The sequence below is a fragment of the Sciurus carolinensis genome, chromosome 3, assembly GCF_902686445.1.
Source record: "Sciurus carolinensis chromosome 3, mSciCar1.2, whole genome shotgun sequence".
NCBI classification, from domain to species: Eukaryota; Metazoa; Chordata; class Mammalia; order Rodentia; family Sciuridae; genus Sciurus; species Sciurus carolinensis.
In genome coordinates, this window is record NC_062215.1 from 59,298,394 (window position 1) to 59,370,482 (window position 72,089).

The 72,089-nt window shown below is 38.6% G+C and overlaps 1 protein-coding gene and 3 pseudogenes across 1 annotated transcript; 2 read left to right on the plus strand and 2 right to left on the minus strand.

Moving 5' to 3' along the window:
- Positions 1 to 686, plus strand: part of LOC124979818 (olfactory receptor 1A1-like) — a 927-nt pseudogene extending 241 nt beyond the window's left edge.
- A 6,615-nt stretch (positions 687 to 7,301) lies between these two features.
- Positions 7,302 to 8,139, minus strand: LOC124979823 (CCR4-NOT transcription complex subunit 7-like; annotated as a pseudogene).
- Positions 8,140 to 28,654: 20,515 nt separating this feature from the next.
- LOC124981195 (olfactory receptor 1468-like) lies at positions 28,655 to 47,729 on the minus strand. Its single transcript, XM_047547400.1, has 2 exons — positions 47,608 to 47,729; positions 28,655 to 29,606 (listed from the first exon to the last, which is right to left on the minus strand). Exons 1-2 carry the CDS (start codon positions 47,727 to 47,729, stop codon positions 28,655 to 28,657), a joined length of 1,074 nt encoding a protein of 357 aa, XP_047403356.1.
- Positions 47,730 to 48,041: 312 nt separating this feature from the next.
- LOC124981196 (olfactory receptor 1E5-like) lies at positions 48,042 to 54,282 on the plus strand (annotated as a pseudogene).
- Positions 54,283 to 72,089: the final 17,807 nt, after the last annotated feature.

Sequence of the window (72,089 nt, forward strand, 5' to 3'; positions counted from 1 at the left end):
TGGCCAACCATCTCCTGGGCAGCAAAACCATCTCCTTTTGTGGGATGCCTGACACAGATGTATATTATGATAGCCTTGGCCAACACAGACAGCTACATGCTGGCAGCAATGGCATATGATCGAGCAGTAGCCATCAGCTGCCCTCTTCAATATACAACCATCATAAGCCTGCGGTCTTGCATCCTGCTGGTGGTTGCATGGTGGGTTATTGGAAATGCCAATGCCCTTCCTCACACTCTGCTCACAGCTAGTCTGTCCTTCTGTGGCAACAAGGAGGTGGCCAACTTCTACTGTGACATTTCCCCCTTGCTCAAGCTGTCCTGTTCTGACACACACTTGAACGTGAAGATGATGTACCCAGGGGTTGGTGTTTTCTCGGTGCCATTACTAGGCATCATTGTCTCCTATGCTGGTGTCTTTTCCACAGTCCTCCACATTCCATCCACTAAGGGTGTACACAAACCTTCTCCACCTGTGGCTCTTGCCTCACAGTTGTTTCTCTGTACTATGGGACAGTCATGGGCATGTATTTCCAACCTCTGGCCAGTTACATCCTAAAGGATGCTGTGATTGCTGTGATGTACATGACCGTGACCCCAATGTTAAATCCCTTCATCTACAGTCTGGGAAACCGAGACATGAAGGCTGCTCTCAAGAAACTCTTCCACAGTAGAAGCTCTTCATAAGCAATGTGAGGTCATACACTGGATACCGTGCTCACCACTGGGAGGAACTTGGAATTCCAGCTCCATTGTCCTACCCTACAAGAAGCTGCCTCTGAGCTTTACAGCCCCAAATTCCTAGTCTCCAAAATCTTATAACCATTTAGTGAAAAAGTTTATGGAAATTATCACTTGACCACATTTCTGTTCCTGTTGGCAAATCAGTAAGACAAGGTATAGGGTTCACGTACCCCTATGCAACTCACTGGCAGAGTAAAGTTGGGAAAATATTTGAACCTTGGCTTCTACATCTACATTTTGAAACAATAATATCTGCCTTGAAGGCATCACAGTGTGGTCACAATAGCTCATACTTTGAAGACTAAAAGTCAGCATTTTTATTTGACAGTTATGCTTCATCCTGCCTACTAGGCTTTCTAACCTCTGAGGGCAGGAGCTGTGTTCACACATGACTATCCTCACAGTCTTGGTCATATAAAGTACATCCAGTAAACCCTGGCAGAGGTGGAATGGGTGAATGACAATAATGTCTCCAATATGCAATCTGATAATGATTAGAGATAACCAGAGTGGACATGATTTATCCATCCTTAAAATATTTAAGAAATCTAGAAATATATTTTTTGCTTCCTTCATATTTATTAAAATAGACTGTCTTTAAGATCATTGGACTCCCTAAAATTTTACTAAAATGACAGTAATGTAGGTTTTTCATTGTTTAAAGTAATAATGATTCTGACTTAATAAATAAAATCAAACACTAATATAATTTATTCTGACGTGAAGTAAAGTTATAATGATCAATATCTTAGGTGCTATATAATAAATGAAGGAAAAGAGCACTGACGATAATGATGTGACTGGTTTTCTCCTGAGTGGCCCAGGGAAGGTGAGGCATGATTCTGGCCACTGAGTCTGATTATATTTATAGCTCCAAAACAGAGATAACCCAGCTCATCACTAAGTACCCACTAAGGAACCCCACAGTATATGACTTATTTTACTTATGAGAAAATCATAAAACTTTCTCAAATCATTAATGACTTATAAATGATTCTTTATCAATCTCATATTTCCAAACAAAATACTGTTCTTAAAAGATGGAGTGAGTATATCTTAGAATAGTACACAGGTTGTTTTATTATTCACTCATTTTAACTGCCAGGTAAAACATAAAATTATTATCTTCTATAGATTATTCATATTGCCAAGAATTTGTCCATAAATGTTCAAAGATGATGGTATTCACATTTTAGTGTCTCCAGTGACCCTAAAACACCAAGATGGGAACTATCACAATTATCTCCTTTGAAACCAAAAAGGATTTGATTATGACTTAATATAAAGTTGTGTGAATGAATGATCACAGGATGCAGTAAATAAAGGTATTTTATTTAGGGTATTTTCAAGGTGAAGGAATAAATACGTCACATAAACATATTGTCTATCTCTCCCTGCCTAAATGTGGAGGTTTGGGGTCTGTCTTGTTCCCTGCTCTACTTTACCACTTAGAACAGTGTGACACATGGTAACTGCTTAATAAAATTGTGTTAAATGAATAAGTGAATCATTCACTGTTATGTTTAAATAATGAACATAAGGTTAATTTTTCTGCCATGGGTATAACTCATTAAGGTCAAATGGAATATCTCAAATATTTAACATAGAGAAATACTAAGTTTCCAAAGAACACTACAAAAGAAAAGATGACAAAATGTATATTCTTAGAAGTCCAAACATCTAACTGCTGAAATCAAATTCACATTATTCCTCTGTATTAAGTTAGATGAGGGAACTGACCTTCCCTACTTTATTTCCTACAATAATCCTAAGAATTTATGTGTATATTTATAACTTTCATTGCAAATAAAAACTATTGCCCCACTCTGTCAAGTTATCATCCTAGCCATCTCCCTTCAATTCTGTCAAGAATGCTGTCCTGAAGTAATATTGACACAGTAATTTAAATTACTTCATGTAAACCCAAGGATTGACTAAGTTTGGAAAAGACTCTATAGCTGATATGTCAATGAAGTTTACTTAGGATGGTTCAGGAAATAGAAATCACACCTGGTGTATTTAAACCAAGAACACTGAATACAAAGATCCAACACAAAGGTGTATTCTGAAAGAGAATAACAGAAGGGAAAAGAATGCTGAGCTCACCCAGCAATTATTGAGTGTGGACAAATTTGCTTCCTCTAGGACCAGGGGAATAAAAGGGGAAAGATGGTGGTGGTCATCAGAACACAGGGACATGGAGGAGGGATGACCACATATCTGACACTCTAATCTCTGAGAGCTACTCAGCTGCCCCACAGTCTTCACTTGGACAGGTGATTTAGAGTTTTCAGGGTTCTAAATCCTCAACAGCACTTTTTCAGGGCAAGAGGAGCTGATAGAGTTGCTACTAATTTCATCTGTTGGGCATGGAAATACTAAGAGGCATCCCACACATAGTTCCAGGCAGTCCTCGTTGCACTCCATCATATGACAGCCATGTGATGTCCTTGGTCATTGGGGTCAATCACCCTCACCAACAGATAAATCTCTTTTTTTTTCTGAGTGGTCAACAGAGACATAATACAATTTGGTTGAATCTTGGCAATAAAATATTAAATTTTAAAACTGCAAATTCTGAAGGATTATTATTGATACCCTTTTATAAGGCTGTAAGCAATGAAAACAACCAAAAATGCATTCTTTTCAAGAGTATACATATATGACATAAAAGTGCATTATAAACAAATGACCACAGGGCACAGATGAGAGGAAGTTCGAGAGGAGAAAGTCAGGTGAGTGAAACTTTGGGTACCATAGGTTTAGATGAAGACTATGACCCCAGTCCTAATTTTCAGGTTTGGTGGTGAGTTCTAGAGTGTTTATCCAATTATGATAGATAGAAAGATGACAGAGAGATAAAAGCTCTGCATGAAACAATGATACTCGTCTTATATCAAGGATTGGGTGAGACAGAAAAGTAAGGGAAGATGGAGAAGTGATGAGACAGGAGTTTAATTAGACATCTCTAAAAGCATTCTGCAGGATTTCAAAGTACTTCTGTGGCATAAATGAAATAACTCTCCTTTACAGAGAAGAGTCATATCTTTGAAATATGAAATTAATTAGTCCATGTCTTTCAATAAAAAAGATGTAGGATGTAGAATTGACCATGCCATTTGGTCATACAGAGAATGACATCTTGTCATTTTCAAGAGCATGGATGGGCCTAAAGAACATTTTGGGAAGTGACAAAACACCACATGATCTCACACATATATGGAAGGAAGATATAAACCAATGATCTAGATGCAGAGATAATGCGGAAATGGAAACAATTGAATGTAGTCATTTTTGTGATAGCAGCAAGTACACAGATGTTCAGGGTTTTGAGGTTGAGCCACTGACAGGAAATGGATGTCTTTAATGACAATAGTAAACAAGACAGGAATTTAGGACATATTTGTTCCATCTGGGGTGTGTTTTAAGGATTCCTGTGACTCTTGTGGAGATGTTGCATTAAATAGTAGAAAGAACAGTTGAAGATTTGGAGAAAAAAATTTAAAAAGCATGAATCATAGTGGAGTTGATAAATTATGGATATATATGTGGGATGGAGAGAGGCTGGTTAATGGGGACTAAGCTGCAGTTACATGGAGCAAGAACTTTGGGTGAGCTATTGCACATGAGAGTGATATAGATCACAATTATTACTGTACATTTCAAAAAGCTAGTAGAGATGATTTCGAACTTTTATGATAAAGAAATGATAAACATCTACAACTTTACTAAATGTATTTGTTGGTTCCAAGAGTTTTTTGGTGGAATCTTCAGATTAAGTCATCTGCAAACAGGGACAATTTAAATTCTTTTCCTGTTTGGATGGTCTTAACTCCTTTCTCTTGCCTAACTCTGGCCAAGGATTTCAGTTACTATGTTCAATGAGAGTAGTGAAAGAAGACCTCTTGTCTCTACTTCAGACTTAGAAGATACTCTTTCAGCATCTCCACATTAAGCACAATGTTCTACAAACCTTTATTGTGATAAGGCATGTCCCTTCTACACCTAATTTGTTGAGAGTTTAAATCCTGACAGGATGTTGAATTTTATCAAATTTATCAATCTATTGGAGTGTAGTTTTATTTCTATTACTATAATCATTAGCACATTTAATTGTTCAAGATAATGGGTTTCATGGTGTTTTCATACATATATATAACATGCTTGTAATATCCTCTGATCATATCCAGTCTCCCTTCTACTTTTTTTTTCAATTTTTTTATTTGTTCTTTTTACATGTACATGACAGTAGAGTATACTTTGACATATTATACATACATGGATTATAACTTATTCTAATTAGGATCCCATTCTTGTGCTGGTTATACATGATGTGGAGTTACACTGGTCATGTATTCATGTATGAACATAGGAAGGTTTTGTTCTGTTCATTCTACTGTCTTTCCTATTCCCATCCATCCTCCCTTCTCTTCATTCCCCTTTGTCTAATCCAATGAACTTCTATTCACCCTCCACACACACCTTATTGTGTGTCAGGATCCACATATCAGAGAGAACATCCAGCCTTTGATTTGGGGGATTGACTTATTTCACTAAGCATGATAGTCTCCAGTTACATCCATTTACTGGCAAATGCGATAATTTTATTCTTCTTTATGGCTAATTTCCATTGTGTATATACACCAAATTTCCTTATCCATTCATCTGTTGTAACCCCTTCTACTTTCTCATGGCCTTTTTCTCCTCTAGATTCCACATATGTCCAAAAATATGCAATATTTATCTTAGTTTATTTAACATGATGATCTCCAGTTCCAATTGTTTTCCTGCAAATGACATGATTTAGTTTTTCTTTATGACTGAATAATTGTCTGTTGTGTATATAGGCCATATTGCCTTTATTCAGTCATCCACTGAGGGACACCTGGGCAGATACCATGGCTTGGTTTGCGTGTGTAGTGCCATGATAAACATGGGTATGCAGGGATCCTACTGGATGCTGATTGACTCCTTTTTTCTTTTAACATTTCTGAAGCCTTTATTTACAAAAGTTTTTTTTTTTTTAAATACCCTCTGTTTTGCAAATAATGTTTCATTTGAAAAGGACTGCCCAGTTATAGCAGTGTAATATCATGAATAAAGAATGTACAAGGGAAATGAATTAATGTTTCTAACATTGGGAAATTTGCTAATATTACTGATCGAAGTGTAGATAACACAGTATAACTTTAGGGTAGAGTTAATGATTACCAAAAGATTTTCCTAGCATGCTTTGGTCTGGTCACATATTCTGCATGGCTAAATATTTCACAGTCTCTCTTTTTTTTTTTTTTTGGTGCTGGGGATACAAACCCAGGGCCTTGTGCTTGCAAGGCAAGCACTCTACCGACTGAGCTATCTCCCCAGCCCCCCTCACAGTCTCTTTTGTCATTATATTAAAATAGACTGCAAAGATATACACAAAAACTAAGAATTATACTCCTCATGTAATTTTATTAGCAATATATATGTTTGTGGGTATGTGTGTGTGTATATATATATATATATATATATATATATATATTGTATTTTGATGCTTTGCACCAAATCTCTCCAGTATTTCTTTGAAGCAACTATGAAAACACAATTTTTGTCTTTCAATTTGATACAAAATATACCTAAAGACTTGTTATCTTTGAATTTTAATGAAATTGATTTGTATAATCAACAAATCAAGAGCATCATGAAGTATGACTATAAAATAAAAAGGGTTAACAGTAATGGAATAAAAAGCAGATCAAAGGAAGTGTGCTACAATAAAACAAGTATAGTCTCAATCTCTTGAATGCCAATTTTCTGGCAGATACTAAATATCCAATCATAAGGGGTTCCCCCCCCAGAAGGGTATAAAGCTTGTTTGAAAATTCTTCAGTCACAAAGACTACATATGCCAATTAGAAACTGCCAGACACTAGATATGCTTGGAAGATTAAACACTACATACAGAAACAGTAATTAGTAAGCTCCTCAGTAGTTTGTTGTTGTTAATCTTCCTGAATCAACAATTTGCACAACACCTGTGCAATTATATTCTGTAGGTCAAAAAAAATACTACAGAAAGTTTGCAGATGGACATTTTTCTAACTAAGAGCAAGAAAAATCACAAGTTCTCGTAAAATAGGATTGCAATCACTCTCTAAAGTACACAATTAATGGTGATGGTCCACAATCTCATATAATTAAAACTCCTGCAGAATGGAAGGGAGAGACATGAAACAGGGAAATAAATTACAGTCAGTGCTAGTTAATTTAGGAAATGGGCTGGGGGGACAAGCTCAAGCAGGTAAAGTTTACCAAATCATTCAATATGATGTAGCCTTCCCCACTGTGTCACACATGCTAAAATATATTTTAAATTAAGGTCAAATTTAACCTGAATATACTTCTATTTATTAAGATCTGAGATAGGAATGGTCATACTTAGTACTAAAAGGCAAAAAACAAATGGACTACAAAAGGGGGAAAAAGGTACTGTCTACTGTTCAAAGGATTCAACCAGAGATAAAACCTATATATAAGCATGTGTGCAGGTCAAATAAAAAAAGGGACTATTTCATGTCATGACTGCTTGTTGGTTTCCTCTTCATAAGCATTCCCTGCGCCATTCTGTACATAGGATGAACCAGAACCAAGGCCATACAAATGACCACAATATTTGACATCATCAATATGATCTTCAAAGAACATTTCTCTCATTTTGAAAAAGGTCATTCCTGTAAGCAATTAATCAGATCCTTCCTGATGTTTTGGTCCTATCTGTTCCAGCTCTAACTATTCAGCAACTTCCTATAATCCACCTTGAAGATTTCTGCAGCTCTTCATGAGGTATTTCACATCATAAGTGACAGGAAAGAACAATCAAAAGATCTCAGAAAAGTCAAGTTCTTCTTCTGGCAAATTAGAATTGGTCAGGATTTTGATTAAATAGTCAAAGTCATAACCACTGTGAAATGATAACCATTTAGCTCCTTCACAGAAGAACACTCCTGAAATCATAAGAAGTTCTGCAAAGCACTAGATCTCAAGTCCTTCCTCCTCATGTTTTTTTTAAATTGGATACCAGATGTTGTTCGTAGCTTTATAGATTCCTGGGCAAATATTTCTTCCATTAAATTAAATTTAAAATTAAACTGCCAGGTCGAAGTTTCTGGAGCTTGTTCTCCTTGTTCCATCATAAACGTCAGTCCTAGCTGAATTGTCTTCAAAAAATCTATATTACATCTCAATTGTCAACATTGCTCCTGAATTCTCCAGTGGGTCTCAAAACCACACCTGGAAATTCGGTGTCCTTAACAACGTAATTATATTTTCCAATAACTTGAATTTTCTACATCTCTTCACCCAGGTTACAAGCCCAAACTTCACAAATTCTTTGGTTCTCATCTACAGTTGCTGCTGGTACACCGAGGGCACAAGGGACTCTAGATGCCAAGCATCAAAATGTTATATTGGATTGAAGATCTGTTTCATAGAATATTTTGTCCTTTATTTTGTGTATTTGTGTCTCTGAACTCACGCTCCTGCTCCTCGCTCTCCCCTCGCCACAGAAGCAGCACCAGGCGGCCATGGCGGTGGCTGGTATCCATGACAGCAGCAGGTGCCTCACAGACACCGCTGGCCCAGCAACTGGGAATGGGGAACCAAAGCTGCGCTGCAATGTGCTGCTCTGTGCTGCTCTGTAGCTCCTTGCACGTCCTCGCAGGGACCCTGCCTGAGTCCTTGTGGTATGTACTCAGGAGTGGGATAGCTGGGTCATGTGGTAGTTCTATTTTTAGCTTTTTGAAGCACCTCCATACTGTTTTTCAGACTACTCATACCCATCTACATTCCCACCACCAGTGTATAAGTGTTATTTTTTTTCCCTGAATCATCACTAGCATTTCTTATTATTTTATTTATTATAAAAATGTCATTCTGACAGGTGGGATAGAATCTCAGTGTAGTTTTGATGGTCATTTCCCTGGTGGCTAAGGGTGTTGAGCATTTTTTAATGTGTCTATTTGCCATCATACACTTCTTCTTTTGATAAATGTCTTCTTAACTCATCTGCCCATTCATGACTGGATTACTTGTTCCCTGGTATTTCATTATCTGAGTCTTTTGTATATTCTGGATATTTGTCCTCTGATGGATGCATAACTGGCAAAGATCTCCCATTCTGTAGGCTGCCTATTTACTTGTTAATTGTTTTCCTGTGCTGTGCAGAATTTTATCCATTTCTTCTAGGTTTTCCAAGTTGTTCTCATGTAATTGTTCTTAATATTTCTAATGATCCTTTTTATTTTTATGGTATGAGTACAAGCTATAATGTCTCCTTATTTATTTCTTATTTAATTTCTATTTTTTCCCTGGGTAGCCTGGGTAGAGGCTGTCAATTTCATCTTAAAAAAAAAAAAAAAAAAAAAAACTCTCATTGATCTTTTGTATTTTTTAATTCTCCATTTTCTCCATTTTGTTTCTTTAAACTCTTATTTTTTTATTTCTTTCCTTCTCTTAATTGGGGATTTGATTTGTTATTTATTTTCTAATTCTTCAGCAATGCATTATTTTTACCTGTGTAGAGCAGTTATGAATGTGAACCGTATTGGAGATATGAACAGTGTTATATTTTTAGGAGAGATAATAGCTAGTGATTATTTCCTTAAGAAATATATAAATATATACCTCTTTCCTTAATAATTTCTATTTTCATAGATACATACAGGAATTTACCAATGAAACAATATGATATACAGAATTTGCTTCGAAGTAATCTAAAGGGATAGAGAATGAAGAAGAAATTGTAGATAAAACAAGCAAGTCTGGACATGAGACAGTGACTGTTAAGCATTGAAGGTATTTAAACTCACTTTTTATTGGTTCACATTTGGTTTATTTAGCTAAAAATAATATTCATGAAATCATGGGTTTTATGTGCTAGTTTGCAGGATGTGTTTCAAATATATAACCTTCAAAATAAAATGTCATGCATACATTATAAAATATAACATAGACATATAAAATATAAAAATTTTTAAAGAATAGAATATGTATGCATATTAAATTAATAAGAACAGATATTACATGACAAGGAAATATCACCTCATACCTGTTGGAATAACCATTATCAAAGAAATAACAGACAAAAGTGTTGGTGAGAACAAAAGAAACAATTCAAAAAATTGGCAAAACAAAAAGTTGGTTCTTTGAAAAAGTAAACAAAATAGACAAACCCTTAGCCACACTAACAAAGAGAAGAAGAGAGAAAACTCACATTACCAAGATTCATGATGAAAAAGGAAATATTACAACAGACACCACTGAGATACACAACATAATGAGAAGCTACTTTGAAAATGTGTATTCCAACAAAATAGAAACTATCAAAGATATTGACAAATTTTTAGAGACATATGTTCCTCCCAAGCTGAAGGAGGACATACACAATTTAAACAGATCAATATCAATCAATGAAATAAAAGAAGACATTAGAAACCTACCATCCAAGAAGAGCCCAGGACCAGACGGATTCTCAGCAGAGTTCTACAAGACCTTCAAAGAAGAACTCATTCCAAAGCTTCTCAAAGTATTCCAGAAAATAAAAAAGGAGGGTACCCTACCAAACTCATTCTTTGAAGTTAATATCACCCTCATACCCAAACCAGGCAAAGACACATCAAGGAAAGAAAATTTTAGACCAATATCCTTGATGAATATAGATGCAAAGATCCTTAACAAAATACTGGCAAACCGTATCCAAAAACATATTAAGAAAATTGTGCACCACGATCAAGTGGGGTTCATCCCTGGAATGCAAGGATGGTTTAACATTTGTAAATCAATAAATGTAATCCATCATGTCAATAGACTTAAGGATAGGAATCATATGGTTATTTCAGTTGATGCACAAAAAGCGTTCAACAAAAAACAACACTTCTTCATTCTCAAAACACTAGAAAAAATAGGAATAGTAGGAACATACCTGAACATTGTAAAGGCTATTTATGCTAATCCCATGGCCAACATCATTCCTAATGGAGAAAAACTGAAAGCATTCCCTTTAAAAATGGGAACAAGACATGGATGTTCTCTTTCACCACTTCTGTTCAACATTGTCCTCAAAACTCTAGCCAGAGTGATTAGACAGACTAAAGATATTAAAGGAATACAAATATGAAAAGAGGAACTTAAGCTGTCACTCTTTGCTGATGACATGATTCTATATTTAGATGATTCAAAAAACTCCTCCAGAAAACTTCTAGACCTCATCAATGAATTCAGCAAAACAGTAGGCTATAAAATCAACATGCATAGATCTAAAGCATTTTTATACACAGGCGATGAAATATCTGAGAGGGAAATGAGGAAAACAACTACTTTTGCAAGAGCCTCAAAAAAATAAAATACTTGAGAATTGATCTAACCAAAGAGGTAAAAGATCTCTACAATGAAAACTACAAAATACTGAAGAAAGAAATTGAGGAAGATCTTAGAAGATGGAAAGATCTCCCATGTTCTTGGATAGGCAGAACTTAACATTGTCAAAATGGCCATACTACCAAAAGTGCTATACAGATTCAAGGCAATTCTAATTAAAATCCCAATGATGAAACTTACAGAAGTAGACAAAGCAATCATGAAATTCAACTGGAAGAATAAGAAACCCAGAATAGCTAAGGAAATTCTTATCAGGAAGAGTGAAGCAGGAGGTATCACAATACCTGAACTTCAACTATACTACAAAGCAATAGTAACAAAAACGGCATGGTATTGGTACCAAAATAGACAGGTAGATCAATGGTACAGAATAGAGGACATGGACAGAAACCCAAATAAATACAATTTTCTCATACTACACAAAGGTGCCAAAAATATGCAATGGAGAAAAGATAACCTCTTGAACAAATGGGGCTGAGAAAACTGGAAATCCATATGCAACAGAATGAAACTAATCCCATATCTCTCACCCTCACAAAAATCAATTCACAATGCATCAAGGACCTTGGAATCAGACCAGAGACCCCTCATCTTATAGAAGAGAAAGTAGGTCCAAATCTTCAACATGTCAGCTTAGAATCAGACTTCCTTAACAGGACTCCCATAGCACAAGAAATAAATGCAAGAATCAATAACTGGGATAGATTCAAACTAAAAAGTTTTCTCTCTCCAAAGGAAACTATCAGCAATGCACAAAGAGAACCTACAGAGTGGGAGAATATCTTTGCCACTCATACTTCAGATAGAGCACTAATATCAGGAATATATAAAGAACTCAAAAGGCTCTACACCAAGGATACAAATAAGCCAATCAACAAATGGGCTAAGGAAATGAACAGACACTTCACAGAAGATCTACAAGCAATCAACAGATATATGAAAAAATGTTCAACATCTCTAGTAATAAGAGAAATGCAAATCAAATCTACTCTAAGATTCCATCTCACTCCAATTAGATTGGTGATTATCAAGAACACAAGCAACAATAGGTGTTGGTGAGGATGTGGGGAAAAACGCACACTCATACATTGCTGGTGAGGTTGCAAATTAGTGCAGACACTCTGGAAAGCAGTATGGAGATTCCTCAGAAAGTTGGAATGGAACCACCATTTGACCCAGCTATCCCACTCCTTGGTCTATACCCAAAGGACTTAAAATCAGTATACTACAGAGATACAGTTACATCAATATTCATAGCAGCTCAATTCGCAATAGCCAGATTGTGGAACCAACACAGATGTCCTTCAGTTGATGAATGGATAAAGAAACTGTGATATATATATATATATATATATATATATATATATATATATATATACACAATGGAATATTACTCAGCTATAAAGAATAATAAAATTATGGCATTTGCAGGCAAATGGATGAAATTGGAGAATATCATGCTAAGTGAGATAAGCCAATCTCTAAAAACCAAAGGATGAATGATCTTGCTGGTAAGTGGATGATGACACATAATGGGGGGTGGGAGGGGAGCAAGAATGGAGGAAGGGGGGACTGCATAGAAGGATAAGAAGAGTGGGAGGGGTTGAGGGAAGGAAAAAATAACAGAATGAATCAAACACCATTATCCTATGTAGATGTATGAATACACAAATGGTATGCCTTTACTTCATGTACAAACAGAAACAACATGTATCACCTTTGTTTAAAAGGGGAAAAACTGAAAGCATTTTCTTTAAAATTTGAAAGAAGACAAGGGTGTATATTCTCACCACTCCTATTTGATACAGTACTAAAAATGCTAGCAAGGGTAATTAGGTAAGAGAAGGAAATAAAAAGCATAAAAAATTTGAAAGGAAGAAGTCAAATTGTCATTGTTTGAAGATGAGAGGGTCCTATACTTAAAGGATATGAAAGTCTTCACCAGAAGAATGCTAGAGCTAATAAATTCAACAAAGTAGCAGGTTACAAAAGCAACATACAAAAAGCAACAGTTTTTCTAAAAACCAATAATGAATCTTCTGAGAAAGAAATCAAGGAAACAATTACATTTACAATTGCATAAAAAAAAATAAAGTACCTAAGAATAAATCTAACCAAGGAGTGGGGAGACCTCTACAGTGAAAACTATAGAATGTTGAAGGAAATTGAAGAAGACACAAGAAGATGAAAAGATAGCCCACATTCATGGATAGGCAGAGTTAATTTTGCTAAAATGGCCATATTACCAAAAGCAATATACAGATTCAACACAATCACCATTAAAATACCAAAGACATTCTTCACAGAACTGGATAAAACAGTCCTAAAATTCATTTGGAAGACAAAAATCCCCAGAATAGCCAAAGAAATTTTAAACCAAAAATGCAAATACTGGAGGTATCACAATATCTGACTTGAAACTATATTACAGAGGTATAGCAACAAAATCTTTATGGTCCTGGCATAAAAACACACAAATAGACCAGTGGAACAGAACAGTAGACACAGAGACAACCCATACAGCTAAAGTCATCTGATCCTTGACAAAAATGCCAAAAACATTCATTGGAGCAAAGACAGTCTTTTTAACGAATGGTCCTGGGAAAACTGGTTATCCATATGTAGAAGAATGAGACTAGATCCCTATCTCTCACCCTGCACAGAAATCAACTTGAAAGGATCAAAGACCTAAAAATTATACCAGAAACTCTGCAACCACTAGAAGAAATATAAGATCAACATTACAGCATATAGGCACAGGCAACTTTCTCAATAGAACACCTAACATTTAGGAAATAATGCCAAGAATGAATAAATGGGATGACATCAAGTTTAAAAAGCTTCATCACAGTAAAGGAATCAAGAATGTAAAGAGAGAACCTATAGAATTAGAAAAAATCTTTGATGACTACTTGTCTGACAGGATTAATATCCAGACTATGTAAAAATTCAAAAATTTAGCACCAAAACAAAACAAATAACTCAGTAAATTAACGGGTAAATGAACAAGAGACAGTTCCCTCTCCAAAAAGAAATACAGAATACAGATAGTCAATAAATATATGAAAAAAGATTACTAATTATAGAAATGCAAATCAAAACTATATTGAGATTTCATTTCACTCCAGTTAAAATGACTGCCATTAAGAATACAAACAATAATAAATACTGGAGAGGATATGGAGAAAAGGAAAGCATTTATACTGTTAATGTTACTGTAAATTAGTGCAACCAGTATGGAGATCAGTGTGGGTATTCTTTAAAAGACTAGGCATGGAACCACTATATGACCCAGTTATACCCCTCCTTGGTATTTAACTTAAAGAATTAAAGTCATGATGCTATAGTGATACATGAATATAGTGATATCCATGTTTATAGAAGCACAATTCACAATAGTCAAGTTTTGGAACTAGCCTAGGTGTCCATCAATGAATGAATGGATAAAGAAAGTGTGGTATATGTACAAAATGGAGTTTTATATAGCCATAAAGAAGAATGAAATGTCATTTGCAGAAAAAGGAATAAAACTTGAGAACATTATGTTAAGAGAAATAAACTAAACTCAGAAAATCAAGAGTCATATGTTTTCTCTCTTATGTGTAAGCTAAAAAGGAAGAAGGAAAAAAGTGAGGTGGGAGTGTCTCATAAAAATTGAAGGGCGGGGCTGGGGCTGTAGTTCAGTGGAAGAGTGCTTGCCTAGCATGGGTGAGGCACCTGGTTCAATCCCCAGCACCACCTAAGAATAAGTGAATAAAATGAAGTCATTGTGTCAAAACTTGAAGGGAGATCAGTAGAGTAGAGGAAAGGGACCAGTGGGAGGTATGCAGGGAGAGAAAGGGGAACACTGGGGAACTATACTGGCTAATTAAATTGTTGTATCATGTGCACATATGAATACGTAATAGTGAATCCCCACATTATGTACAACTGTAATGCACCAATAAATTATGGAAAAAATAATAAAATCAGGAGAATTAGGTAAGAAAATATCTTGCTTCCTCAAATGAACATAGTATTTTGGGGAGAACTCAACACTTACCTGGCCTAGAAGTAACTGAAAAATATTGATCCTAGCTGTAATAATGGGAACCTCATAATGGTGTGGATTTGCAATAAGTTGAAAGGAGTAATGCCTTGTGTAAAATGTAATAACCGATGGGAGCTTGGCACCCCACAATTTCCTTCTTCGAATAAGTTTTTGAACCCTAACCACAAGATAAATGTGAACAAGATGCCTTGTAGGAACTCATAGGAAGGTGGGAGAAAACACTGGATAGTTTGACTGTGGGCTTCATAGGTTTACTGATGGTCCCCACGTATAAAGGGGAAATAGAGCCACCAGCACTTCTGCTTCCTATTAAAGAGAAGCTCAATTGCACGATTAGGAAACTGAGAAGTAGCGATTCCATTAAGGGCTTTGACAGTTGGATTATCACAAAGTTTGCCTGAGTCCAAATTTAGAATACAATGGAAAGAATTTGTTTAGTATGCTAGAATGAAATTAACCTAGCTATGTATAAAGTTTTTTTTTTTAAAGGTAGGAAGAAGATTGTAGTTTGGATTTTTATTTTTAAGAACAAAATAATTTATTTTACTTTGAATATATTGTAGCTTTAATTTCATTATGATTTAATGCTGTCTCAAAACAGATGGCCATTAAAAACATGACATGTACACCTCTTCATGATGAACTAGTATATCTGAATTATTGAGATTTCTGTATAATGATAATAAATAGAAATATAGCATACAATGACATATTTTTAATTTAATATCCTGCTATTTTTTCTTTTTATCCCCTCACCTTTTCTGTCTGTCTATGAGAGCATTATAGTGATATATACTAGTTGAGTTCATCTCAACAGATTAGAACGTGCATGGAATTTGATGTCAGTTCATGTTCCTCCCTTTTCCTTCTCCTCCTCTCTTCCCGCATTCTCCTTCCTCTACTCTATTGATCTTCTTTATACACATCTATTTATGTTTGACTGGTTCTTTCTACTTATACTTAACAGTTGAATTTTTAGGCATTGAACATGTGATCTTCATTGGAATTGTGCTACGACAGTCCAACTTTGAAGTAATGAACTAGATCAGGTTATTAAGTAATTTTATTGGGAAACTTTTACTCTCTCTCAAATAAAGAGTAACACTTTCATCCTCCTAAGAATTTAGGGCACATTTGCCATGACAACTCAATTTGTTGACTATACGATAAAATAAATATTTCATATTTTCCCCTCAGATTTCAAGATTAAGTTTCAAACAAAATTCAACCTATTTTCCATATTTAATAACTGTTGAGATGGATTTATCTTAGTGGTCTTCTCTCAGGATTAAATTTCTGTTGATTAGCAAAAACATTCCAGACTTTCAAAGGAAGCTCCTCAAAATAATCTGAAAACAAATATAGTCATTGTATTAGTCATTTTTAAGAAATTACTTAAACTTTTCCACCTTACATAAGCAAGTGTACAGCAACCAAAAGTGGTGAAGTCTAAACATCTTGCATCAGAATCTTCTTAGAAATCTAAGGTAATTCCATTAATAAGCTAAACAAAAATAGTTTAAGAAAGTCAGGAAGATCTCGTGGGTGCTGGTCATTGACTACAATTATGGGAGACTATGGGTAATTTTTTTTTTTACAGTGCTGGAGATTGAACCCAGGGCCTTGTGCTTGCAAGGGAAGCACTCTAACAACTGAGCTATATCCTCAGCCCTATGGGTGATATTCTTAGGAGACTTAATATACCTAGGCTTGGTTATTTACTTCTGATCTAGGTCTGTCACAGCTCTCCTGTGACCTCTGCTCCTTGAATCCTACCCTGGCCTCTTGATCTCCTTCCAGCATTTTGGAAACCAGTACATCAGTTTGAGGGTTTGAATCTGGTTTTACTCTTGCAATCCTCAACTGTATCATCGAGGATTCTTAAAGTAAGTCTCATTCTACTTGAGACCTCATCTGAAGATGGAGTGAATTAGTCCCCACCTGGCCACCAGGAAAAGTGCCCTAGACATGGACAGGCCATGTTCAATCTCCAACTTACTAGAAGACAATTTCATTTCCTTCCAGGTACAGAATACTGCCCTAGGAAAGAGTAACATGTGCAGATTCCTGGTACTGAAGTAGAGATTATGCCTTCTCATAATTGAGCTTGGAGGACTTTAGAGGCAGATTCAGGTAGAGTAGAACCATAAGTGAGACTTGAGCCCAAAGACAAGCCCTTCAAGACTTTCCCTGCCCTTCACAGAATTCAGAACCTCAAATCTTGGTCATAAACACAGTGACCTTCGGTCAAGGTAGCAAGGCAAAGCTTTTGAAGGTCAGGCCCCAAAGTCCCATTCTCCTCTGTGGGAATTCTAAACTTACTTGCTCATCAACGGGAGAAAGGGCTTCACCTCTGGCTGCCTCTCATAATTACATAATCTCTTCATCCCTGAGGGATGGACTTGTATGTTTCAAAGAGACTTCTTACCAGAGACACTGAGAAATCTGGACTGTCTTTGTGGCCAATCAGAAGAGAGAAACCATACTATAACTTGAATAGAAGTTATAATATAAAGAATTATTAACAGGGCAGTAGTAACAAGGTGTTTTAATCAGCTTTTTCACTACTGTGAGTGAAAGGCCTGACAAGAACAATCTTAGGGGAGAAAAAGTTTATTTGAGGGCTCAGGGTTTCAGAGATCTGTCTAAGGACAACTTCAATCCTCAGGGCTCAAGGTGAGGCAGGGCATCAAGGCAGAAGGGTGTGGTGGAGGGAAGCGACTCACATGATGATCAGGAAGCAGACAGAGATTTCACTTGCCAGATAAAATATATACCCTAAAGACATGCCCCCAATGCCCACCTCCTCCAGCCACACCCTGCCCACCTTCAGTTACCACTCAGTTAATCCCACCAGTGGATTAATTCACTGATTGGGCTAAGACTCTAATACCCCAATCATTTCTCCTCTAAACCTTCTTATGTGTCTCACACTTGAGTTTTTAGGGGACAACTCATATCCAAACCATAACATAAGGGATTGACTACTAATAAGTGAAGAGAGCACTAAAGAATAGAGGAATAGCAAAAATAAGAAATAGTCATAAGAAATAGCCACTACCCCTAGGGCTGTGATACAGTACCCACAGAAGAGCTGCCCCCAACCCAAGACTAAGATCCAGTCCTGATGGGCCTCAGTCCACTGGATGGGGAAGTCATTGTGGCAACACGAAAGTGGAACTATCTGGAAATGCATCTTCTATTTATAGGTAGAGGTCTCTCTGCAGGCATGCCACTAGAAGACCACCTGGGCACTGAGAGGGTGGGGGAAAGGAAGGGCTGTTGGCAGGAGAAACCACTGGCCTTGCAGTGCTGCTGGCTTCTGTGTGCAGCAGGACTGCATGCAGGAGGAGCTGAGCACACTGTCAGAACCTGGTACTGGAGAAGGTGCCCAAGAGGCAGGAGCCAGACCTTGAGATGCAGCAAGCACTGCGGGAGTCTACCAAGGGAGCATAAAGAACTTGCCAAGCAAACACAAAAGAACCAGAGAAGCAAGGCTTTCCCTCCTGCAGGGCCTCTCTTGCACCCTCTACTGACAAAGCTTAACATCCTGCTGCCTGGCTAAGGCAACACACTGAAAGGGCCCAGATCCATTTTCACAGTCTGGGAAGTGAAGGGATAATTTAGAGAAGAGAATAAAGCTAAACAAAAAGCCATCAGGAATCTATAAAGAAAAGACCAGCAACCCAATAGAAAGAAAAAAAAAAGGGGGAGATGCACAGAGAAAAACTGAAAACAGAGGCAGGAGATAAGAAAGAGGGGTTGGGATGTGGATCAGTTGGTAGAGCACTTGCCTAGAATGTGCAAGGCCCTGGATCAATCCCTAGTACTACCAAAAGCAAACAAAAAGACACACAGAGAGACTGGCAAGAGAGCTGACAGCTTATGTGGTCCTTTGTGTGTTCTTTGACTCTGAAATAGATACCCCTGTAGCTTTTTAATAAATGCCCATTTTTTTGACTTAAACTAGTTTGATCTTGTTTCAAGCCCTACAGCAAAACCATCCCTCTCAGTACTGACTGGCAATAACAAAGTTCTTGAGTTAAAATCTAAGATAATAATTGTATCATTGCTGGGTCCTTGTAATAAGTTATTGCTATTTATATCTGCTGGAGTTTTGACCTTTCCAGGTTTTGTAAACACGTTTCCTTAGTGTAAAATACTACAATTGAAAAAATTAAAAATATTTTTCCATTATATTACACTATTACACAAGTGGCACAGGTGGGTTTCACCTGGACCCCCGCTGTCCATTTTCCCTGAACTGTTTCCTCAGATTCCTTATTAGTGATAAATTCTTGTAAAACCAAGCAATCGGTATTTTCGAACAAGATCATAAAGACTCCTTTGATAGTCTTGTTTTTTTTTCCCCCTAATGTAATGTCTTCCAGGGGTACTTAGTAAAATTCACTCAATCCAATCATTGGAGCATGCTTTCTAGACCATCTTTCTAATGAAGCACCTGTGATTTTCCTAAGATGGTCTCCACTGTGTCTGTCTAATCATTTATATGTTTTCATGTAGAGCTGAAAACATACAAATGTATGCAGTTTGTTTTCATTAGTTATTTCAAATAGGTTGTTTGGTGTTATTATTCCACGGGAAGGAGTCAATTTGTCAATGCACTCTTTAGTCTATACTGGAGTTACTAGTTTATTCTTCCTTTAACATCATTAGCAATAGGGAACATTTCACCCATGGGTGGGAGCATCAGCTCCTTCCAGCAGTTTTTTTGTTCCAAGGTTGCTGATAGGTTTCCACAGTCTCATATCGCACTTTTCATCTGATAATTTGTTTTGGTTTAAAGAAAGATGCTGTAGTTATATTTTAATTTTAATTTAATTTTTAATTATTTAAGTATGTGGTTTTCTTTCTCACCACTTCTGTTTCCTGGGTGATGCTGATCTTTACTCTGGATGTTCCTTATTACAAGATGCCCATGTTGTTCATGCAGACATCATCCACTTTCATTTCAAGCTACTTCTTTCAAGCTTCATGTTTTATGTATACTTCTTTATTCTGTTCCCTCTACTGATTCCCTTCATTTTCCTGTAAGATCCTGTGTCTTTCTGGGGCAGACATTTTCCCCACATCTGTGATAATGGTGGTAAGGATCCCCTTTGGTGGAGGGACAGACATCTCTCTATCACCAAGACCCTCACTGAGTCCCACCCCTTGCTCACTGGCCCTGAGGCTCTTATGATAGAAGATACTTAAATAGACACTGTGACCTGGGTCAGTGAAAGATTGCAGCAGAATCCCCCAAGTGTTTGTTTAAAATACAGATTCTTGAGCCCCACCCAGTCCAAGTGAAATATAAACTCTAGAGCAGTGCCTGAAATCTGCATTTGTAATGATATCTCTGGGTAATTTTTATGCACCCCACAGCTGAACTGCTAGAGAAGAAGACTTCCCTGCATGGTGCTCATTCAGGGGACAGTTCAGTTCTGAGAATGGCTCAGCACTGGGTCTGGTCTAAAACTAAAGACAGTCATCTACAAATTTCTCCAGACCCTGATGCTCCCAGGAGGCATCATCTCTACCTGGAGAAATGGAGATTGAAAGTCCCTTTCTCTGGAACATTGCTCTTAGGTTCTATCATTGTCTTGTATTTTCTCTCTGGTACTTAACTCTGGTTCCCATAACAATGCCTGTCAAGGTTCATCATTAAATTATTGAGGGGAGATGTAGAACCACAACAATGACTGACCAAATTTACATTCTAAATTCAGAGAAACATCAGAGTCTCTGGAACCAGTCAAAGAGCCCCAGCAGATGTGCAGAGAGGCACCCCTGCATCAGAGCCAGCAATAAAGCCAATACTCCTCATCCCCCAGGCAATACAGAGGACTGGCTCCATGAAGGAGGGGTTGCATCTGCCTTGTGTGATGGTTAGTTTTATGTGCCAACTTAACTGATCTAAGGAATGGCTAAGGAGCTGGGCGAGCTTTATTTCTGGGTGAGGGTGCTATCAAGAGAGACTAGTATTTGAATCAATGAGTAATAACCGCACTCACCAATGCAAGTGGGCATCAGCAATCTCTTGAGTGCCTGAAATGGAAAAAAAAGGGGGATAAAGGGCAATTTGCTGACTTCTCAAGTTCCATAGATTCCATCTTCCCTTGCTCTCAAATAGCACTCCTGGTTCTCAGGGCTTCAGACTCAAACCAGGACTTATGCCAGTTCTCAGGCCTTGGGTTTAGACTAGAACTCCACCAAAGCCAGGCTTTCTCTACTGCCACCCAATGACTGAGTGTGGCAGGAATAATAATTTTAGGCTCCTTCTAGAAATATCTGGGAATCCTCAGGTGGAGAACTCTGGCTAGAAGACTCCCCAGTGACCTTGCTCATCTTAGAACTCAGACACCTCAGTCCAAACTTCCATCCTCCATCTCTCCTTTGCAGGAGGTCAGACCTGCTTCATAGGTGATAGATTTCCACCTTCCTCAGCTCCTTCCTCACTCTCTCACAAGTCTTTTCCTTAATAAATGTGTCACTCCTGTCTTGGGGCTTCTCAGAGTACTTAGACAATCCTGTGCATTTTCCACTGGTAGCCCAAAATGAGGGGTCTCTTTGCTCCTCTCCTCTCTAGTGTGAAAGTGCAGAAGAGTCAGAGGGTGTTGGTAGGAATGCAGACCAGCTGCTTAGTAAAGAAAAATTGCACCAGAGTTAACAAAAACAAGGAAGGTTTTATTCAAAACTATTGATATAGAGGTGAGAGATTGAACACAAACATGAACAGGAGAGGGACAAGTGAGGATTAATAACCAATTTTCAGGGTAATTTTCTAAAGTGGAAAACTATCAAGAGGAACTTGGTTAGGTATTGGGAGTGAAGGACAGGCACCTTGTTTGGATATCTAGGCTAGGGAATTCTCAAACTGGTTTAGCAGGAGTCTTAGCTAAAACTGGGCTTAAGGGTATGACAGAATCAAAAATAGGAATCAGAGGAACCTGAGTAAACTTCAGTCAACAAGGGAGTCCCATTACAAAGACTAGTCTTACTGGACCAGCTTACCCCAAGGAATTGGTGGAAACAATTCTGAATTGAATGTGATGTTTAAAACACACAAGACTTTATCCATCATCTATTGAAAGGCATCTAGGTTCATTCCACAGTTTAGCAATTGTGAATTAACTATTATAAACATGGATATGGTTGCATTACTGTAATATGCTGATGTTAAGTCCTTTGGGTATAGACTGAGGAGTCGTATAGCTGGTATATATACACAATGGAATATTACTCAGTCTTAACGAAAGATGAAATTATGGCTATGCAGATATTGATGGAGTTGGAAAATACCATGCTAAGGAAAATTAGCCAATCCCAGAAAACCAAGGACCAAATGTTTTCTCTGATATGTGAATGCTGATTCTTAATGGGGTATGGGGGGCAAGGAAAGAATGGAGGAACTTTAGATTGGACAGAGTGAAGTGAGGGGAGGGGACACGATATGGTGATTGAAAAGATGGTGGAATGAGATGGACATTGCTACCTTATGTACACATAAGATTACATGAATGGTGTGACTCTGTATTGTGTATAACCAGAGAAATGAAAAATTGCACTGCATTTGTGTACAATGAGTTGATGTGCATTCCATTATCATGTATAACTAATTGGAACAAATAAAAAAAAAGCAAACAAGACTGAGTCTGTGTGAAATGGGATTGTTTTAATGACTGATAATGCGTTATAGAATTAGACTGTGATGTCATTATTGGACCCAAAAGAAAGACAGGTCAGTTTACCTCTGGTCAGTAGCATTATGGGACAGTAGGCACTCAAAAATTAAGACTCAAGGGAAAGCTGAACCCAACCTGATCATACTCCTCAGTAAAGCCTTCCCCTGTGTAGTAGGCAGGATAATTGCCCATCCACCCCACATAGACCCACACACACAAGATGTCCAATACTACTGCAAGCTGTTGGATCCTGAGATCAGTGAACAGATTCCTAGCATCCTAAAACTGATCCCTTAACCTGGAGAAGTTCCCACCTGATGAGAGAAAACATATGAACTTAGATACCTAGACTAGCAGGTGAGCTATCAGAGCACTAGCAGGGTCTGAAGGTGTGGAGGGTCAGTCATTGGCCCAGATGAATAGCATCCATTCCCCTACAGAACTTTCCCAGACAGACAGGAAGTGTTCAAGCCCCATAAGCCTCCAGCCATAAGTGACATTTCATCTTGTGGAAAGAAAGGCTGAACCTAGGAAGCAACCAAACCCATGAGGTACAGGCAGACATGCGTGTATTTGTGAAAGATGCAGTCTCACTTACCACCATAGAGACAGAACAGAAGGAATCTAAAATGCTGAGAAATTAGAAGACTTAACCCACAGGTTCAGAGTAGGTGCTGTTTAACTAATGTGAGTTGGATGGCCCTAACCTGGTATGCTGCAGACATGTGCTCCAGGGCAGGAATTGCCAGTTGGTCAGGGAAACCAAAGAAATCTGGGATGCAGTTTACCTGGAGCATTTCTGTGCATTCAGAACACCCAACAGATTGGAACTTACCTTCATGTTGACATTAGCCTACTAGATTTGGGTCTCAAACTGAACTGGTTCTGAGCTCTTACATTTATTGAAAATAACACCATGCCTTTTTTGGTTGTTCATATTACTGAATGAGAATAGTCAGTTCTGTTATGACAATTGTTTTAAGAAGGGATTTCCCCAAATGTGATAGTGCACACCTGTCATACCAACTATTCAGGAGGCTGAGGCAGAAGGATCTCAAGATCAAGGCCAGCCTGGTAAACTTAGTGAGACCCTGCCTCAAAATAAAAGTGGTTTGGGATGTGGTTGAGTAGTAAAGTACCTTGGAGTTTAACATCTAGTACCATATAAACAAAAATAATTAAATGAATTAATACATAAATAATCAAATAGGAATTGATTCCAAGACAATTGATATAATAGGGAGTGTCTTGAGTGTGATGCAAATTATACTTTTGATTTCACAACTCATTCATGAGAAATGTGTGAAAGTAGAAAACTGAATTCAGCTAAACTGAGCTGCAAAGGCATACACACAAAATATACATGCACCTCAAATATTTAGCACCAACCTCTACATACCATGTGTGCTACAGCCACATCCATCCAAATCCGGTATTATCATCATTCATCCAATTTCAGGAAAACATCCCTTCTATGTTTTTTAATAATTCATATGTAGCAACCCTTCCAACACCCACTTCCACAAACAAACTTCGGGACTTTTTAAGCTCAAATGCCTTTTGAATTGTAATATTTATGTATTTCTTAATCACCAACATGTATAAAATCATTACCATTTTTAATAAGTATAGTATAAACATAACACTATGTTTATGTGTCACTGATCAAGTTTTCCAGTGTTATGCACCTACCCCTATTTTTCCAATAAGCCCTGTGGTTGAAAGATTTCACACAATGTTGTTTCCAGGAACTGGTATGTCATAACAAAACTGACAACATAGGTGAAACAATTATCACAGGGTCAGCTTGCAGTAAATGTTAGCTGCTACCACTGTTGTCATCATTATTATTGAACTTTTGGTGATTAAATAATACTTGCCATTTTTTCAAACCTCTTCCACAATTATGAAATCATTTTTACCTTATGCTTTTCATGTGGCTTGGATTTCTGATGCTACATAAAATAAAATGCAAATCATGGGAAGTAATTTGCCCAGGATCATAAAACCCTCCTTGTTGGATATTCAGAGATTTTTCCTTGTCTTCAAACTTCTCAAGAAAAAAGAAACGTATTTACATGTATTACTTCTAAATCTAGAACCAAACAATATAAAACAAAGTGCATAAAAGATTGTGGCCATTTGATTGTCAAAGAAGGATAGAAATACAGGGTTTTTGTTATGAAAGTATCCCTAAAGAATTGAATCAATAATTTGGAGAGTGGGAAGAAGAAAGAAAATTGCAGGATGGAGACAAATCAGTGAATATCAAGGGCCTAAATTCACACCCTATAGATGCAAACAAATAATAGGAAAGATAAAATGCTCCAGAGGTGGACAATAAGGAGTGGTGAAGATTGTTGTCCTTAGGTTTTCCACCCAAAAAGACAGATTCCAGTGAACTCTAATGAATTCATGCCTGAGAAGTGGATTCAGCATCTGATTTCTTTAAGAGAAAAAGAAAGTCGAGTTTTTTATGTGAAATTTCTAGGTATAATTTTGAAAGTTATGGTTGGTTTTAAAACATTGATGATTCATTTTTTAAAAATTTAAATGATTTTCAAGTCAAAGTTAACACATCTATAGGCTAGCTAGTATGCAACCTCCAGTGAACTGAAAGGTGAAACCCAGGCCTGGGGCTGCACACAAAGTTTGAACAGTGATGGACAGAAAATATGTTATTTATTGTCAATATGTTATTTATTGTGCAAAGACACATTCAAGCAACATGGTACACATTTGTCAACATTTTAGAATTTGTTTTATACATTAAATATACAATATGCTACCATAGCAATAAATTAAATGTACACTATTTACATTACATAGGCAGTCAGGTTCTACAAATCATCTCCTAAGAGGAAAGAAAGAAAAGTCATCCCCACATGGGTCAATTCCAAGCATCACTTCTTGGGTTCTATCATACAGGAATCTCTTCACATGAAGATGTCAGCACTCCCTGAACTTGAGTGTCAAACGGTAACACCCATGACAAGGGAGAGTTGGCACACATGCTAAAGAGCAAAAAGGTGGATTTCACCCTTCCAAAGAGAAATATCACAAAATCAAAGAAAATGGCAATTAAATTCGAGTCTTTCAGCCAAACATCCTCTCTCCAGGGCTGATAAGGTACAGGACAGAGCCCTGTCCCAACAGCCTCTTAGTAGGTAGGACTCCATTGCCTCAGGCCTCCTAAAGGGGCACATGGCCCAGCTGACAGGAGAGGGATGGGAGGTAGGGATGGGGAAGATGTTGGTGGTAAAACAGATACTTAAACTAGGTAGAAACCTACCCCCACAGGCCTCCACCTGGGTGCAGGGGCAGCCTTGGCAAACTTCATTGTCCTGCCCTTGCCTTTGATAAAGAGTAGATAGAGTCAGGGAGGAGCCACAGAGTCCTGAGCATGACTGACTGGCCAGGTCCCTTTCAGACCCTGGAGATGTAAGATCTACTTGAATCCCACCACCACTGCCCACCACAGAGCTGTATCTATAGACTAAGAAACAAATGAAAATGGTAGTGTTTGAGTTGGCACCTTCAAGAGTCAATGTAAGGAAAGTGAAACAGGATGCGTCCTGCCTCATTACTTGAAAGAAGATTTCATAACCAGTTCTCTTTAAGAACCAGAGAGAAATGAGAAAGAGTTCTCTCTTATCACTTTCTGTCTTCATTTGCAGTAAGGAAACTAAGATTGGTGAGCTGCATCTCTGCCCTGGCCTCTGCCACATTATAGACTGGAGTTGCAGAACAGAGGTCACTGAGGAGCAGTTCACTGGAATCCCTTTCCTTCTCCATTTTCTTTGCTCAAGTCTCATCTCAAATCTTAGTGTCCTCACTGATCAATCCATGAGAAGAACCCTCTCAACAGAAACTAGCAGAGACCAAGACTCTACCTGCAGACTTGACTGCTGGCACCTACCAGCCAGTGGCAAGGCCCAGTCACCTGGCTTCTCCCAATCCTGGGCCCCAGGAATTTCAACCACTTTCTCTATCAGTCACACCTGGTGCAGAGGGCAGAACCCTAGGCTGTGAGTTCTACTCTCATCTTTGCCACTAGCTGGTTGTGTGTTCACTGCAGCTAAGGTTTCACATTTAGGTCATTATTTGGCTGAATTAAATGCTACAAAGGACAGAGGCTTGATCATTAAGACTAAACCATATAATCTTTTCTAAGAAACACCATTTGACATTCATTAATATAGACAGAAAATCTGTCTAAGACCTTCTATCTCATGTTTTTCCGCAGCTGTTTTCAAGCATCAGTGGAGCTAGAGATATCTGAGTGCCCAATAGCACTTGCAAAGTATAGTTTCTTCTGTGAGTCAAGTGGTCCCCAGAGTCAGAGATGTAACTGGGAGACTTTATGACATTTGCTAGTAAGTGAGTAACTAGATCTGGAGATTATCATGCTAAGTGAAATAAGCCAATCCCCAAGAACCATAAGTCAAAAATTCTCTCTGATATGTGGATGCTAACACAATACTAGGGGAATAATAATAGCAGTTTAGTGAGTTAGAAAAAGGGGAATGAAGGGAAGGGAGTTGGAATAGAAATAGGAAAGACAGTGGAATGAATTGGACAAAAATTTCCTATTTTCATATATGAATACCCAACTAGTGAAACTCCACATCATGTACAACCACAAGAGTGGGATCCTGATTAGAATAAGATATACTCCATGTATGTGTAATATCTCAAAATACACACTAATGTCATGCATATGTAAAAAGAACAAATTTAAAAAATAATAAATAAAAAATATAGCACTAAAATCTTTGTAAATAGGGATAGCTGAGAGTTTTGGAGAAAGATCTCATCTTCAGATAAAGTTGTGAGCTCAGGAGACGTTATGAAAAGAATGTATTTGAATATCATCACTTAGAGGGTACAACTAAGGAAATTAATGAGTTAAACCCAGAAACAGTCCATATCACGGCAGTGTTAAAATTTTAGAAAAGAATGGTTTCTCTCCTTCATTTGGAAATGGGAGAAAATGAAAAGAATCTTCACTCTGATCTAGCACAGCCTTAAAAACTGACCCACTGGATGGCATGGAAATTTGGTAAACTTCATAGATTTTAGTCTGCAAATAAGTCATAATACTTTCTCTACTTTCTTCAAATTGTCATGGAGATAAAATAAAACATAGAAAGAATTTCTGCAAAGTCAAAATACCAAACAATAGAGAGGTGACCCTAAAAATTGAAAATTTCATACTCTCACACAGAGAATTAGAAAAATTTATTGACAGGATACGTAATAAAAGACAATGTAGACATGAAAATAAATAAGGTGTGTAGGAAAGTTAGGAGATAGAATGGTGGCAGAATTTGTGCGGAAATATTATGTAGGCGACACTAAATATTTGCTGGGAGATTGAGATATCAGGAAGTTTTTGAGCATCAATCTAAGATTATGGAGCACTATTTTAAAAAGATATCATAGTCAAAACAGACTTGAGATAACAGTGAAAGACCTAGGAATTACTTAAGAATGTAAGAACTGGAGAGCACATAAAATGAAGTTTTCACATAGACTTTTACAGCATCACCTGGGAAAGACAGAGGAAGGAAAAGCCAGAAACCCAAGACCACCTTCCCCTGCTCAGTACTTACCTAAAACTCCTTTCTTTTGCCTATTGAACAATTTCATAGTATGCCACTTCATCCAAAGTTCCCATGGTGAGAGAAAATTCTGAGAAAATATTCCAATATTAATAACAATAATATTAATGCAAAGATTATGTTAAAACTCTCTCACACATGGAAGGGAATTTTCTTCTTATAAAGGGCTCTACCTGGGGCTTCCTTCATGACTCTGTTTCTTAGGCTGTAGATGAAGGAGTTCAGCATTAGAGTCACAAATGTGTACTTCAGAGCCATGACTGTATCTTTCACAGTTGAATTATTAGCTGATGGACATAAGTAGAGACCAATGACTGTCCCATAGAACAGCAACACCACAAAAATGTGGGAGCCACAGGTGGAGAAGGCCTTGCAGATACTTTGAGCAGAAGGGACTTCAAGAATGGAGGACATGTTCCTTGTATAGGACAAAAGAATGAGTAGGACTGGGATGAAAACAACTCCTCCTATAATAAATAGCATCAACTCATTAACATGAGTGTAGGTGCAGGCCAACTTCAGCAGGGTGGATATTTCACAGGAAAGGTGTGGGATCACATTGTCTGCAGACAAAGACAATCTGTGAATGAGCAGGAGGTACAAGAAGGAATAGAACATTGTCAGCACCCAGAACAGCACCACCAGGGAGAGACAGAACTTGAGCTCGTGAGGGTGCTGGAGGGGGAATAAAATGGCCACATAGCAGTCATAGGCCATGGCCATGAAGAGGAAACTCATAAGGTTTCCAAAAAACAAAAAGAAGTAAATTTCTGTCATGCAGCTTGCATAGGGGATGGATGGAATTTGGCTTTGCATGTTCTGTAGCAATTTGGGCATTGTGACAGAGGAAGAGCAGAGATAAGAGAAGGACATGTTGCTGAGAAACAAATACATGGGTGTGTGGAAATAGGAGTCCAGGTGAAGGAGGATGAGGAGGAGGAGTTTCCCCAGGATGGTGATAAGATATATGGACAGTAACAGGGCATAGAACAGGTTCTTGTGCTCTTGCTGAATGGGAAGGTCCAGGAGGAGAAACTCTGAGATGAGAGTTTGGATTTTTCCCATTATTATCTGCCTCAAATACCTTTAAGAGAAATAATAAGGCCCTTTAAAATCCACATGAAAATTATCCTTTTTCTCTCATATAGTCTTTACCTGTTCTACAATAGTTTATCTCACCACCACCACAGTAAGTATAATCTTACAAGTGTCTTTAATCTCTATGATCATTTATTACTTTATTACTTTTTCTCATCTTTTATAAACATGTTTCTGCAGTCCATTCTTTCCTAAATACTTATCTCTTTGCTTCTATCACAAAAGAAGAGTTGGATTTTCTCTTACTTGCCCAACTGGTCTTCCTAAGCAACTCTAATTGGCTTCTGTTTTATAATATCTTATAGAGTGATGTTCCTCAAATATTTTTGTAAATGCTATACTCTTATAATTAAATCTCATCTATGCTGAATTCTTAGATAACTATTTAAACTCAGGCAGAGATGCCTTTCTCACCCACAGAACTCTGTGTGTCATTGCTTGATGATCATCATCCCTTGAATGTATCACAGGTGTCTTAAGTTCAACAGGTCCCTAATGAAACTCAGCATGTTGTATTCATCCATACTATCCTCCTCCTCTTCTACTCTCTCATGTTTCAGTAAAGGAATGCAAAACCCAATCAGAAATATCTGAACTTTTTTTCTTTCATTCTTCTCTGTTACCATCAACTCCAATTGTATTTACCACATCCCATATATTCTACATTTTATTCCTCTGGTACTTCACCCAGTCTTATCACAAAAACACATTCCCAGACCTTGAATCTTATCTCATATGATTGTTTAAGTAGTCCACTGTTTCCAATACCTTACATACTGTTCTCCTTCTATGTACTTCATTCCCACTGTGTCATTCTGAGGGGGAAATCATATCATCTCTCCTAATTCATGCTTCAGGATATTATCATTATTCCTAAGATAAAAGTAAAGTTCCTTTGAAGGTTACAAATGGCGCTTTATTATCTGAGCTGTGTCTCCCTCCACAGTGTCATCTGGCCCCCAAGTATACAAACTTCCCATTCTCCAGGACTGCTGGACTGAAAATCATAATTTATTGCCTCTAGAATTTCACACTTTGTGTTTCTCCAACCTATCACTTTCTCCGCTCTGCTTCCTCTTTCAGTTGGCTTATCCAGATTTATCTTTTAGGTACTTTAGATGGCACTTGTAAAACTAAACCTTCATTGTGTCCCTACCCTGGGCGATTTGTGTTGCTCTTTATACAGCATCCTGTTCTCTTCCCATAGCAGTGAACTTCCTGATCACAGGTTCATAGTTAACTTCACACCATGTTGTGAACTCCATGCAGGAAAGGCCATGTCTGCCTGATGCCTACACAGGGCAGCACCTGGCATGGAACCTGATGTGATCAATGCTTCATTAATATTTGTTGACTGTCCTTCAGGATGAGAAAAATTCCCTAAACTTTAAAGGCAGAAAAATCCCACTAACTAAAATAACCACTATTCTTAATTCTTCCCAGAGTACAAACACACTAAACTTCACCGTATAGCACTAAATTTTGACACTACATTACCAACATCACAGATGTAACTTTGAATTTATGAAAAATATTAGGGTGTGTCAGAAGTACTTCACTTTTCAGTCATACCAATAACTTAAACATCTTTATGCATTAATCCACATAAATTCAATGATATTTATATGAGAAAATGAATATGATGAGCATTTTATAAACTGTGAGGAAAGCAGAAGAAGTGTTAATTTTTTAAGTTCTCAATTGAGTTCCTTCTCAGGTGTTCATATGATATGTGATGATTAATTTTATGTGTCAGCTTGGCTAGGTTCAGTTATCATACTTTTATAAAATACCAGTTCTGAATGTTGATATGAAGGTATTTTATAATATATTAAAATTTATATCAGTAGACTTTGATTGAAGTAGATTGCCCCAAAAATGTGATGAGCCTTGCTATAGTCATTAGAAGGTCTTAAGGGAAAAGACTTCACTCTCCTGAAGAGGAAGAATTCTGCTTCCAGAATGCTGTGGTCTCAACACTGTACTATCTGCTCTTCCCAAGGACTCCAGTAGGCAGTACTGCCTTGTAGATTTCAGAATTAATCCCAATTACTGTGTGGGCTATACTTTTAAAGTAAGTAACACACACACACACACACACACACACACACACACACTGCTTTCTTTTGGATAACCCTGACTCATAAAGCCCAGTATGGCCTGATAACAGTCGTGCACCTCTAATCCTAACAGCTTGGGAGGCTGAGGCAGGAGGATTGCAAATTCAAAATCAGCTTCTGTGACTTCGTGAGGCACTAGGTAACTCAGAGAGACCCTGTCTCTAATAAAATATAAAAAAGGACTGGGGATGTGGCACAGCGTTTTATCACCCTTGTGTTCAATCCACAGTACAAAAACAAACAAACAAAAAAGTATGTCCCAAAGCTGTCAACAATGCATAGGAGGAACATTAAGAGATGTGGGAAGTTTGTTCAATAAAATTAAATAAATTAGTCCTACTGGTGGGACCTTCACCCTACTACTAATGAAGTTTAACACAACTGAAAAACAGTTTGTACATTTGGACACCATATGCTGGATCATAATTGGAAGAAATATGTGAAGAAAATCATGTACATGGTTTCTCAGAGTTTTTCTTTCCTTTTGAGTTTGCAGGACTGTGTTTGTGTCAAGAACCTGTGCAGGCATCACAAAACCAGAGACATCTCCTGTAATTGTGTTCATTGATGTCCCACTGAGCTTCCTATCTTCTTCAGTCATTAAATTTTATATACTCAAACTAAACTGCACATAAAAATTATGTAGGACAGTGTTTGTAAATGTAACACACATGCAAATTACCTATGATTAAGAAATTCATTCTGTATCTGTAGCCCTGATCCTTCATTTTAAATGAACACCCAAATAGTGGTGTCAATACTGTGATCACTAGACTGCACTTGAATAGCAAACACAAACATTGCCATTAAATGCAGATTACTGAGACGCTTCAGATATTTCAACTAGAATCTCTGAAAAGTGACCTGTGCAAAGCTTTTTAAAGATCCTATGTGAATGTAAAATAAAGAAAGGAGAAGGACTGTTATTGCACTGAACCCTACCTTACAGGCCTGCTATGTCAAAATACTATGATCGTGGAGGATTCACTGCATAGTAAGTAATATTAATGAACACTATTATTAATAAAAAGTTATAAGTGATGAATATTACTCAAAATATTTCTATACTGTCGCAAAGTCTTAGAAGGCAGCTAGAAGGAAAAGAGGAAAGTTTTCATACCTGAAAATTTTCCTGCAAATCAAGACACTCAGGTTTGAAAGATACCAGATTATTTTTCACCTTGATGAATTACTCAGGGTATCTGAGGGGGACTGTGTGTCCCTGACCCAAGATCCTGCTTCACTTTATTCATTATAAGCATGTGAAGTAATATCCTCTGTAGTCATCATATACCTATGCCATCTCTTCTCAAGTCTTGCCTTCTGGCCATCCATGGGCCTGAGAGGCTCCACATCCCAGGGGAGTCCAGATTAAGGTATAACTCCTTAAGCACAAAGTAGTTATCCAAGACCTCTTTAAGCCAAATTATTAGAATCTGGGGGTCCTGTATGGTGACTGATTATAGCCACTGACCACAACTAATTATACTTTGGTAAAAGGTGGGAATGGAGAGCCGAGAGATGAATGATAAGTCATTGTGCATTTAGGGAATGGACAGGAATCCTTTGCTGGTGGAGACTACATTGGGGACTTGAAGAAAAATGATAGAACGTCCACAAAAATAAATCAAGTACTAGACTGTGGATGATTTAAAATATCTTAGAAGTACAACAGTTTACACAAGTAGCAACATATTGTATTGCTGTGCAATAAGTAAACCTTACATAATGAAGCTTATTTGGTAAGGTTCAAGTGAACCCTCAAGTGAGCATTATATTATGTACCCGATGCTCCATTAACAAAGCATATATCATTCATTTCACTTCATCTCACCATGTAGATATATTTTTATGATACAGTGTGAAAGTAAGAAGAAAAAAGGATAGAGTACAATAAGATTTTAGGGAGAGAGGCATAGAGAGAGAGAGATGACTAAGATAATTTTTGTTATAATATATTGTTTTAATTGTTCTGTTTTATGATTAGATGTTGGTAATCTTTTCTTGTGCCTAATTGACTACTGTTTTAATGTTAAATGTCCCCCAAGGGCCCATATGTAAAGGCCTAGATTCAGGATTGCAGTGTTAGGAGTTTCTATCATTAAGCAGCAGGACCTTGTGGAATGTCCTCAGGTCATTGTGGATGACGTTGGAAAGGAACATTCTAATAATATAAGTGACCCTCTATATATGTCCTGTCATCCCTTTTCCACACCATGAGGTGATAATGCAAGGTTGGCCTTGCCAAGGCTATGCTAGACCTTCAGCTTTTTAACTGCTAAACTGTGAGCTAAATGAGCCTATTTATAAGTTGACTATGCCAGATATTTCATTGTCCTGGTGAAAAGCTAGTACAATAGTCTCTTTAATATATGGTGTGGGAAAAAATGTACATCTGTATTCAAAAATTTTTAACTTTAATCCACACCTCCATTCTATACAACAGTTTATAGAAAAAGGATCAGATATCTTAATGTTTGAGTTCTGAGGAGATTACCCATGACATCCCACCCGATGGAGCCAGAGATGTCTCAAAGCAGAAGCCAAGGTTCAGAAGGAGCAGATGTGCAGTGCTTTCAAGTTAAAGCCACTAATGTCATTTGAGATCATAGCAACATTAATTGAACTAAGAGGCTAAGAAAACTTAGAATGGTGCACCAGAAGTGTGTAGTTGTTAAAGAACATGCCTTCTGCCAAGGGACATAATGGTTATTTAGATTACCACTTGACTATTTTCTGATTCAAATGTCAGCTAATGTACAAACAGCAGTGTTGCTCCTGTGCATGGGGTAGTTGATATTGACCACCACGGGGAAAGTCAGTTACTCTGCACAACTGAAATAGAGAAGGTGTCATCTGAAATCTTGGGGAATTTTTACAGTGCCAGTTTATAATTCAAAGACCATTGACAAATGTTAATGAAACTATAAAATCCAATTAAGGTAACAACAATAAGTATGCAGGTCCCTTGTAAGGAAATACATGTAACTATATGAAGATCCTCCAGCTGACCATAGTCAAAGAAGAAAGGTTGGTTAGAAAGTGAATTACATATGCCAAACCTGGCTTCACTATCAAATGCAGGGCCAGAATAATCTTGGCATTAGGAAGTAACATGACATAGATGGAGGAATGAATGATACTTGTGCTGGGTGTTCTTAAGGATTTCCATAGAAAATGAGCCAAATGTGGTACAAATGTCAGTTTTTCAAATCTAACAGAAGGAAAGACTGAACATGGTGTGGGAAGTTCATTTTTTTTTTAAACTGTTCTTTTTTTATTTATTTATTTTTTTATTGTAAACAAATGGGATATATGTTGTTTCTCTGTTTGTACATGGCGTAAAGACATACCATTTGTGTAATCATAAATTTACATAGGGTAATGTTGTTTGATTCATTCTGTTATTTTTTCCCTTCCCCCCAACCCCTCCCATCCCTCTTTTCCCTCTATACAGTCTTTCCTTCCTCCATTCTTGCCCCCCTCCCTAACCCTAACTCTAACCCTAACACTAACCCCTCCCACCCCCCATTATGTGTCATCATCCACTTATTAGCGATATCATTTGTCCTTTGGTTTTTTGAGATTGGCTTATCTCACTTAGCATGATATTCTCCAGTTTCATCCATTTGCCTGCAAATGCCATAATTTTATCATTCTTTATGGCTGAGTAATATTCCATTGTATATATATACCACAGTTTCTTTATCCATTCATCAATTGAAGGACATCTAGGTTGGTTCCACAATCTGGCTATGGTGAACTGAGCAGCTATGAACATTGATGTGGCTGTATCTCTGTAATATGCTGATTTTAAGTCCTTTGGGTATAGGCCAAGGGGATAGCTGGGTCAAATGGTGGTTCCATTCCAAGTTTTCTAAGGAGTCTCCACACTGCTTTCTTGAGTGGCTACACTAATTTGAAACCCCACCAGAAATGTATGAATGTACCTTTCTCCCCACATCCTCGCGAACACCTGTTGTTGCTTGTATTCTTGATAATCGCCATTCTAATTGGGGTGAGATGGAATCTTAGGGTGGTTTTGATTTGCATTTCTCTTATTACTAGAGATGTTGAACATTTTTCCATATGTTTGTTGATTGCTTGTACATCTTCATCTGTGAAATGTCTATTCATTTCCTTAGCCCATTTGTCGATTGGATTATTTGCATTCTTGGTGTAGAGTTTTTTGAGTTCTTTATAGATTCTGGAGATTAGTGCTCTATCTGAAGTATGATTGGCAAAGATTTTCTCCCACTCTGTAGGCTCTTTCTTCCCATTGCTGATAGTTTCCTTTGCTGAGAGAAAGCTTTTTAGTTTGAATCTATCCCAGTTATTAATTCTTGCTTTTATTTCTTGTGCTATGGGAGTCCTATTGAGGAAGTCTGGTCCTAAGCCGACATGTTGAAGCTCTGGATCTACTTTTTCTTCTATAAGATGCAAGGTCTCTGGTCTGATTCCCAGGTCCTTAATCCATTTTGAGTTTAGTTTCGCCTATGGTGAGAGCTATGGATTTAGTTTCATTCTGTTGCATATGGATTTCCAGTTCTCCCAGCACCATTTGTTGAAGAGGCTATCTTTTCTCCATTGCATACTTTGGGCCCCTTTGTCAAGTATGAGAAAATTGTACTTATTGGATTTGTATCCGTGTCCTCTGTTCTGTACCATTGATCCACCTTTCTATTTTGGTACCAATACCATGCCGTTTTTGTTACTATTGCTTTGTAGTAGAGTTGAAGATCTGGTATTACGATACCCCCTGCTTCACTCTTTCTACCAAGGATTGCTTTAGCTATTCTGGGTTTTTTATTCTTCCAGATGAATTTCATAATTTCTTGTTCTATTTCTGTAAGGTACATCATTGGGATTTTAATTGGAATTGCATTGAATCTGTATAGCACTTTTGGTAGTATGGCCATTTTGACAATATCAATTCTTCCTATCCAAGAACATGGGAGATCTTTCCATCTTCTAAGGTTTTCTTTAATTTCTTTCGTTAGTGTTCTGTAGTTCTCATTGTAGAGGTCTTTCACCTCTTTTGTGAGATTGATTCCGAAGTATTTTATTTTTTTCGAAGCTATTGTGAATGGGGTAGTTTTTCTAATTTCTCTTTCTGAAGATATACCACTTATGTATAAAAATGCCTTAGATTTATGTGCATTCATCTTATATCCCGCTACTTTACTGAATTCACTAATGAGATCTAAAAGGGTTCTGGTGGAATTTCCTGGTTCCTCTAAGTATACAATCATATCATCAGCAAATAGGGATAGTTTGAGTTCTTCTTTTCCTATTCGTATCCCTTTAATTTCTTTTGTCTGTCTAATTGCTTTGGATAGAGTTTCAAGGACGATAATGAAAAGAAGTGGTGAAAGAGGGCATCCCTGCCTTGTTCCAGTTTTTAGGGGGAATTCTTTCAGTTTTTCACCATTTAGAATGATATTAGCCATGGGTTTAGCGTAGATGGCCTTTATAATGTTAAGGAATGTTCCCACTATCCTTATTTTTTCTAGTGTTTTGAGCATGAAGGGGTGCTGTACTTTTTCAAATGCTTTTTCTGCATCTCTCAAAATAATCATGTGATTCTTGACTTTAAGTCTATTGATATGGTGAATTACATTTATTGATTTCCTGATTTTGAACCAAACTTGCATCTCTGGGATGAAACCCACTTGATCATGGTGCACTATCTTTTTAATATGTTTTTGTATGCGATTTACTAAAATTTTGTTGAGAATTTTTGCACTGCTGTTCATTAAGGATATTGGTCTGAAATTTTCTTTCCTCGATGTGTCTCTGTCTGGTTTAGGTATCAGGGTAATATTGGCTTCATAGAATGAGTTTGGGAGGGTTCCCTCCTCTTCTATTTTATGGAATACTTTGAGAAGTATTGGAATGAGCTCTTCTTTAAAGGTTTTGTAGAACTCGGCTGAGAACCCATCTGGTCCTGCACTTTTCTTTGTTGGTAGGCTTTTGATGACTTCTTCTATTTCATTACTTGAGATTGGTCTATTTAAATTGTGTATGTCCTCCTCGTTCAGTTTAGGTAATTCATGTCTCTAGAAAACTGTTGATGTCTCCGAAATTTTCTATTTTGTTGGAGTATAGATTTTAAAAATAGCTTCTAATTATTTCAGTCGTGTCTGTTGTGATATTTCCTTGTTCATTCCGAATTTTAGTGATTTGGGTTTTCTCTCGTTTTCTCTTTGTTAGTGTGGCTAAAGGTTTATCAATTTTGTTTACTTTTTCGAAGAACCAACTCTTTATTTTGTCAATTTTTTGTATTGTTTCTTTTGTTTCAATTTCGTTGATTTCTGCTCTGAGTTTAACTATTTCCTGTCTTCTACTACTTTTGGTGTTGGTCTGTTCTTCTTTTTCTAGGGCTTTGAGCTGTAGTGTTAGGTTGTTTATTTGTTGAGTTTGACTTCTTTTATTAAATGCGCTCCATGAAATAAATTTTCCTCTAAGTACTGCTTTCATAGTGCCCCAGAGATTTTGATATGATGTTTCTTTGTTCTCATTTACCTCTAAGAATTTTTTAATTTCCTTCCTAATATCTTCTGTTATCCATTCATCATATAATAGCATATTGTTTAATCTCCAGGTGTTGGAGTAGTTTCTGTTTTTTACTGTTTCATTTATTTCTAACTTCAATCCATTATGATCTGATAGAATACAAGGTAGTGTCTCTATCTTCTTGTATTTGCTTACATTAGCTTTGTGGCATAATATATGGTCTATTTTAGAGAAGGATCCATGTGCTACTGAGAAGAAAGTGTATTCACTATTGGTTGGATGGTATATTCTATAAATGTCTGTTAAGTCTAAATTATTGATTGTGTTATTGAGATCTATGGTTTCTCTGTTCAATTTTTGTTTGAGAGATCTGTCCATTGGTGAGAGATGCGTGTTAAAATCACGTAGTATTATTGTGTTATGGTCTATTTGGTTTCTAAAATTGAGAAGGATTTGTTTGACATACATGGATGAGCCACTGTTTGGGGCATAGATGTTTATGATTGTTATATCTTGCTGATTTATGCTTCCCTTAAGCAGCATGAAATGTGCTTCTTTATCCCTTCTGACTAACTTTGGCTTGAAGTCCACATTATCTGAAATGAGGATGGATACTCCAGCTTTTGTGTTGAGTCCATGTGCATGGTATGTTTTTCCCCATCCTTTCACCTTTAGTCTATGTGTATCTCTTTCTCTGAGGTGAGTCTCTTGCAGGCAACATATTGTTGGATCTTTCTTTTAATCCAATCTGCCAGTCTATGTCTTTTGATTGATGAATTCAGACCATTAACTTTCAGGGTTATTATTGAGATATGATTTGTATTCCCAGTCATTTGGTTCATTTTTTACATTTTATTTATTTAATTATTTTTGACACACCTTGTTTCCTCCATTATTTGACAGTTCCTTTGGGATCATTCCGCCCTTTCCTGATTTGCTTCTTTGTTTTTTATCTCTTACTCATGGAATATTTTGGTGAGAATGTTCTGTAATGCTGAGTTGCTTTTTGTAAATTCTTTTAGCTTTTGTTTACCATGGAATGATTTTATTTCATCATCAAATTTGAAGGTAGGTTTCGCTGGGTATAAGATTCTTGGTTGGCATCCATTTTCTTTCAGAGTTTGAAAAATGTTTTTCCAGGCCCTTCTAGCTTTTAGGGTCTGGATTGAAAAATCTGCTGATATCCGTATTGGTTTCCCCCTGAATGTAATTTGGTTCTTTTCTCTCACAGTCTTTAAAATTCTATCTTTATTTTGTATGTTAGGTATTTTCATTATAATGTGCCTTGGTGTGGGTCTATTGTAATTTTGTGCATTTGGAGTCCTATAAGCCTCTTGATCTTGATTTTCCATTTCATTCTTCAGATTTGGGAAATTTTCTGATATTATTTCATTGAATAGATTGTTCATTCCTTTGGTTTGTTTCTCTAAGCCTTCCTCAATCCCAATAATTCTCAAATTTGGCCTTTTCATGATATCCCATAGTTCTTGCAAATTCTGTTCATGATTTCGTACCATCTTCTCTCTTTGTTCAACTTTGTTGTCAAGGTTAAATATTTTGTCTTCAATATCTGAAGTTCTGTCTTCCAGGTGTTCTATCCTATTGGTTATGCTTTCTATGGAGTTCTTAATTTGGTTTATTGTTTCCCTCATTTCAAGGACTTCTGTTTGGTTTTTTTTCAATATCTCTAACTCTTTATTGAAATGATCTTTTGCTTCCTGTATTTGCTCTCTTAACTGTCGATTGGTGCTATCATTCAATGCCTGCATTTGCTCTTTCATCTCATTGTTTGCTTCCCTAATCACTTTAATTATGTTTATTCTGAAATCCCTTTCTTTCATTTTTTCTGCCATGCTGTCGTTGGATTTTATTGATGTAACATCTAGATTTGTTTGGGGCATTTTCTTCCCTTGTTTTCTCACATTGTTCAGGAATCAGTGGGTCATTAAGATATTGCAGATTTCCTCTATCGACTTATAATGTCCCTGAATATTGCTAGTATATCCCCTCTTATCCTTCAGTAGCCTGAAGTCTTGGAGGAAGTTGTTAATGCGGAGCTCCACGAAGAAGCTGCCTCTCTAGGGTTGGTGACCCTCAGGTGGGGTATATTCCCTGATAGTGGGCAGAGGTGCCTCCACTTGTTGACCAGTGGTCATCCAAAGGAGAACTAGGCTGCGGGCTGAGGCAAGGCCTGTTTGTGCCTGTGTCTCTGGTTTTACCGTACTTGTGGGAAAACCTCACCCGGCAGGGAAGACTCACCCGGTGGGGTGGTCTCGCTGGTCAGTTCCCCTCCTAGAGGTTCCCGTCAATCTGCAACTACCACCTGGGCTGGGCTGTCTTTCTCTGCAACATTCCCAGGGGACCGGACCTACCTCCTGGGCCTGGGAGCCTCACCCTTCACAGGTGAGTCTCCTTAGGCTGCCTCTCCTCAGAGAATCTGCCCGCAGTCCTGGAACCTTCACTCCGCCCCTAGGCATGTCTCTGTGGGGCTCTTCCGGCAAGAAGTCACCTAGGTCCTGGGACCCTGCTCTGCACCTAATCGCCTGGCTATGTGGCCCCTCCTCTGAGTCACCACGTGGAGTCCCGTACAATAGCTCTGAGACCCAGAGACCCACCGCACACCTCTTCTTCCGGACAGCTTCCCGGTTTTCCAACACAGTCACTAGCAGTCCAAGCAACTCACTTTGTGTCTCCTCCTCCCGCCAACCGCCCGTGGCACCAGGCAGTCACTCCGAGTCCAAGTGACCCACCCTGTTCCTCCTCCTCCTCCTCAGGGTAGCCCCCCGGGTATTCAGGAGCGGTGGCTCCAAGACCAAGTGACCTACCGCGCTCCTCCTCCAGGCAGGCCACTGGTGTTCAGGAGCAGTTGCTTTGAGTCCAATCAACTCACCACTCGCCTCCTCCTCTGGCAATCGCCTGTGGCTCTGATGCAGTCACTCCTAGACCAAGCGACCCGCCGCACTTCTCCTCTTCCTCCGGGCAACCCCCTGGGTGTTCAGAAGTGGTCGTTCTGAGTCCAAACAGTTCGCCACGCAGTTCCTCCTCTGGCACCCTCCTGTAGCTCTGATGTGTTGCGTTCCCTGCCCGCAGAGAAACACGACACCTGGTTGAAGTTTCAATGCTTTATTGCGCGCTGTCCTTCTGCTTCTATTGTTTCTTTTTCTTATCCTATTTCTCCCCCCAGCAGGGAAGTTACAGACCTTATATAGGTAAAACCACCAATCAAAGGAGAGCACACGAGGGAAAAGCGTGGACAGATACAGAGAGCCAAGCAGGGCATACCGAGATCATGCGTTGTGCATGAGACCAGAGAACCAGTCATAAAGACTTCCTTAAAATGATGTCAGATGTTTGTGCAAAAGTTAACTGCTCTGGCTCACTGCCAGGCACCATCTTAGCCACACCTAGGGCCAGGGGTCCCGGGTACCCCGACAGTTCCCCCTTTTTTATTATAAAATTAAAGCTCGGGACCGTGCCTGCCTTAGGTTGAGTGGTCAGCATATGTCCTTACCCGTCATCAGAGTCTGCAGAGCATGCTGCAGCTCCTGTCTTAGGTTGGTACATAGCCACCTCCTTCATTACCCGTCTTTGACTACCGGTCCAGCATCGTGAGCCACACTTGTGGGGAGCTGCCGGCCTCTAGGGCGGTCATGGCCTGATGAAAGATAATCCGATCCCTGTTTTGGCTGGCTCATAGATGCACAAACAGACGAGTGAGGAAAAGGATACCAATGCGGAGAAGCAATCCCAAAGTGTCCAGACCTGCCCACTGTTTTACAAAATTGAAAGCAGAAGAAAATCATTCAGCCATCTCAGATACAGAAGCAATATGTACCCCAATAGAATTAGCTTTGACAATTTCGGCTCTAAGTTGTGAGGTAAGATTATCAAATTGAGATGACCAAGTAGAAGTAAGGTAAAGTGACAAATTACTAGATAACTCAGCTGCAATGCTGAAATTATCATATACAATAGGGGTAACACAAACAGCTCTTAAAGAGTAAACACATCCCAGTCCCAAAAGTTCTTGTAATATGTCCACTTGTTCTTGTAATAGGTCCACTCTTTGATTTACCAGGAGTATGCCTGCCCTTAAATGTTGGTTTAAAGTCTCTTGAGTTTGTAAGGCAGTAGCTGTGTTTTCAGCTAAATGGTTGACTGCGGTCGCTGTCTGTATAGTAGTTGTCAATGCAGCAGCTGCAGTTGCGGCAGCCGCCGCCAATGCAACAACGGCTGCAACCACAGCTGCCGCGATGCCAAATTGTCTTTTATTTCTTGATAGTAGCACTGGTAATTCTGCATCTGTAACAGAGACTGGGATAGGTAGGAAGGTAGGGATGCGCATTAAGACCGCGTGGGAGAAATTGGTAGCATTCCAACATTGAGAAAGGTAGCAACTAGATTGAGAGCAATCAAGGGTTGTGTTATTGGAAATATTGGTTAGTAGAAACATAAAAGGAGGGAACACACAGGCTGGAGTGGATGAGAATGTAATGTTTTTAGTACAGTTAGTAGTAGTCTCAGCTCCAGCATTTTTTCCGCTCCATGTCGAAGAGTTCCATTCGCATTGTCTAAAAGATCCTCCTTTAAGAGCAAAAAGAGGTTGTAAGTTAGTATATCCTGAAGTCGAGGTGAATAGCAACCAGCTATCAAAAGGATTAACGCGCTCCATGCCCATGGCGTCATGATCAGCAAAATTATCAGTGGTACGCTGGGAAGTAAAATTTGGTGTGAAGAAAAATCCACGTTGAACCGGGGTCGCTCGCTTTGTATTTTGACAACCTGTCCAAATGGGAGGTGTGGAAAATTTTGGATTACATGCAGGAAAAATTCTGGGATTTTTAAACCCATTAGTGGGAAGAGGTAATTTGTGAGGTACAAATCCTGTGATCAAGGTAGCTTCCCCTTCCCAGTATGTCCTTGATATGGTTATTAAATTATTATTGGCATACTGAAGACCAAGCATAGCATAACCCTGGAGCGGAGCATAAGGGGATTCCATACTCTTATAAAAGAGACCCTGTACCTGCTTTTGGAGAACAATACAAGGGCTAGAGTTATTATTACTAATAGCATTATCCTCAGGTATATCAAAGCATAAGGCTCCAGGGAGGGAGAAAGCGGAAGAATTATATGTTTGAGTCTCTGGATCATAAAGTGTAGTGGGTAATCCTGTAGCCGCATTGGTGGTGAACAACGGAGGGAGTAGAGAGGAAGTATTAGTTAACGGCAAAGGATATGGCCAAGCTTTAACTATTGCCCACAGGTTCCGGGTCTGGCTGTCCGTTTGTGTCTTTGCAGTTATGGGAAGGCTCACTATCGTGAGGAGGAGTAGTATCACTTCCATATTGTATAGGTCTGGTCAGTCTTTCAGGAACCCAGATCGGAGTTTGTTGATCCTGTGGAAAAAATACAAACAGACCCTCGGACCCAACGTAATACTGGATCTGGTCCTTTCCAGCAACCTGTCAATATGTCTTTCCACTTGGCCCATGTTTGAGGGACAGGGGAAGGGTTGCTATGGCGATCAGCCGCAGAGTGTCCATAATTGTCTATAGTCAAAAAATTTAAAATAAAAAGAACCAGATTAATTTTGTCCTTGGGAGATTTAAAAGAGGCTCCTATTCCCCCTTTTTGTTTATTAAGACAATTTTTTAATGTGAGATGTGTCCTCTCGACTATACCTTGTCCTTGTGGATTATAGGGAATACCAGTAATCAATTGAATATTAAATGTTTGTAGAAATAGCCGGAAGCTTTTGGAGGTATAAGCAGGACCATTATCTGTTTTTATAACTTTAGGTATGCCCCAGCAAGCAAACGCTTGTAGGCAGTGTTGAATGACATCTTTTACCTTTTCTCCAGAGTGAGCGGAAGCCATGATGACCCCTGAAGCAGTGTCTACTGACACATGTACATACTTTACAGTACCAAATTCAGGAATATGAGTTACATCCATTTGCCAAACATGATTAGGTAACAATCCCCTGGGATTGACTCCAAAAGATTGTACTGGGATCAAAGGAGCACAGTGTTGACAATTTTTACTATTTGCCGAGCCACACATTTAGAGATAGGAAATTTTCTACTCAAGGTAGTGGAATTTACATGGAATTTCTCATGAAAGAGTTTTGCTTGTTCCTCTATGGAAAAAACAAAAACGGATTTGGTAGCCATATCCACCAAATCATTTGCTCTAGCCAAAGGTCCCAGTAAATTAGAATGAGCCCTAATATGTCCTATATAGATTGGATGTTTACGCTGCAGAATAAGGTTTTGCGGTGTAGTGAAATAGGAAGCCACGGTGGATAAAGAAGAAATACATGGCACAGTTTCAAGAACACTTAAAGCATTAACAACATATGAACTATCAGGAGATTAAACGGCTGATTATCTGCTATTTTAAAAGCCAACACCACAGCTGCGAGCTCAGTAACTTGTGCCGAGTTGGATTGAACTATTATAGTATGAAGTTGATCATGAACAAGTGCAGCGCCTACTCCATTATTAGATCCATCAGTAAATATAGTTATACAATTTTTAATAGGTTGGGCACTAGTCACTTTTGGAAAAATTATGGGAGTAACTTTACAAAACTGAATCCAAGGATATTGGGGATAACGGTTATCAAACTGAGCTGAGGTGGAACAATATAATACTGACCAATCATCATCATTATTGCTTAGCCATTTAATTTGCTGAGTGGAATAAGGGGTTATAATGATAGAAGGATGGATTCCAAAGACAGTAATGCAAGATTCTATTCCCTTAAATATTACTTGAGCAACAGCTTTGGGATATGATTGTAATATTTTAGCTGGAGAACTAGGAAGATTTATACTCTGTAGAGGTCCCCCCTGCCAAATTATTCCAAAAGGACTATGTTTTTCTGGGATGATGATTAAACTCAATGGTTGAGTGGGATCACAGCGATCAACATAGCATTGTTGAAATCTGTTTTCAACTAGCTGTAAAGACATTCGTGCTTCGGGAGTAAGCTTTCTAGGTGAATTTAAGTCAGGATCACCTTTTAATATATCAAATAAAGGTTTTAATTCTCCTGTGGATAATTTTAAATAGGATCTAATCCAGTTAATATCACCTAGGAGTTTTTGAAAATCATTTAAGGTATTTAGCTGATCAGTCCTGATGGTCAACTTTAATGGCCTGACTGTAGTAGCAGTAAGTTTAGTACCCAAATATTCTTGGATCTCTCCTAACTGTAACTTTTCAGGGGCTACTGTTAACCCCCTTTCCTTTAAAGCTTGGGTCACGAATTGTAATGCTCCTAACAACACTTCTTTTTCTGGATGGCAAATAAGTATATCATCCATATAATGATAAATCAACAATCTCTTGAATTTTTGTTTAGTGGTTTTAATGCCCTATCCACATACATTTGACACATAGTAGGACTGTTGGCCATGCCTTGAGGCAATACGGTCCATTCATATCTCTGATCAGGTTGAGCATGGTTAAGAGAGGGCAAAGTAAAAGCAAATCTCCAACAATCCTTTTTGTGTAAAGGTACAGAGAAGAAGCAATCTTTTAAATCCAGTATAATTGTAGGCCAATTTTTTGGCAATGCAGAAACAAGAGGTAACCCGCATTGGATAGGCCCCATAGGAAACTTTTGATCATTTATAGCTCTCAAATCATGTAATAATCTCCATTTCCCTGATTTTTTTCTTTATTAAAAATATTGGAGTATTCCAAGGAGAAGTAGAAGGTTGCAAGTGACCTGATTGTACTTGTTCTTGTACTAATTTATGAGCTGCCTCTAATTTTTCTTTTGTTAGGGACCACTGTGGGATCCAGCGAGGCTTATCATCTTTCCAAACTATAGGAATTGATGTCATTACAGTGGCCCCTATGAAAAACCCAGACCCCTGAAATCATCTTTTGGTGGAGGCAAGGGAAGTGGTTGTAACGGTCCTTGATGAGATTTTCCCAATCCTTCACTGTCCTTATACTCCATTTTTTGTAACATATGTTTGACCGGGGTCCCTTTATAAATATGGTCAGTGGTAAGTTTTATGTCCATTTGTTGTAAAACATCTCTTCCCCACAAAGAAACTGGCACATTACACACATATGGTTGGAACACCCCAGAATGACCCTCTGCATCTTTCCAAGACAATGAGGAAGCACTTTGATTAGGGCTCTCTGCCACCCCTAGACCTCTCAAACTTTGAGCAGCTGTAACTAGTGGCCAATGTTTCGGCCAGACTGACGCACTAATAATACTTTTGTCTGCTCCTGTATCTAATAGACCTGTAAATTCCATATTTCCTACCTTTAAGTTTAAGAGAAGTCTCTGTCCCATATCCATAGTAAGATTTATTAAAGTAGTTTCTGTTGATCCAAAACCTCCTTGTCCTCTATTTGTATTCTTACTGGGCCATAGAGAATGTCGACTAGGCAATATAAGCATTTGTGCAATGCGGTCTCCTGGAAAGATAACTGTAATGCCTTTTGGTAAAGAAACTAAAGCTTTAACTTGACCTGTAGAGTCAGGATCGATGACCCCTGGATGAACTACAAGCCCTTTTAATGTTGAGGAACTTTTGCCTAATAATAGCCCTACACTATCTTGTGGAATTTTTTCATGCCAATCTGTGTCTACCATTTGCACCCCCATATCTGGAGTTAATATGAGTCTGGAGGTGGCACAGATGTCCAATCTGGCACTTCCTGAGGTGGCTCTACGCTCCCCTTCTCCGTTGGAGGATACCACTGTTGAGGAACTTGTTGGATGACCCCGTATATTTGTTGTGGGCCCCGGGGAGGGCCCTGCCTCCCGTTTTTTTGCAGCCTAGGATTAGGCCCTAGGAAGTTACCTTCCTTATCTCTTATTGACTGGCAAACACTACTCCAGTGATTTCCTTTTTTACATCTTGGACACAATCCTGGCCCAGGTCCTGAGCTACTCCCTGCATTGACATTGCCACCTTGGGTCAAAGGTGACCTTTTATTTGGACAAGCGGCCTTTAGATGTCCCATTTGACCACATGCAAAGCATGATCCTGAGAGTCTTTTGTTTGTCCTTTGATTAGAATTTCCTTGAGCCTGAGCAAGTGCAGCAGACAACATAGTAGTCTGTCTACCTATAGCTGCTACAAATGCACTGCTCTGTGCAGAGGTATCATTTATATCTTTACACTCTTAGATAAGTAGATAGATACTTGTTTTTCCATGGCCTAATGGCGTCCTTACACCATTTGTTAGCTTGCTCATAGGCCAATTGTTTTACTAGAGGCATAGCTTGGTCCGCATCCCCAAAAATGCGTGATGCAGTTTGAATCAACCTATCCACAAAGTCTGCATAGGGTTCATTGCTCCCTTGAGTTACCTTGGATAGCTGGCCCTGTAGATCTCCTGTACCCTGCAACGTTTTCCAGGCTCTAGTTGCTGCAGTGGCAATCTGGGCATACACAGCAGGATGGTATTGAAGCTGTGCTTGGATAGTCTCATATGGCCCTGTACCCATAAGCATTTCTATGTTAAGTTGAGGGTCGCCAGCAGCTGCATTATGCCTGACAGTGTCTGCAGAAATTTCTTGCCAAGAAGTCTTCCACATAAGATATTGTCCTCCAGACAGAGTGGCCCTAGCAAGGTTAACCCAGTCTTGAGGTACTAGGTTTAAGGAAGACATAGTTTCTACCAGAGCAAGAGTGAACGCTGCTTGTGGACCATATGTACTTACTGCCTCCTTTAGTTGTTTAACTATTTTAAAATCTAAAGGTCGATGATATCTTTGATTTTGAGCATCCTCAAAAACTGGATATGCGGCAGAGCCAAGATGACTCCACGCAGTGCGTGCCTCACAGGGTAGTGTTTTAGGAGGAGCTGGAGGCGCCGAGGGAGCTACAGGCGCTAGGGAAAGCTCTTTACTTATGTTTAATTTTTGTACTTGTTTTTCTAGTTCCCCTCCAGAAAGTTCCCCTTCCGAGTCAGTTCCTGTTTCTGAAATCTGAGAGCAACACGATCGTTCCTCTTTTATTTCTTCCAAAACCTGACTGCCCTCAGTCAGAGGCTTCACAAAAGAGTGTTTTTTAGTTTCCAAACAACTTTTAACAAGGGACCAGATGGCCATGGTACCCACAGGCAGAGGCTTTTGTTTATCCGCTATGCGGAGGTCCTCCCCTAAATGTTCCCACTGTGGAATATTTAACAGCCCCTCATTTAAAAACCAGGGAGAAACTTTTTCTATAGTATCAAGAAACGTCCTGGCTGTCTTTGCCTTTAACGGAGTCCCATTTTTCTTTAACAATTCTCTCAGTGGCTGTTGCATCTTAACTTTGGACATTTCAGACCCCATAATTAATTTGCTGCGATCACTTTTTGTATACCAGTTTCAGTTCACTGGACCGCCTTCCGCTTGGTCCGGGTGTAGCCGCCTTTCGCGTGCTACTTTCACTTTAATACTTTTAAGGTGGACTGCTTTTCGCTTAGTCCAGGGTGTAGCCGCCTTTCGCGTGCTACTTTCACTTTAATACTTTTAAGGTGGACCGCTTTTCGCTTAGTCCAGGGTGTAGTCGCCTTTCGCGTGCTACTTTCACTTTAATACTTTTAAGGTGGACCGCTTTTCGCTTGTCCTTCTGTTTATTACCTTTTTATCCCTTTTTTAATTATGGACCGCCTTTTGTGTGCCCCTCTGGTTAGTACTTTCTAATATTTATTTCTTTTTCTTTTTGGTGGACCGCCTTTCGCGTGTCCCATTAAGTCGCTCAACCGCGAACGTCGAGGCTGCCTCCCTTTGATCCCTTTATATCTTTTTAATTATGATTTACTTACTTGTTCCCGGGTTTCGGCACCACTTGTTGCATTCCCTACCCACAGAGAAACATGACACCTGGTTGAAGTTTCAATGCTTTATTGCGCGCTGTCCTTCTGCTTCTATTGTTTCTTTTTCTTATCCTATTTCTCCCCCCAGCAGGGAAGTTACAGACCTTATATAGGTAAAACCACCAATCAAAGGAGAGCACACGAGGGAAAAGCGTGGACAGATACAGAGAGCCAAGCAGGGCATACCGAGATCATGCGTTGTGCATGAGACCAGAGAACCAGTCATAAAGACTTCCTTAAAATGATGTCAGATGTTTGTGCAAAAGTTAACTGCTCTGGCTCACTGCCAGGCACCATCTTAGCCACACCTAGGGCCAGGGGTCCCGGGTACCCTGACACTGATGCAGTCACTCCTAGACCAAGCGACCCGCCGTGCTCCTCCTCTTCCTCCAGGCAACCCACCGGTGTTCAAAAGCGGTCGCTCTGAGTTCAAACAACTCGCCTCACAGCTCCTCCTCTGGCAACTTCCTGTGGCTCTGATGCAGTCACTCCTAGACCAAGTGACCCGCCATGCTCCTCCTTTCTCTCCGGGCAGCCCCCCGGTGTTCCGAAGTGGTCGTTCTGAGTCCAAACAGCTCGCCACGCAGCTCCTCCTCAGGCAGCCGCCTGGAGCCCCAGTGGTTGCTCCGAGTCCAAGCGCTGTGCTGAGCGGCATCCTCTACGATGATCCCAGTTGTCCGTGTTTACCTCTCCAGTGGGGGGAGAGGCGTCTCGCCTAGCAACTCTACTTCACAAAGTTCCCTGTGTTCCGGGGCTACCGCCCCATCCAGGATGGCTCCCCAATGGGAGAGACTCACCCGGCGGCTTTGAGTTGGTCCCAAGTCTCTCACTATCTCCTCTTTTGAATCTAGCATCCTGGAGCAACGTGAAATGCAGCCGCCCTCTAGTTTGCCATCTTGAAAAACCCTCATTTTTTCTTATTCCTGTAATTTCTTTATATTTTCATGTGTTTTAATCATAGAAGTCTGATTCTTGTTAAATTCATTTCTTCCTCTCCTAGAGACTGTGGCAGCAAGGTGGGGCATACTGACAGATTCTGCCATCCTTGCAGTGTTTCTGAAACATGAGTTTCAGGGTGGTAGTGTACTCAAAGATGGCTGCCTGTTTTTCATAGGAAAAACCATAAACTCTTAAACTCCTAAGATACATTGGGACATTCACACTGTTTTCCCAGATGATCTTCATGGTTTCTGCAGGCATTCACCTTCACCTCCTGAAATGTAGGCTCCTGCCACAAAGGTTTCCTGCCCCTTCCCTACACAGGCAATGAGACAGCATCCATCCTGATCTGCTCAGCATCTTCACTTTCACACAAAGGATGGCCAGGTGTGAACAGAGGCTGTCAACAATCATCACTACAGGACTCTGGGAGAATTTGTCTCTGAGAGGTCCCACCTAATTATTTTGCCTTTAAATAGTTCCCCCAGCATTGGCATTTTCTGGGATGCAGAGATCCTCAGACTCAATGCATGCAAAAGGCTAAGAATGAGGAGGGATGGTGCAGTTAGGTGAAGATTCCAGAGGTCATTACTTCCTGGGTCTTTAATGAATAAATGGGAGAAGGATGTTGGGTCAGGGCCCTGGGTTCTCCCTCAACCATCCTGGATGAGTTGTCAGGAGGGTGAATGAGTTCTTGTTTGTCTTTCCAACATGATTGTCTTGGCTTCCCAGGTTTTATGATGTTCTGCAGAATGATTTCTGGTTTAAGTTTCCTCTTTTCCATCTTTTTTCCTCCAAAGACTTTCCCACATGGCTTAAATATATTGATTAGTATTCACCATTATAATATTTTTAATGAAACAGTGTTTATTACCATAATTTATTGTGCCCTATAATATCAATGAATCTATCAGTTCAAAATAGTAACAGGTCTTTGAGTTTGGTTTGAGTATTTTAATTTTTAATTTCCTTTTTCTCCTCCTCCTCCTCCTTCTGTGTAGTACCTTCAGAGATTTTGAAATCATTTCACAACCCTCTCTTAGAGATTATAATTCAATTTATCTGAAGGTCATTTATATGTATTTTGATGGCAATATATGTACTTGCTACTTAGATTCAGTGTATTGACCACAGTACTGCCATCATTTGGGTATTCATTTAAAATGTGGCAGTTGAGCTCCAGAATGAGTGTTTTAACAGAATACCCAGGTGATTTTTGTGAATATTAAATTTTATAAACACTGCCATTGGTGACTCTTATGTGCAGCTCACAATGAGAATTATTGATTTTATCACAGGAGAGGATAAGGGTTCATTGTGTCAGCAGTGCCAATAGTAGATGATGTTTCCAGTTCCCTCCATATACTCCTGACACAAGAGATCACTCTACTCATTCAGAAGTGGCATAGCATTCTGGGAAATGGGGTGCACAATTTTCTGTGCAATGAACATGACTTGAAAGACTGCTTCAGTAGTCCCAGTGAGATGAAATGCCATTGTGGATGAGGAACATGGTCTTGCGATAAGGAGTGGATGAAGTAGCAGGAGCATAATGTGTAGAATATACATGACGTGGTAGGCCAGAGTTAATGGTAAGAGGAAAGAATGAATGAAACAGTTCATAGACTTGTGATCTAATGCTGAATTCCTGTTTTGAAATATGAGTGAATAGATGAGGAAAAGTAACAGAGTTCATGCAATCTGATAAGTTTCATTAGGAGCCTATTGAGCTTAGGGTGCCTATGATATACACATATATTGAAGGGAAGATAATTTTTATGGAGTATAGAGATTTATAGGCTACAGAGACATCTATACCTGAGTTTTATTTACTGATTTATATTTTTATTTATTATTTTTGTGGTGCTGGGGAATGCATTATGGCTCTGTGCATGTTCAATGAGCAGTCTATCACTATCTACATCCCCATCTTCCACATTTGAGTTTTAAATGATAACATAAGTCATTGGAGTGTATCAGGTTTAATAGAAAAGTTACATGTACAGATACGATAGGATAGGGTACAGAAAAATGCATTAAGAACACCAACATACAAGATACCAATAGAACAAGAGCTAATTATGTTTCCCTAGGATTACCAGCCAGGCAAGTATGGAAAAAATAATGCATTTTGTCTCAGAAACAATTAGGTAAGTGTTTAGGAAAAGATGGAATATTCAAAAATGTTACAAAGAAGTTAAGAAAAAGTCATTAATGGCATAGAAATGATAAAGAATGGATTTTAAAGATAGAAATTATTATAATGAGGGTGGGATCAGTTAGTGTAGAATGATTACCAAATTATGTATGAGAGAAAAATGTTCATGTATTTGAGTTGCTAAGGGATTCAACTCTTTTTTTCTTAAAGATACTGGAGACAGAACATCATAGGAAGGTACCAAACCCTCATCTCAGAGTTCCTTCTCCTGGACGTTCCTATCTAGCCAGAACACCAGAACCTGTTCTATGCCTTATTCTGGATCATGCATCTTACCACTGTCCTGGGGAAACTCCTCATCATCACTTAGCAATTTGTCTTGCTCTGACCTCTACTTTTCTTCTGTGACCATTCGTAAACTCTTGAAAAACATCCTAAGTCAAGACCCATTCATTCCCTATGCAGACTGCCTGACCCAAATGTAATTCATTCTGTGTTTTTGGAGACCTGGAGAGTTTCCTTCAGCAGCCTTGGCCTATGACCATTATGTGCCCATCTACTTCCCCATGCACTACACCACCATCATAAGCCCCAAGCTGTATCATTCCCTGTTGGTGCTGTCCTGGTTTATGACCATGTTTCATGCCTTTCTGCTCACTCTGCTCGTGAACAGATTGTCTTTCTGTTTGGACAATGTGCTCCCACACTTTTTCTGTAAAATATCTGCTTTACTGAAGCTGGCCTTCTTCAACATTCATGTTAATGAGTTGGTGATATTTGTCATGGGAGGAATCATTATCACCCATTCCTACACATCCTTGTGTCCTATGTATAAATTTTCTCCTCCATCCTCAAGTTTCCTTCTTGTGACATCTGAAAGATCTCTCCAACTGTGGCTCCCACCTCTCTGTGGTATCACTGTTTTATGGAATAATTATTGGTTTCTATGTATGCCCATTGGCTAATATTTCTACTGTGAAAGATACTGTCATGACTCTGATGTACACCATGGTGACTACCATGCTGAACCCCTTCATCTACAGCCTGAGGAACATAGACATGAAGGGGGCCCTGAGAAGATTCTTGTCAGAAGACAATTATATTCTTTGTATTATGGTAACCTTTGCAATACGCACACAGTTTTGTCCAGTATAAATATTGTGATGGACATTTGAATATTATTGTGACCTTCCTTCCCACCATATTTTTTTCTGTTCACATAAAATATCATATAATTTCCCAACAATAAAAAGCTGAAGTGGAGATGGGTAGTTGATGTAAAGGGTGTTCTCAGTAACCTGCTGGGAAGGTTTCCTGTTTGTTATTACTAGCTGACCCTGAAGGCATAATTTAAATCTTTTAATTGAAATTTCTATCGGAAGCTGTTAAATCACAAATTTATCACATATTCCTCTTTTTTTAAATATAACTTTTTTAAGTGATCTTCTGCTCTCCCAGGTCAATGCCAAGATTCAAACAACGCAGGTCAACACTTGGTCTTCTAAACCAAGACATTCCTGAACCGAATGTATTCACACTTATCTCTTTAAGAAAGTGTTCACATCATTTTCCTGAACTTTATTGCTTCTTCTTTCTTTCCATGTCTACATTATTCTTTATGACCAAATCTTTACTTTTTACTTAAAATGGATTTTCCATTTACTTTCTTATAGCAGTTTAGTTTGTATTTGTTGGAAACTAAGTCCTCTTGGGACTCTAAGTGTTGTTTCCTCAAGCATGGTCAAGGAGGCCAGTGTCTGCTTTTAATCTCACTCTTTTATGATTCCCTATCCTTTATGGTTTTTTGAGTTATCAATAACCTTTACATCAATGATCTTATTTAACTCCTGTGATGATTCCATAAAGGAAAGGGGAACTTAATATCATGTCAAAGGTTGAAGAATGTGGAATTTGAATATACCAGTGCTCCGCTGTCAGTACTAAACCTGTTTAAAACTGCAGACCATGTGATTGTGGGGGTGCTTCTCACATCTTCCCACCTCAGAAATAGAATGTGCAGACTCACATTTTTCAATGTAAGCGGTATGTGTCATTCTCTAGGTTTTTATCATTGGCTCATGAGTTTCCTTGTCCCCTGTAAGTGATGACAGTAAACTCGGTCATTTCAACTTCTCTTAAATGGCACTGATTTCCACATCTCTGCAGCACACTTTCTCCACATCAAAACACATTAGGTTTTATCTTCGTTTTTCAATGAACATCTTCACTTGATGATTTCTGACTCACACAATTTTGAACTCTGTTATGTACCCGCATGTGGTCTTTGTCCTACATTCTGTTTGATTTACAAATTCCATGCAGTTACCCAGAAACAAAATGAAATATTGACACACACTGTTATATAAATATACCTTGAATGGGGAACAAAACTGACCAGATTGTGTTATACACTCATAACAATGAATCTCACTATTATATATAATTAAAATACACCTTTAAAATAAGTCAGAAAACATACATCTACCTTGAAACAGTATGCTAATTGAAATAAGGCAGTTGTAAAAACCATATGTTGTATAATTCTATTGATATGAAATATTAACTGTAGGAAAATCATAGAGATAAACTTTGGTTGACAATTCCTGAGCAGTAGTACATCTGAGCAATGACCAGCATTATTAATGGGCATAGACATACCACTGAGGTAATGGTTAGGTTCTAAAATCATGGAGTTTGCATCATTTCAGGAAAGTACACAAAATAACTATTTACTTATACACTTTAAGTAACTAAATGAAAGGGTATGTACAGCATATGTTAAAAATCTGTGAGTAATGTCTTTATAGTTCAGAATATTTATATATAGTTTGTATATCAATTATTTTTGCATTAATGTTAAATTTCTGGATCTAATAATGATACAGTGATAGTGTACAAGATTGCTCTCGTTCATAGGAGATTCTGAAAGTTGGACTATTTAGTGGTGTCTTTGTGTCAAAAATTATCAGCAATTGAAAAAAGGATAAGAGATATGGACAAAATGAGAGAGAGAGGGACAGAAAAATAATAAATTGAGGCAAAGAGATAGATAGACATATTCTATGAACAAATAAATATGGCCTGATTTGAGGAATTCATAGAGTATTAGAAATAAAACTAATCTGACATTGAACTAGTAACCTTTGATTTGAATATCATAGGTTTAAATTCTGTCATACATCTCATGTCATCAGTGATAATATTTATAAAAACATAATATTTTTAAATCTGTTTTTCACTTGGGTTAATAAAAAGATATTTATTGTCTTAGTTTTTATCAGTTGGGGTGTAAAAATTTAAAACCTGCAAAAATTATTGGTCTAGAAATTGCTCTTGAAATAAAGGAAGATATAGATTTTCAAACATAGTTTGAAGTGACTGAACTTGAGGTTTGGAGGAATAACTCTATAAGCATCAAGAGAGATGTTATATGAGAGGGGTGGAGGAAATATGGAGTAGAAAACCTTAAAGGTTATTCCACAGGTGATTTGGAAAATGAGATCTCTGTGCCAAAACATATTCACAAAATTACTTATCTAGTTACTTTGCCTTTTATGAGTAAACACATATATAAAAGAACTATCTAAAATATGTAAAAATATAATAAATATAGAATACATGAACCATTTCTTTTTTAAATGGAGTAGATTCAATCTACCAAGAAGATAATCAAAATAAAAACTAGGAATTCAAAAGTCATAAAATTACAAGAATGGTAGGAAGAATACTATTTAACATGAATAATAATGTAAAAGTATGGTATTTCAAGAAATGCATGTATAACAAAGTTGAATTTTAAGGTTAAAAGCAGTAAAGACCAAAATATGTTGTAGATGAAGGTGGTCTCGTAGAATAGAAATTGAGTAGCAGAAATAATTTCTAATATTCTTTAACAGTAGGGTGACTATTGATGAAAACAATTGTATATTTTTAGATGGCCAGTACAGCAAATATTGAATGTTCCCAACACAAAGAAATGATAAATATTTGAGGTGAAGGATATGTCAATTATCCTGATCTGTTCATTGCACTGTCAATACATGTACTGAAACATCACACTGCCATGTACTCCATATGTGTGCACAATGATCATGCAACAATTTAAAGATCTTTGTGGGCAAGGTCAAGTTAGAAAAGACAATGTACATATGAGAAATCATTGGAAAAAATAATGTGAATGCTGAGAACTTTTGGTTGGGGTAAGTAAATAGGTGACACATTGATCAATGGAAAAAAAACAGTCTCAATTGACTTTAGAAAGGGTACCTGGCCACTTCTGTGGAGGAATGAAAACCGAATTTGTCACTGATTGCACATTACAAAGTCTTATATATAGAAGACTCCAAAAACTGCAGCCAAAAAAAGCCCTATTAGAACTAGTAAATAAATTCAGCAAGTTGCAGGATACAGAATCATCGCACGAACATCAGTAGCATTGTTGCATGCAAATAGTGTATTATATGAAGTAGAAATTAAAACAACACCATTTGTAATAGCTTTAAAAGTTTAAGAAAAATGTGAATAAATATAACCCAAAATGTGAAATATTTCTATTATGAAAATTATAAAACATTGATAAAATAAATTGAAGAGAACACAAAAAAGTGTGATGGCATCCCATGTTCATGTATTGGAATAATTGATATTGTTTAAATGTCCATCCTGCCTGAAGAGGTCTATAGATTTAGTGCAATCACTATCAAAATATCAATGATATTCTTCCCATAACTAGAAAAAACAATTTGAGGATTCATATGAAAACAAGAAACCCTGAATAGTTAAATCCTTCCTGAACAAAAAGAAAAAAAGCAGGAGGCATTTCATGGCCAAGAAAGTTGTAATCAAAACAATATGGGATTGGCATAAAAACACACATAATCCAACCATAAAAAGAGAGCCTGGAAACAAAGTCATGCATCTTCAACCAACTGATTTTTTTTTACAGTGCTAAGAAAACATTGCAGCAAGGACAGTACTTTCAAAAACCATGCAGAGAACATTGGATATCCACCTGCAGTAAAATAAAACTAGATCTCTATCTCTCACCTCTATCTTGTACCACTCTAGTTAATGAAAATCAACTCAAAACACATTAATAACTTGAAAAATAAAACACGAAGAGAGACAACAGAGAGAACATGCTTTAGAACATTGGGATGGGTGAGGAATTTTTGCACAAGAATCCAAAAGCACAGAAAATAAAAGCAAAAATAGGCAAATGCAATCACTTCAAATAAAAAAAATTCTGCACTTCAAACAGAACAATAAAGAGGTAAGAGACAGTCAACATAATGGGAGAAAATATTTGCAAAGTATACTTCTGATAATATCTTTTTATACAGAATATGTAAGCAACTCAAAAACTTTATTAGCAAAAAACCAAAAACCTGACTGATCAATGGGCAATAGAGCTAAACAGACATTGCTCAAAAGAAGACATACCAAAGGTCAAAGGTGAATGTAAACATGCTCAACATCACCAATCCCCAAGAGACTGCAAATCAAAAGCAGAATTAGACATCACCTTACCCCACTAAAAAATGGTTACTATCAAAGAGCCTGAACATAACAAGTGCTGCCTGGCAAGGATGTGGAGAAAAGGGAACCCTTACACAGTGTGGAAGAGAATGTAAATTAGGATAACTGGCATGGAAAACAATGTTAAAGTCCCCAACGAATTAAACTGGAACCACCATATTCAGCAATTCCACTCCTGGGTATATACCTAAGGAAATGAAGTCAGTATGATGAAAATACATCTGAACTCCCATGTTCCTTGCAGTTCTATTCATAATAGCTCAGATATAAAAACAACCTAAGGGTCCATCATTGATGAATGGCTAAAGAAACTAGCATATATACCTAATGGAATACAATTCAGATGTGAAAATAATGAAGTCCTTTCATTTGTGACAACACGAATGGAACTGGAGACAATTAGGTTACTGAAATCAGTTAGGCAAAGACAGACAAGTATCACACCATATCACTGTTATGTAGAATTTTTAAAAAGTCAATTTCATAAGAATTGAAAATAGAATGGTGGTTATCAGAGGCTGGAGAGAGTGGAGTGGGGCATGGAAGAATGATGAGAGGTTGATCAATGGGAACAAAGTTACATTAAGATAGGAGCAAGAAATTCTGGAATGCTATTGCATATTGGCTGAAGGTTACAATAATGTTCTGTACATTTCAAAAATCTAGAAGAATTTTGAAAATTTTCCCCATAAAGAAATGGCAAATGTTTGAGGACACAGATATGCTTAACTTGATTTAAATATTATACAATATATCCTTGGTCAAAATGTTGCATGCTGTCCTGGGTAATATGAACAATTTTTATGATATTTTTTCTGTGTCAGTATAATGTAAATGAGAATAAAAATGAAAAAATATTTTAAAACATGATAAGCTTTTTGAGGTCATTCTATATGTTCTTTTATTGTGATATTCTTTTATATCTCTCAGAAGATAGTTTGTTTTGCCTTATAGTTCTTTCACATAGTTTCCAGTAAAATTGAGTATAGAGTTCATTTTTGTTCTTGAGTAAAAGAAATTGATTTAATTTAAATATTAATCATTTGTCTCATCAATAATAATTTTTTGTAATATATCATTAAGATTTCAGAGTGATAATAACTGTTGTAACCTTACCAACCACATGGAGAATAATAAAGCAATTCAGAACCATACTCAAAGGTATACATATATTGTATGAATTTTGCAAAACCATAATCTACTTCTTATTTTTTTTCTGGCAGCTTAGAATAATAGAAATGTATTTTCTCTGTGTTCTTGAGAAAAGAAGTTCAAAATGATGTGTGGGCAGGGCCTTGTTCCCCATAAGACTCCAAGCAGACTGTCCCTTTCCTCTTCCCAGCTCTAGAGATAGTCATCAGGTCATGGGATTTATTAGCTGGCAGCTCTATTAGTTCATTTTCTGCTTTCAGCATCAGATACTGTGCTCTCTGTGTCTCTGTATTCACATAGGATTTTTTCCTCCTTAAATGGATGTTGCTTATATTAGACTAGAGTTCACCCAAAAGGTCTCATTTTAACTGGAGTACAAAGTATAGTCACATTCACAAGTGCTGTGGCTTGTGACTTCAATATAACTTTTTGGGTGACACAATTCAACCCACATAACAGATGTGTAGGTCTGGTATGCTGGTGGGGCAGGATATAATGGGACCTATTTCTCCTAGGTAATTGAGACAGGAGTGGGGGCCAGGTGCATCAACTGCCAGGTGGCTGAGCAGGTGAGAGAGGGAAGCATGAAGGCCTGGCTGGTATAAGATCTGTCATATCCCCCTGGTTCACTCAAAATATCCCCCTGGTTCACTCAAAACAACAACAGCAAGGATTGGAGAAGGACTGTAGTCTGTGCTTTCAGCCACTCTGAGAGGCAGAAGGCAGACAGGGGCTGCTCTAAGGACCAAGTATTAAAGTGTGCAGGCAGGGAGAGAGGAGGAAAATTTCTTTGACTTTCCAAGAAATACAATGCAGCCTTGGCACATGGAGGGTCCCAGAGACATAAACTGGTCACCTGTGGAACTGGCAACCTCAAGATCAAGGGTGCCGGGAGAGAACAGAGATATTAATGGGGGCCAATGGCAATGACAGGATGTGGTCCTTTCAAGATGGTTTCAGATAAAATCAAGGGAAAAGGACAAGTCCCAAAGACCTCCACAATCATCATAATCTACTTTTGTGAATACACATGTGTGTGGGCATGTACACACACACACACACACACACACACACACACACACACATACAGAGAAGTGGTCTCCCATGTAACTGCATGGGAGGTTGATATCATTAATCATTGTTTGAGGAAAAGGATAAGGAGAACACTTATTTGGAACCTAGAGTTCAAGGTTGTGTATTGTGTTAGTTTTTTGTCTGTGACCAAAGAAAACTTAGAGGAGGTAGAGCTTATTTTGGTTCATTGTTTGGAAGATCTCAGTTCATGATTGTTCAACTCTGTAGCTCTGAGCTGAAGATGAGAAAGAACATCATAATGGAAGTGTATAGTGCAGGAAAGCAGCCAGCTCATGGCAGCTGGGAAGGAGAAAGGAAGCAGGAGAGGGAAAGACAGGGGACAGGGAGAGAAAATGGCCAGAGACAGAGAGTGCCCAAGGTCATGCTCCATACATAAATCTTTTCAGCTATCAATCAAGCAATTAGATTAATACACTGTTTTAGTCAGCTTTGCATTGCAGTGACCAAAATATGTGATAAGAACAACTTCGAAAAAGAGAAGTTTATTTTAGCTCACAGTTTCAGAGATTCAGTCTGCTGTGGCCAACTCCATTGCTCTGGGCCCAGACTGAGGCAGAAGGGTGTGGCAAAGGAAAAGTATCTCAGGACATAGCAACCAGAAAGGAGAGAGAAAGAGTCCCCCCCAATGATATGCCAAGGACAAAATGTAAACCCCAAATACAGGTCCCCAGTGACCTACTTCTTCCAGCCACATCCTGCCTGCCTACATTACCACCCAGTTAGTCCAATCAAAAGAGTGAATCCACTGGTGAGATTACAGCTCTCATAATACGATCATCTCACCTCTGAACAGAACATTCTTCTATTGTCTCACGCATGAGTTTTGGGGGACAACTAATATACAAACCATAACATTTTGCCCCGGTAGCCCAAAACTTATGTCAATCTCATAAGCTTTCCTCTATCAACCCTTTCCTCCATCATGACAGTCAAATCTTGGGAAATATTATCTCAGATATTTTCTATGTACAAACTAATTTTATAAATGATAAATAAATAGATCTAAATTATATGTGCAATTGTCTTATTGTTTTCACTTAAAATGTATTATGAGATCATCCTTTCATATAAGGACACATAACACTTTCAGAAGCTAAATAGTGTTTGATCGAATTGATGTATTTTTTATAATTTATTTAAATAATCTGCTCTTGATAGGAACTTGCATCATTTTCAGTTTTTGATTATGGTGAACAAAGCTTCAATTTTATATCTTGGTTCATCATTTTGTGTGCGTCTGAATTTGTCCGGTTTTATTATGGACACATTCTCAGAAATGAATACATTAGAGCAAAGGATATGAACATTTTATAATTGGATGTAAATTGCCAAATTTGTCCAAAGAACTTCTACTGTAAACTACCTCCAAAGTAAATGAGAAAGACTGTTTCCTTAGTGTCCCAACACTGGATATTTCACTTTCAAAATATTTATCATTCTCACATGTTATTATTTTGAAATTGAATTTCTTTATAACATGTTAAACTATCTCTTTATATTTGTTATGCACTTTTCTTTTGAAGTGCTGTTTGAGCTTATCTTTGCCTAAAATTTTCTGATATCCTTATTGTGGATAGTATCACTTTACATATCTTAGAGTTGTCATTTCCCTCAATTTATTATTCATGTTTGGACTAACATTTTTAAACTTTTAGGTAGACAAAGAAGTTGGTTTTTACTTTCTAATGTAATTTTTTGGAAATATTTAGAAAGGACTTTCCTATCCAAAATTGTATTGTCCCATTTTTATCTAGTTTCCATCCACTTTGAGTTCCTACATTTCTATATTTGATATATTTGAAATATGATTTAAGGAGAATTAGCTTCTTTCTCTTCTTTCTTTTTTACCCAGTAAACCTGATGTCCCAACCATCACTGATTCAAAAATACTACCTTTACAATGTGCTAAGTGTTCATATATCCTTGTTTATTTCTGAATTTTATTATACAAATGTCATTCTATTTCTGACCCAGTACTATATAAAGGGTACCTTCAAAGTAAGACATTTAAATTTCTGTGAGAAGCCCTACTCAATATTAACTTCCAAAATTTTCTGACACTTTATTTTTCAAATATACTTAAGATCTATTCTGCTAATTTCTAATTAAAAAAAAAAAACTCTTGGGATATTACATTGTCATCACATTATATTACTGAAATTATGTGACACAGATTTATTAAGGAGAGTTGGCTATATCCACAGTTATCAAAGAAATTATAAATAAAGAATATATGTCCATTTATTCAAGTTTCTTGGATGAATTTTATAGATTTTAAACTTCGTCCTTCTATATTTCTATTTTAACTCCTAGACATTTTACCTTTTGGAGGCAATCATTTTTGTGTTCTCTTTTTTTTTGTAAACAAATGGGATACATGTTGTTTCTCTGTTTGTACATGGCGTAAAAGCATACCATTTGGGTAATCATAAATTTACATAGGGTAATGTTGTTTGATTCATTCTGTTATTTTTTCCCTTCGCTCCCACCCCTCCTACCCCTCCCACCCCTGCCACCCCTCATTTCACTCTATACAGTCCTTCCTTACTCCATTCTTGCCCCCCTCCCTAACCCTAACTCTAACCCTAACAATAAGCCCTCCCACCCCCCATTATGTATCATCATCCACTTATTAGCAATATCATTCATCCTTTGGTTTTTTGAGATTGGCTTATCTCACTTAGCATGATATTCTCCAATTTCATCCATTTGCCTGCAAATGCCATAATTTTATCATTCTTTATGGCTGAGTAATATTCCTTTGTATATATATACCACAGTTTCTTTATCCATTCATCAATTGAAGGACATCTAGGTTGGTTCCACAATCTGGCTATTGTGAACTGAACAGCTATGAACATTGATGTGGCTGTATCTCTTTAACATGCTGATTGTAAGTCCTTTGGGTATAGGCCAAGGAGAGGGACAGCTGGGTCAAATGGTGGTTCCATTTCAAGTTTTCTAAGGAGTCTCCACACTGCTTTCCTGAGTGGCTGCACTAATTTGCAGCCCCACCAACAATGTATGAGTGTACTTTTCTCCCCATATCCTTGCCAACACCTGTTGTTGCTTGTATTCTTGATAATCGCCATTCCAATTGGGGTGAGATGGAATCTTAGGGTGGTTTTGATTTGCATTTCTCTTCTTACTAGAGATGTTGAACATTTTTCCATATGTTTGTTGATTGCTTGTACATCCTCATCTGTGAAATGTCTATTCATTTCCTTAGCCCATTTGTCAATTGGATTATTTGAATTCTTGGTGTAGAGTTTTTTGAGTTCTTTATAGATTCTGGAGATTAGTGCTCTATCTGAAGTATGATTGGCAAAGATTTTTCTCCCACTCTGTAGGCTCTTTCTTCCCATTGCTGATAGTTTCCTTTGCTGAGAGAAAGCTTTTTAGTTTGAATCTATCCCAGTTGTTGATTCTTGCTTTTATTTCTTGTGCTATGGGAGTCCTGTTGAGGAATTCTGGTCCTAAGTCGACATGCTGAAGCTCTGGATCTACTTTTTCTTCTATAAGATGCAAGGTCTCTGGTCTGATTCCCAGGTCCTTAATCCATTTTGAGTTTAGTTTTGTGCATGGTGAGAGATATGGGTTTAGTTTCATTCTGTTGCATATGGATTTCCAGTTCTCCCAGCACCATTATTTGAAGAGGCGATCTTTTCTCCATTGCATATTTTTGGCCCCTTTGTCTAGTATGAGAAAATTGTATTTATTTGGGTTTGTATCCGTGACCTCTATTCTATACCACTGATCTACCTTTCTATTTTGACACCAATACCATGCTGTTTTTGTTACTATTGTTTTGTAGTAGAGTTGAAGATCTGGTATCGCGATACCCACTGCTTCACTCTTTCTACCAAGGATTGCTTTAGCTATTCTGGGTTTTTTATTCTTCCAGATGAATTTCATAATTGCTTGCTCTATTTCTGCAAGGTATATCATTGGGATTTTAATTGGAATTGCATTGAATCTGTATAGCACTTTTGGTAGTATGGCCATTTTGACAATATTAATTCTGCCTATCCAAGAACATGGGAGATCTTTCCAACTTCTAAGGTTTTCTTTAATTTCTTTCATTAGTGTTCTGTAGTTCTCATTGTAGAGGTCTTTCACCTCTTTTGAGAGATTGATTCCCAAGTATTTTATTTTTTTAGAAGCTATTGTGAATGGGGTAGTTTTCCGAATTTCTCTTTCTGAAGAATCATCACTTATGTATAAAATGCCTTAGATTTATTTGCATTGATCTTGTAACCTGCTACTTTACTGAATTCACTTATGAGATCTAAAAGTTTTCTGGTGGAATTTCCTGGTTCCTCTAAGTATATAATCATCTCATCAGCAAATAGGGATAGTTTGAGTTCTTCTTTTCCCATTCATATCCCTTTAATTTCTTTGGTCTGTCAAATTGCTCTGGCTAGAGTTTCAAGGACGATATTGAAAAGAAGTGGTGAAAGAGGGCATCCCGGTCTTGTTCCAGGTTTTAGGGGGAATTCTTTCAGTTTTTCACCATTTAGAATGATATTAGCCGTGAGCTTAGCATAGATGGCCTTTACAATGTTAAGGAATGTTCCCACTATCCCTATTTGTTCTAGTGTTTTGAGCATGAAGAGGTGCTGTATTTTATCAAATGCTTTTTCTGCATCTTTCAAAATAATCATGTGATTCTTGACTTTAAGTCTATTGATATGGTGAATTACATTTATTGATTTCCTGATTTTGAACCAAACTTGCATCCCTGGGATGAAACCCACTTGATCATGGTGCACTATCCTTTTAATATGTTTTTGTAAGTGATTTACTAAAATTTTGTTGAGAATTTTTGCACTGCTGTTCATTAAGGATATTGGTCTGAAATTTTCTTTCCTCGATGTGTCTCTGTCTGGTTTAGGTATCAGGGTAATATTGGCTTCATAGAATGAGTTTGGGAGGGTTCCCTCCTCTTCTATTTTATGGAATACTTTGAGAAGTATTGGAATGAGCTCTTCTTTAAAGGTTTTGTAGAACTCGGCTGAGAACCCATCTGGTCCTGGACTTTTCTTTGTTGGTAGGCTTTTGATGACTTCTTCTATTTCATTACTTGAGAATGGTCTATTTAAATTGTGTATGTCCTCCTCGTTCACTTTAGGCAATTCATATATCTCTAGAAACCTGTTGATGTCTTCGAAATTTTCTATTTTGTTGGAGTATAGATTTTCAAAATAGCTTCTAATTATGTTTTGTATTTCAGTCGTGTCTGTTGTGATATTTCCTTGTTCATTCCGAATTTTAGTGATTTGGGTTTTCTCTCGTCTTCTCTTTGTTAGTGTAGCTAAAGGTTTATCAATTTTGTTTATTTTTTCGAAGAACCAACTCTTTATTTTGTTAATTTTTTGTATTGTTTCTTTTGTTTCAATTTCGTTGATTTCAGCTCTGAGTTTAACTATTTCCTGTCTTCTACTACTTTTGGTATTGGTCTGTTCTTCTTTTTCTAGGGCTTTGAGCTGTAGTGTTAGGTTGTTTATTTGTTGAGTTTGACTTCTTTTATTAAATGTACTCCATGAAATAAATTTTCCTCTAAGTACTGCTTTCATAGTGTCCCAGAGATTTTGATATGATATTTGTTTGTTCTCATTGACCTCTAGGAATTTTTTAATTTCCTTCCTAATATCTTCTGTTATCCATTCATCATATAATAGCATATTGTTTAATCTCCAGGTGTTGAGGTAGTTTCTGTTTTTTACTGTTTCATTTATTTCTAACTTCAATCCATTATGATCTGATAGAATACAAGGTAGTGTCTCTATCTTCTTGTATTTGCTTACATTAGCTTTGTGGCATAATATATGGTCTATTTTAGAGAAGGATCCATGTGCTACTGAGAAGAAAGTGTATTCACTCTTGGTTGGATGGTATATTCTATAAATGTCTGTTAAGTCTAAATTATTGATTGTGTTATTGAGATCTATGGTTTCTCTGTTCAATTTTTGTTTGGAAGTTCTGTCCAGTGGTGAGAGAGGCGTGTTAAAATCATGTAGTATTACTGTGTTATGGTCTATTTGCTTTCTAAAATTGAGAAGGATTTGTTTGACATACATGGATGAGCCACTGTTTGGGGCATAGATGTTTATGATTGTTATATCTTGCTGATTTATGCTTCCCTTAAGCAGCATGAAATGTGCTTCTTTATCCCTTCTGACTAACTTTGGCTTGAAGTCCACTATCTGAAATGAGGATGGATACTCCAGCTTTTGTGTTGAGTCCATGTGCATGGTATGTTTTTCCCCATCCTTTCACCTTTAGTCTATGGGTATCTCTTTCTCTGAGGTGAGTCTCTTGCAGGCAACATATTGTTGGATCTTTCTTTTAATCCAATCTGCCAGTCTATGTCTTTTGATTGATGAATTCAGGCCATTAACATTCAGGGTTATTATTGAGATATGATTTGTATTCCCAGTCATTTGGTTCATTTTTTACATTTTTTTTATTTATTTATTTTTGACACACCTTGTTTCCTCCATTATTTGACAGTTCCTTTGGGATCATTCCTCCCTTTCCTGATTTGCTTCTTTGTTTTTTTATCTCTTACTCATGGAATATTTTGGTGAGAATGTTCTGTAATGCTGAGTTGCTTTTTGTAAATTCTTTTAGCTTTTGTTTACCATGGAATGATTTTATTTCATCGTCAAATTTGAAGGTAAGTTTTGCTGGCTATAAGATTCTTGGTTGACATCCATTTTCTTTCAGAGCTTGAAAAATGTTTTTCCAGGCCCTTCTAGCTTTTAGGGTCTGGATTGAAAAATCTGCTGATATCCATATTGGTTTCCCCCTGAATGTAATTTGGTTCTTTTCTCTCACAGTCTTTAAAATTCCGTCTTTATTTTGTATGTTAGGTATTTTCATTATAATGTGCCTTGGTGTGGGTCTGTTGTAATTTTGTGTATTTGGAGTCCTATAAGCCTCTTGAACTTGATTTTCCATTTCATTCTTCAGATTTGGGAAATTTTCTGATATTATTTCATTGAATAGATTGTTCATTCCTTTGGTTTGTTTCTCTAAGCCTTCCTCAATCCCAATAATTCTCAAATTTGGCCTTTTCATGATATCCCATAGTTCTTGGAGATTCTGTTCATGATTTCTTACCATCTTCTCTGTTTTTTCAACTTTATTTTCAAAGTTAAATATTTTGTCTTTAATATCTGAGGTTCTGTCTTCCAGGTGTTCTATCCTATTGGTTATGCTTTCTATGGAGTTCTTAATTTGGTTTATTGTTTCCTTCATTTCAAGGATTTCTGTTTGTTTTTTTTTCAATATCTCTAACTCTTTATTGAAATGATCTTTTGCTTCCCGTATTTGCTCTTTTAACTGTCGATTGGTGCTATCATTCAATGCCTGCATTTGCTCTTTCATCTCATCGTTTGCTTCCCTGATCATTTTAATTATGTACATTCTGAAATCCCTTTCTGTCATTTCTTCTGCCATGCTTTCGTTGGATTTTATTGATGTAACATCTAGATTTGTTTGGGGCATTTTCTTCCCTTGTTTTTTCATATTGTTCAGGAATCAGTGGGTCATTAAGATATTGCAGATTTCCTCTATTGATTTATAATGTCCCTGAAGATTGTTAGTATATCCCCTCTTATCCTTCAGTAGCCTGCAGTCTTGGAGGAAGTTGATAATGCTGTGCTCCACAAGGAAGCTGCCTCTTTATGGTTGGTGACCCTCAGGTGGGTTATATTCCCTGATAGTGGGCAGAGGTGCCTCCACTTGTTGACCAGTGGTCATCCAAAGGGGAACTAGGCTGCAGGCTGAGGGAAGGCCTGTTTGTGCATGTGTCTCTGGTTTTACCGTACTTGTGGGGAAACCTCACCCGGCAGGGAAGACTCACCCGATGGGGAGGTCTCGCTGGTCAGTTCCCCTCCTAGAGGTTCCCCTCAATCTACAACTACCACCTGGGCTGGGTTGTCTTCCTCTACAACATTCCCAGGGGCCCAGACCTACCTCCTGGTTTTGGGAACCTCACCCTTCACAGACGATTCTCCTTAGGCTGCCTCTCCTCAGAGACCCTGCCCGAAGTCCTGGAACCTTCGCTCTGCCCCTAGGCGTCTCTGTGTGTGGCTCTTCCACCAAGAAACCACCTAGGTCCTGGGACCCTGCCCTGTACCTGGCTATGCAGCCCCTCCTCTGAGCCGCCACCTGGAGCCCCGTACAATAGCTCCGAGACCCAGAGACCCGCCACACACCACTTCCTCCAGACAGCTGCCCGGTGTTCCGGTGCAGTCATTAGGAGTCCAAGCAACTCACTTTGTATCTCCTCCTCCCGCTAACCACCCGTAGCCCTAGGCAGTCACTCCGAGTCCAAGTGACCTGCCCTGTTCCTCCTCCTCCTCGGCGTAGCCCACCCAGGTGTTCAGTAGCGGTTGCACCAGTGTTCAGGAGCGGTCGCTTTGAGTCCAATCAACTCACCACTCGCCTCCTCTTCTGGCAACCGCCTGTGGCTCTGATGCAGTCACTCCTAGACCAAGCGACCTGCCTAGCTTCTCCTCTTCCTCCGGCAACCCCCTGGTGTTCAGAAGCGGTAGTTCTGAGTTCAAACAGCTCGCCACGCTGCTCCTCCTCTGGCAACTGCCTGTAGGTCTGATGCAGTCACTCCTAGACCAAACGACCCGCTGCACTTCTCCTCTTCCTCCGGGTAACCCCCCGGTGTTCAGAAGCGGTCGCTCTGAGTCCAAACAGTTCGCCACGCAGCTCCTCCTCAGGCAGCCGCCCGCAGCCCCAGTGGTTGCTCCGAGTCCAAGCGCTGTGCTGAGCCGCCTCCTCTACGATGTTCCCAGTGGTCCGTGTCTACCGCTCCAGTGGGGGGAGGGGCGTCTCGCCGGGCAACTCTACTTCACAAAGTTCCCTGTGTTCCGGGGCTACCACCCATCTGGGACCCCTCAACAACTGGAGAGACTCACCCGGCGGCTTTGAGTTGGTCCCAAGTCTCTCACTATCTCCTCTTTTGAATCCTGCATCCTGGAGCAACATGAAGTGCAGCCACCCTCTAGCCCACCATCTTGAAAACCCCTGTGTTTTTTGACAGGTAATTTTTATACATAGAGAAGTTATTGATGGATTTGTATAACAATTTTGCAATGGTTTTAACTAAATTCTCTATGGTTTCTAAGAAGGATTTTCACTTAAATATCTTGGGTATTGAAGGTATAAATTGAAAGCTAACATAAGTATTGGTAAGTGTGCATATTCTTTTCAAGCATATAGTTCTATTTCTTTTCTAACTGCACTGAACATCACTTCAAGAATAATGGAAAATTAAATATTCAGAATTTAAGGGGACACATAGATGAGAATGGTGGGAACACAAGGTTAAGAGAATAATTCTATAAAATGAGCCCACTGAGCTGACTCCTCACATGCTTTCTTTGCCAAATATTACAGCAAGAGTACAGATATGAGTGTGTGCCTGCTCTGTCCTCTGATTCCAGGGATCATAGAAACCTCCAGGTATTTTTGGATATTGAAGGGTAGAGTTTGCTTGCATGTAGGAAACTGGGTAGGAGAAAATAACTTAATGTACAGGTTAGCTGAAAATAGCTGGGGACTGAGAAAAAATATCTTTGGGGGCTTCTTAAAAATTTTCTAACTTTAAAGGGGTTCCCTTAAAGGACCCCCTGCAGTCCCATCTGTTTCTCTCAGTCTTTAGGACTTTGGAGAGCCATGCCCTCTGGCTGGCCACTTGTTGCTGGACTGTGGTTTGGACCTTATCAAATCACTTGGGGCAGAGTTGGTGCTTCTCTGTGAACACAGAGCACAGTCACAAATTGCAGAGCAGGAGGGAAGAAGGAGCCCAGGAGCAGAGATGCCCAGGAAGCCCAGTAACTGTGCCTGGCAGAGAAGGCCTCACTTATGCAGGGCTGACATCAGTGACTCCATTTGACTCTGACAATTTTCTCCTCTGGAACAGTGTTCACTGAAGATGTTGCTGATCTTCCACCAGATGGTTTGGTCCCTCATTGCCAAGGTGTACTTGCCCCATCCTTGGTTTGATCTGGTCCCACATCAGAGGGGAAGGAAGTGTGGAAAGACCCTATGTGTCAAGCTTGAGTGACTGAGAGGGTTAGAAGGAGTGGTTCTTAGGGTGAGCCTACTTGGAACCCATCATTAAGTTTAGATCCATGCTGTTACTCAAGGTTTTGTCCCTGTGACAACACAAGAGAAATCAACTTACAAGAGGAAGTGTTATTTTGGATCATGGTTCCAGAGTTTCACTTCATGGTCACTGGCTCTGTTGTTTCTGTGCCTGAGGCAGCATCATGACTGGGAGCTCATAGCAGAGGAAAGCTGCTGGTTTCATGGGGGCTGGGAAGGACAGGGAGAGGGAGAGTGAAGATCTGGGGATGAGATCACCCTTCCTCTGCCTAAACCCCTCTTCCTCCCTTACCATCCTGTATTCCCCAAGATGACCCAATAAAGGACTAATCCATCAGGGAGGTCAGAGTTGTCTTGAACTGATCATTTCTCCCAAGTCCTACAGCCCAGGACCGTGGTGAGCACCCCTGACCCACCACTGATCAATCTCCACTGGGGCCTGCAGGAAAGTGCCCCTCACCAAGCAGACCTTAGTCTCTTCTGAGTCATCGGGGTGAGCACCACTCAGCTGCCAGTATTCAGTCTCCTTTGGGTCCTGGGGGTGAGTGCCCCTAATAAACCACTCCTCAGTTTCTCTGGGTCTTGTGGATGAGTACCACTCTCCCTCAAGTGCTTAGTCTTGTGACCTATCTTTTCTCCAGGGAAAAAGCCCTCTGGGGAACTTTGGATTAGGAGCAATTCTTACCTGGACAGAGCAGTGTGAAATGTGGCACAGGACAATTTCCCACTATCATGGAGGACTTCCTGAGACCTGTAAAAAAAGAACCACCATGACTGAGGTAACTGAAACAATGGGCTGATAAATCCTCCCCAAAAGATTCCAAAGGCTCTGAGTCCTGTGGGTGTGTGCCCCTCTCCCACAAGTGCTCAGACTCTAATGGTTCCTGTGGGTGAGCACTGTTCTTCTCCCAGTGCTCAGTGTTCTCTGGTCCTGTGGATGGGAGTATCTCACCCACTGGCACTCAGTGTCCTGAGGGTCCTTACAGGTACTCATCCCACTCCTGCCACTGTTTAGTTTCCTCAAGGTGCTGTTTGTGAGGGCAGCTCACCCATCATTGTTCCTTCTGCACTGGGGCCTGTGAATGATGCCCCTTGTCCAGCAGTGCTTGGTCTCCTCAGTGTCCAGTGGGTGGCATTTGTAGCCCACAAGTTTTCAGTCTTCTCTGGATTATGTGGGTGAGTGTCCCTTGCTCACCACTCCTCCGTTGCTCTGGGTCCTTCTCGGTAAGCACCCTTTGCCCCCCAGTACTTAGTCTCCCCTGAGCCCTATGCCACCTGGCTCACTTGATCTGAGTGCTTTTCCCTCCAATGCAAGGACTCCCTCTTTGGCCTTAGAAGACTGTCCACTACTGAGGAAAATTGGAGAAATGTGAATAGTTTCTCTCTCCAAAACTTTGCTTGGCCTTTGGTGCAGTCTTGCATACAGGCTTGTCAACAGAGCCTGCAATCACAAAACAATTGTTACTGAATCAAAATTCAAACAGCACTTTGGAACTAGATCCATCTCTCTTTAGTCACTTTTCCACACTTTGCTCCTATGACTGTGGTTATGGATGACAGATTTCTGAGGCCCCTCTGACCAATGGATGAAAGCCAAATTTCCAACAATTGTCAGGATCTTCTGTGACTTGAGACTGGGCCCTGTCTTTTCACCAAAGTAGAAACCCTCTGGGATCTGTGGATTAGGGGCCATTTTCACTTTGACAGGAGAGTGTGAAATTGGCAAAAGACAATTTTCCAACATCCCAGAGGACGTCTGAGACCTGGAAATACCACAATTTCCCTCAATTACTTAGGTACCTGATACATTGGTCTGAGAATGGAGGAAGGAAGGACTGTATAGAGGGAAAAGAGGGGTGGGAGGGGGGGAAGGGTAAAAATGGCAGAATGAATCAAACAACATTTCCCTGTGTAAATTTATGATTACACGAATGGTATGCCTTTACTCCATGTACAGAGAATCAAAATGTATC

What these genes read in the sequence shown, in the direction of transcription:
- LOC124981195 (XM_047547400.1), bottom strand. Translation starts at nt 47,729, where the DNA reads ATGAGACTATCCAAGCACAGCTTCAATACCATCCTGCTGTGTATGCCC. An exon ending in TACAGGGCCAGCTATCCAAG is followed by an intron (nt 29,607 to 47,607) that starts GTAACTCAAGGG and finishes TTTCTCTTAAAG; the next exon opens with GTATTTGAGGCAGATAATAA.